This window comes from Triturus cristatus, chromosome 12 (genome assembly GCF_964204655.1).
Source record: "Triturus cristatus chromosome 12, aTriCri1.1, whole genome shotgun sequence".
NCBI lineage: Eukaryota > Metazoa > Chordata > Amphibia > Caudata > Salamandridae > Triturus > Triturus cristatus.
Window position 1 is genome coordinate 480826105 of NC_140595.1, and position 72089 is coordinate 480898193.

Consider the following 72089-nt stretch of genomic DNA (forward strand, 5'->3'; position numbering starts at 1 on the left):
GCGTCCCTGAAACGTATGTTTTTTTCAGTGAATTTCTAAGGTTTTTTAAATGCTAATTCCTAACTATAACGTCTGTAAACCTATGGTTTTTTCAGTGAATTTCGAAGGCTTTTTAAATGTTAATTTCATATTTTAATATTTATAAAACCTATATTTTTTCAAATTGTTTTTTAATATTTTGCAACTCTATCATCCTTTTTTTAAACTTTACAAATTATGTAATCTTTCATATCTTCCCCACAAAATATGTATCCTTTTTTTTTTTGAAAACTACAGTCCCGTACCGGTAGTCTACCAAGCTCAATCAACACGCGAATCCTATCCACCACATTTAAATGATGCGCATTTCGTATCCGACGGGTTTGTGGCACTGCGTCCCGCGTAACAACATGTACATATGAGGTCGCACCAGCTGCTACTGTGGTATGCGACGGGTACGCACTACCAAGCCACGCATTACATCATGTACATATAGGGTCACACCCACTGCGTGTTGCGTATGCGACGAGTGCACGCTGCCACGCCCTGTGTTACGTCAGAGACATACGATGTCGTGCTGCATACGCCATTCCCTCATTTTTTTTTGTCTCAAAACTATATCTAAAAAATGTTAAAGTGTATATGAGAGCAAGCGATAATTAAAAATATTTTAAACAGTTATATATTTCTAACTCTAATAAACTCATATTATAATAAATATATTTTCTCAAAATCACATCGGGTTCGGTCTCATTGCGCACTGGCTGCGCGATTGCCATGTAACCATAAAAAAAAGCGTTTCATTAGTTCATAACACTTCCCATTGTAACAGTTCGAAAACGCCACCCATTTTAGTCAATATCTGTACTGCATTTCATGAGACACACCTCTTCTGCTTAGAGAGCTTTGTTCAAAACTTTTTGCAATATACACATATCTTACACTACACACAACATGCAACCATCATTTTCATCAATATTCATGCTCTGTAAAGTAGCCTTCCACCTATGATACCCATACACCTAAAAGTTACATTACCAAAATGTTCTCCAATACCACAGGTAACATGGTTGCATACGCTGTCCACAATACAACGTAATATAGTATGGCCCAGAAACAGTATCATGCATAGATAATGAACACACGGACACAGATAGATAGCGGAAGTGGATACGGGCACGTACGCTTGACTCCTTTTTATTACCATGGTGACATATCCAGTGACATCTGTGCTGGATGTGTGTGCGGTAAGTCTAAACCGGCCTTCAGACAATGGTTGCTGCTAGCATCAACTACAGCAGTAATCAGTGGATCACACACAGAGATTCAATATTAAAAGAATCAATAATTTATGCTGCAGTAAGGTAGGGACAGTAGATGTGAAACGATACAGAAATAATTCCATTGTAAAAGAACAACAACTTGTGGTATACTGACACACAATCAATAGATCTGAAATAATACACAAAAAGATTATATCATAAACGCTCCATCAGTTCTAGTACACTCACATAACCACATCAAAAGCATTCAGCATGAGCACAGCCACCGATAATGCGTGCTGTAGACAAGCCGTACCAGGAGCAATATCTGTTGCCATCAACACTGCATCATCTGCAATACCGACTCAATCTGAATTATGAACACTGTTGTCTGCAGTGTAGGCCATAGAGAGCGCTCACAAAGGACCCACAGATACGTAAAGTGACTTCACCTACCCAGTTTGTCGTCAGCGAAGCAACAAAAAAGAGTGTGCAATGTCTGCAATGATAGATATGCATGGTGCAGACAGTACACACTGGACCAATGTCTTTTCCTACAGGACTACCTCATCTCCAATAGCGACTCAATCTCAATTGTGAACACTGCTGTCTGCAGTGTAGGCCAGAGTGAGTGGTCATAAGGGCCCACAGCCATATGGCATTCACTTGAGCTCTACAGTTTGCAATACACAAACTAAAATTTTAAAAAACGTGTGCAGAGCCTGCAATGATGCATATGAGTGGTGCAGACAGAGCGCACTGGAGCAATATCTTTTCCTACAGGACTGCATCATCTACAATACCGACTCAATGTCAAATGTCGACACAGAAGTCTGCAGTATAGGCCAGAGAGAGTGTTCAGCAAGGGCCCACAGCCACGTGGCATTGACTAGACCTCTACAGTTTGCAATACACGAAGCAAAAAAAACGTGTACAGAGCCTACAATGATGCACATGAGTGCTGCAGACAGAGCACACTGGAGCAATGACTTTTCCTACAGAACTACCTAACCTACAATAGCGACTCCATCTGAATTGTGAACACTGCTGTCTGCAGTGTAGGCCAGAGAGAGCAGTCAGCAAGAGCCCACAGCCACCTGGCATTCACTTGAGCTCTACAGTTTGCAATACACGAAGAAAAAAATTGTGCAGATCCTGAAATTATGCATATCAGTGGTGCAGACAGAGCGCACTGGAGCAATGTCTTTTTCTACAGGACTGCATCATCTATAATACCGACTCAATGTCAAATGTGGACACTGAAGTCTGCAGTATAGGCCAGAGAGAGCATTCAGCAAGGGCCCACAGCCACGTGGCATTGACTTGAGCTCTACGGTTTGCAATACACGAAGCAAAAAAAAACATGTGCAGAGCCCACAATGATGCGTATGAGTAGTGCAGACAGAGCACACTGGAGCAATGTCATTTCCTACAGGACTAGCTAACCACTGGATTCTGTAATTAAACAATCACCACGCAATCTAAATTGTGAACCCTGCAAACTGCAGTCTACACCAAATCCAGTGGTCATTCACAACTCACAGCCACATACCGTTGGATTCGGAAGCACAGAGTTGGTTGTACCTGATCAGAGGGGGTACTCAAAAATCATCACAGACTTTAACTTATGACATCCTCAATCATAGAATCAAGACCCCATTTCACTGTTTGCACCTTCTGTACCACAGTATATTCCACTGACTACTGTCAACCAAGCACAATAATCATGTGCAGCAGTTAAGCTGTGGAATCACAGACTGTGATGCACCTCAACACACGAACTTCTGAAAAAAGTAAGCAGCAGGTAATATCGGACATCATCCATTGCCACAGTTGGGACCTAAAGTTGGATGAACCTGATTGAAGAGAATACCTTCATCTCCACTCTACTTTTGGAACCTAGAGTTGGTTGCAGCTGGTAGAAGGGAATACCTCAATCTCCACTCTCAGATACAGTTCTGACATCATCCATTGTGGGATCAACACACCATTCCACTGTTGGGACCTAGAGTTGCTTGCACCTCATCGGAGGGGTACACAGAAATCATCACAAACTGTAACTTCTAACATCCTCAATCATATAATTAACACCCCATTTCACTGTTTGGACCTGCTCTACCGCGGTGTATTCCAGCAATATCAGTCAACTAAGCCCAATAACCATGTGCAGCACTTAACTACAGAAGCACAGAATCTGATGCACCTCAACAGACGGACTTCTGTGAAAAACCAGCAACAGGTAATATCGGACATCGTCCATTGCGTGATCAAGACACCATTCCACTGTTGGTACCTAGAGTTGGTTGCGCCTCATCAGAAGCTATACACAAAAATCATCACACACTTTAACTTCTGACATCCTCAATCATAGAATTAAGACCTCGTTTCACTCTTCGAACATGCTGTACCGCTGTGTACTCCAGCAACTGCAATAAACCATGCCTAATAACCATGTGCGGCAGTTAACTACAGAAGCACAGAGTCTAATCCACCTCAACGGAAGGAGTTCTGTAAAAATTAAGCAGTATGTAATATCGGACATCTTCCATTGTGGAATCAAGACAATGTTCCACTGTTGCAACCTAGAGTTGGTTCCACCTGGTGAAAGGGATTACCTTCATCTCCACTCTCAGATGCAGTTCTAACATCATCCATTATGGCATCAAGACACCGTTCCACTGTTGCGACCCAGAGTTGGTTGCAGCTGGTCAAAGGGAGTACCTCCATCCACACTCGCAGATGCAGTTCTAACATCGTCCATTGTGGGATCAAGACACATTTATACTGTTCGGACCTAGAGTTGGTTGCACCTGATCGGAGGGGGTACCTTCATCTCCACTCTCAGATGCAGTTCTAACATCATCCATTGTGATATGAAGACACCGTTCCACTGTTCGGACCTGCTGTACCATGGTGTACTCCACCGACTGCAGTCAGCCAACCCCAATAATCATGTGCAGCAGTTAGCTACGGAAGCACAGAGTCTGATGCACCTCAACGGAGGGAGTTCCCTTGAAACTCATAAGCAGGTAATATCAGACATCGTCCATTATGGGATCAAGACACCGTTTCCCTGTTGGGACCCAGAGTTGATTGCAGCTGGTCGAAGGGAGTACCTTCATCTCCACTCTCAGATACAGTTCTAACATCGTCCACTATGGTATCAAAACACCTTTCCACTGTCGGTACCTGTCGGACTACTGTGTTACTATTATACAGAGCACTCCACGCTCCTGGGCCTCAGGCTGGGCTCTGTGTGAATGTGTCATGGTAGCCAGCGTTAATCTCAGGAGCCTTCCGAGCTCGCAGACCTCGGCCCAGGACCTTCCGCCGGCACGTGGTCGGCCCTCTTTCACATACAGCAGTGTCGAAAGGTGAACTGTAGGGCATATATATGCGTCACAGCGGCCACAACGGTTTCTGAGTACCAGCAGGCTGAGAGCATCATTCACGCACCCACCTTCGCTCACAGCGTCAGCCTCATGACGGTGTAAGCTGCGCAGACCTGGCAGACACGTTCGCTAATTCGGAAGAGAACCACACCAAAGAAACTTGCCTTTTATTCATACCCCTATGCTAATCTTGCGTACGGTGAGCCAGCCCACTTCCACAAACATTTGGGGGGTGGGGAGGCACGTACGCGCTACCATTCCGTAATCTTCCCTACTGACTGTACTATCATGGTTGCGTCCACTGTCCACTTCACTCAATAGACCATCAGTGTATGTTGACATGTACATGTCTGTGCTCTGCATACTCAAGTCTGTCCGGCACATCCCCTCAAGACTTTGCATTGTATACTTTGATAATCGAGAATTACTTGCCACCTTCGAACATACTTTGCTCTCATCTCTCCCCGCATTCTGCATAGTGAGGCAGAGGTGCCATGCCATGTTTGGTTTGTGTACATGGCTAGCCACGGTTCCCACAGTACGTAGTGTCATTGAGTCTGGAATCTGCACATGTTGTTTGTCATGTTGAATGTCATTATATAATGTAGCGCGTTTATTCATGAGCAGTGGTTTATTCCATTTACATATCGCTGTCAAAGAGCATACAAAAGTTTTTCTCACAGGTGAACAGTGCGACCACAACGGCAGTCATTCATTACTATCCAAGAATGGCCAACTGCACGACGCTTCTAAGCTTACAGCCACCAATCTTGCATCCTTTCTTAAAAGGACGCCAACTCCCACAATCACACCAACATTCACACAGCTTTCTAACGACAGTTATCTGCTTCTCAATAACATACACTCCTACGGAATATGAGCTGGCATACCACATGTCCTTACTGTTTCAAACACAGTAACTTCCTGTGGCAATATCTATTTCCACCGACACAAACTAACTCCCAAACTTCAACTTGGCCTTCAAGTCCTAGTTGGAAAACACATTTCAAGAGACAAACCAAACTAGAAGCACCTTTCTTCAGAACAGAAGTCTCCCTCACTTCTGCAAAAGAAATTCATCGACTGCAGATACCACAACTTCAAATAAAATACACTCCCTTTTAAATACGAATCGCCAATTACACTTTGTGAATTGTTACACAATTTTCAACACGTCACACTCAAGGTCTGGAACACTTTTTTAACACAGTCTCCTACAGCCTTCTAACATGCTTTCAAACTGTTCTTCTTTTAATACCAGACTACATTCGGACATTCTTTCGATCATCTTTGGAATAACAGGAACAGTGCCCATAAATTTCACCCTCTTTGCTGCCATCCTACTACTAACTCTACTTCTAGAAATGGCTACGCTCTCTATGGTAACAACTATGTCCAACAGAATACGCCTCACCGCCAAGCTACATCAATACTGTAAAAAACACGGATAAACTTTTTGGATGCCTGCCTCTATCTATTATCGGAGCTAGCTACAACATAACATTTATCTACACTTATGCAATATGCGTACAACCATCGTTTGATTGCAAAACTTGCCCATTCGACTGGCGAATGGATGTATGCCTTGCCAACATCTATCAGGGTTACATGACTACAGTTACGTTTTATACGTAGCATTTCCCCGTAAGGGATGGTTTTGATCTGTGATGGAGGGTGTGAACTATTCGCATGTAAGGTAGCATTGCATGCCGTGTTTTTTCTGAAAAGTACTGTTTTCAGTCTATTTCCATCTACTTTGATAGTAATAACCCCAAAAATTAATCTGTATGCTACTTTGTTCCTTTGTAAAGGTCAGATTGAAGTATTTATAATTGATGTGTTAAAAGAATTGTTCCAAGGCCTCACTTGTCCCTGCCCAAAACATGATGATGTCATCAATAAAACAGCCCCAATATAAAATGTTATCCAACAGGGAACTAGGATCTTTTTGCCACAGATGTGTGTACTCATACATCCCCATGCACAGGTTGGCAAATGACAGGCAAACCTTCGCACCCATTGCCACTCCTTGTATCTGACGATACCTGTGAGAAGTTGGCCTGATATATGCTGTCCACTAGTTATAGTGGGCACCTTCTATCAGTCCAAACAACCCCTTATTGGTTATAGGTTAAAGACAACCTTTATTGAAAGCTATCCTAGTGGTAGCTATGGAGAGCAGCCTTGAGGCTAAGTCTTGAAGGAATTCTTTCTAATTACATACCGCGCTGAGCGGAGCTCTGACTGATACGGTTCCTGCTCACATACGCAATTTACCTTTACGCTGCTGCAATTTTTGAATTTTAAAAATCGTCGACTGACACTCACTTAGAAGTGTTTGCTCACTTTTTAAATTGTCACGTTTTTCTGCTTATGTCACACTGTAATTGATTTGAGAATTTACTTTGTGCATTGGTGTGTTTCCCCGTTCCACCACCAATTGTTTGGCTAGTGTGAAGGGATTTAGCGCCTAACAGGAAGTGTGTTTTCCTCACTTCCGGTTTGCCGCAGAGGTTAGCAGTCCAGCTGCTCGACCCTACCGGCATAAAACAGGATGCCCCCGCTGGCGAGCGCAGCGGGCGCGCCGAAGGCTCACCAAAGGCGAGCCCGTCTGCGCCAGCTCCGGGCCCAGGGCCACTCCCCCTGGCCGTGCAGACTTGGCCTACCAGAGCACCAGGATACGTTACTCCCACCCCCAGCTGATGGATCTTAACTCAGGGGCCCCTAGTGATCGGTGCTTATGTCTGCCCCCCGCTACCTGTTTAATATCCGTACCCGCTACATATCCAGGCTGCAAATTTGCTCTCCCCGTCCCTCCCCTGTAAAGCACTCTCCTGGCCCAGGACCCTTTCGCCACATCCAAGTAGCACTCATTAATGCCCGCTCTCTCCCGAGTCCTTGTTGGGAAATAAAGGAATTCATTACAACTCAGGAGCTTGATATCCTGTTTATCACTGAATCTTGGGGAGATGCTTCCTCGGGCCCGGATTTCTGTTCAGCCACCCCGGAGGGCTTCTGTGTGGTGAGACAGGACAGAACTACGGGGAGAGGAGGTGGCTTAGCCATAATTCATAAAGCTGACCTAAGAGTTAAAACTGACCCTCTAGGTCGACCAGATTGTGAAGCGTTTATTTTCTCTATTTCACTCAACCACAATCAGGCCTTTAAAGGGATTTTGTTATATCGTCCCCCTGGCCCACACTCGCGCTTCCTTCTGGCCCTTGAAGAATTTGTAGAACTCTCTATAAGCCATCCGGATTTCACCATCCTAGGAGATTTCAATTTCCATTTAGAGGACCTAGGGGATAAAGATACTTCCCAACTAATAGCTGACCTACACGTTGCCGGCTTATCGCAACTGGTGGACGTCCCCACACATCAAGCTGGACACACGCTGGACGGGTTGTTCACCAACAACCCCAAGCTTTCCCTCTCTTCAGTTAGTCCTGTGGTATGGTCGGACCATTCCGCTGTAATCTTCACCATCCAGTCTAACAACCGCAACCTCTCCAAACCCATGCCCCGCATTCCCATCAGCTCTAGAGCCTGGAAAAACCTGGATCACTCACTTCTATCCCAGACTCTAGTAGACTCCCGGTAAGAGGTTTCCCCTAATCCCAGCGTAACGTCCAGCAGATACCAGGAATGGATTTCTGATGCAGTGAACCATGTGGTCCCGGCTAAATCTTTTATTTCGAACAGGGCATCACCATCTGCTCCATGGTTCACGGACGATCTCCGCCTACAGCGCCAAAACTGTAGGAACCTGGAAAGGCGGTGGCGAAAGCACTATAATCCTGTCGATAGGCAGACTTATAAAGATGCCCTAGCACTATACAAAAAATCCATTGTAAAATGCAAAAGCATCTTCTTTCTGGCCCAAATTGAATCAGCTCAAAACTCAGCCAGAAAGCTGTTTCAGGTAGTTGACACCCTGTCCAACCCCCCTACAGGCCCTCCGACGGAACCCTCTCAAGTTCTGTGTAATGTGCTGGCCAGTTTCTTTTTTACTAAGGTCTCCAGGATCTACTTGTCATTTTCCCGCCCTACACGTTTCGCTGCCCCTGATCCCCCTTCTCACACGCCCAAGTTCACCAACTTTCTTCCGGTCTCAACTGAACACATTAGTAGGTTGGTTACTTCTATCAAGTCCGGCTCCCCTTTTGACCCATGCCCCCCCGCGATACTGAACACTCTCACTGAGGTCATAGCACCTCCCTTAACGGACCTTTGTAATTCCATTTTCCAATCAGGCATCTATCCGGAAGTCTGGAAAAAGGCAGTTATTAAACCGCTATTGAAAAAACCGTCTCTAGATCCTACTGACTCAGCCAGCTATAGGCCTATTGCTTGCCTACCTTTCCCGGCCAAAATATTTGAGTCAGTTATGTACTTGCAACTATCCGAGTTCATTGACCATCACAATTTTCTAGATGATACTCAGTTCGGGTTCAGGAAATATCATGGCACAGAAACGGCCTTGATAAAGGCTTCTGATGAGATCAGGACCATCATGGATAAGGGGGGGTCGGCGGTCCTGGTGCTCCTTGATCTGTCCGCCGCCTTCGACACGGTTGACCACTCCATCTTGGTCGACCGTGTCGCATCCATGGGGGTAACTCATCGCGCAAAAGATCTCATTGCCTCGTTTCTGGCCAACCGAACTCAAGCGGTGAAATTGGGTAATTTCTACTCACCCACTTTCACTCTCCCTTGCGGGGTCCCTCAGGGATCCTCGCTAAGCCCCACATTATTCAATATATATGTGGCGGACCTGGCGAGGGTTATAAAAGCTCACGGGCTGCGGCTAACCACCTACGCTGACGACACCCAACTGGTGCTGTCTGTTCAAAAAGATGGTCCCGCAGTCGCCGCTAGATTCCAGGAAGGGATGATGGCCATTAGCTCTTGGATGGCGGATAACAGTTTAAAATTGAACTCGGATAAGACCGAGGTGCTGACCTTTGGCAGGTCTTCTCCTGAGTGGTCTGCGACCTGGTGGCCCAGCGATATGGGTCCCCCCCCCACTCCAGTAACCAAGGTCAGGAATCTCGGCATCATGTTCGATAACAAACTGTCTTTTAAGCATCACGTCAAAGCTGTGGCGGCATCCTCCTTCTATATGTTGAGGAAAATCAAGAAGTTGCTGCCATACCTCCCCTCAACTGCAGGAAAAACCTTAATTACCACCCTTGTTTTTTCAAAAATGGACTACGGCAATGGCCTTTTCCTCAATGCTCAGGAGCAGGTTCTAGCCAAGCTGCAATCAGTACAGAACGCGGCAGCTAGATTAATGCTCAACGTTCCATTTCATCACCCTACATCCGCAGCCATACACCATCTGCACTGGCTGAGAGTAAAGAGTCGGATAAAGTTCAAGGCTCTATGCATTGCCTATAAAGCCATTCATGACTCAGGACCTAGGTTCCTGAAGGACGCTTTCCGAATCTATGTTCCCAAAAGAGCTTTACGATCAGCCTCTACGCACTTGCTCCCGGTGCCATGCACCAGAACCTCTACATGGGGAGACAGACGCTTTTTGGTAGCAACCCCCAGGCTGTGGAACTCCCTCCCATTGGCTATAAAAACTTCCCCCACTCTCATCATGTTCCGCAATCTCTTGAAGACTTGGTTATTCAACCAGTGATCCCTTCAGATGCCTTCTGTTATAGGAAGTTCTGCATGCGCCGAGACACCCCAGGGTATTCGTGCGCAATAAAAATCTCAAAAACATAAACATAAACATAAACATAAAGCAGCTTGTTTTACCAGTCTATAATCTCTTGGTCACTAAATGAAAGATATCCACACCATGTATATATATAAAATATATGTATTTATTACTAAACACACCCTCCTAGTCTCTTTATGAGACTAGAGGTCAAATCACATAAGTTACACTTCAACAATCACAGTAAAATAGCACAAATACACGTCAGGCCCTAGGGGCGAGCCAAACCATATACTAAAATAGTGGTATAAGAACCACAACTTAACTAGACACAAGGCCTAGAGCCTGTAGAATCGCTGGGACCCCAAGGAACCACCTAAGTTAGTGACACAGGGGACCCACGGGGGCCGTGTGCAGTGTGTAAACACAGGCGCGAGCTCCCGTTAGCTTCTATGGGGAAAGTCGCGGTTAGATTTTTAAAGATTAGGGACTCTTAGAAATGAGTCAGGACCAAACCCTTTTGGGCTTAGGAAGTTCTAGGGCTAGCACCCACGGAAGCACCAGAGTACTCGTGTTGCTCACCCAGGGAAGCCGGGTGCATAGGTGTCTTCTGGTGACGGGTCGCGTCGTCGATTTCAATGGGAGATGAGAAGAACCTGAAAGCAGAGGGGACAGAGTCTGGGTCACATACATAGTGCAGTAAGGTGAGGGTGAGAGGATGTGGTTTGTTTTTGAAAGGCCAGATTCAAAATGCAGTAACAAGTAAGTTTAAACAAATTAAATAGTTGGTAACAACTATGTCCTGCAATCTGTGCCACAATAGATCGTCGACGTTTCAACCCTATGGGCGCTTAGTGGAGTGTCACAAGCGGGTCTTCATCAGGACTGTGGAGGAGGAGGCCTATGGGAAGGAGTATTACAATAAAGAGTGTTCAAGTTCCTAATATTTGACAGTAATTAAATTAACCCTCACCTCACTGCACTATGTATTGATATCACCACTGAGCACCATTGTATCACTATATGAATTTGGAAGCATAAAATTCTGCAATGTGTTTTTGTTTATCGAATGTTATCAATTCTGATACATAAATCAATGAAAATACTTTTCTCTGTGTTCTTGTTCCTCTTCCCCCCTTTTGTTCAAGAAATGTTTTTGCTTTCAGAAATGTATTATATGTTATGCTGAAGTAACTACGGCTAACTACAATACGCATTGTTTCTACCCAAGGGAACCATTGCTCTTTATACATTAAATACCCAGGTTCCTAGGGACACAGGGTCACCCCATTGTGTTAATATACAGTTTCATGCCAGAGCAGGGGCTGGAAGCCCCTGAACCAGTTTGAGCTGGACTATGCACAGGGATACCAAATGTGCCCCCAGTGCAGGACTTCAAAGCACTCCGAGAGTGCTCCCACCCAGCCCAAATACACGTAAGCCTGTCTGGGAGGTGGTTACACCTCCCTGTGACAGGAAACCTATTGTCCAGGCTTCCCCTGCCGGAGTTTCGGTCAGCAGCAGGAGGCCAGACCCGTGTCTGTGGCTGCAGCATCAATTTTGTGATGCCAGGGCTCTATTAAGTTTCTACCGGGTATACCAGTGCAGTCATGTCTCTCCCTCTAGAAGGGTGGGATCATACTCCCACACCAGTTACTGGTGTGGGTGCATGATTCCAAGGTGTTTGACACCAAACACGACATGTTTCCGTGCAGTCAGTCCAAAGTTAGCATTTATATTTTGGTTGTAATGCACTTAAGAGTATATGGTCAGGCTGCATTACAAACAGCATCAGAGAAGGGTCTCCAAACGCTGCAGAGGGGCTCTGCTCATGTAGGCGCACCCTCTCACATAAGAACCAAGCACTCTGCCTTCAGGATTGATAAGGCCTGCCATAGGAGTGACTTATAGGTTTATATGTGTGTATATATATATATAGTGATATAGGTAACCTATATCCCAGTAAGGGGTGTATGCACCACCTTACCCAGGCTGCAGTAGCAGACCTGGTGTCATTTTGGTTGGCTTTACAGGGGTGGTATAATACATGTTTCAGCCCCTGGTAGGCCTCTGGGGTACCTATGCCCTGGGTACATAGTATACCATATACTAGAGGCTTACTAGGGCACCTCAGATCCAATCTGTAATGTACCACATGGAATCATTTTAGAGAGGAAGCAGCTAGGCTGGGGCCCTGAATAGCAGGGTCCCAGCCAGACTAAAGTAAAAAAACAGTGAAACACCAGCAAAAAGTGGGGGTAAACATGTGAAGCAGATCCTACTCTCCTACAAACCCCCCCCCCCCCAAATGCAGGGACATTAAATTAACCTTGACTAGTTGAGTCTTCATTTTCTAAGTATGGCCTCAACTTCTTCAGACCCCTAACCACAGCAAAGGCCTCCCTCTCAATGGATGACCAACGTTTCTCCTTGGGGTCAACCTTCTGCTTATGAAAGCTACTGGTTGAGCCTGACCTTCATCCTTCAACTGTGACAGTACAGCCCCTACCCCCAATTCAGATGCATCTGTTTGGACAATAAACTTTTTGGAGTAGTCAGGACTTTGCAGAATGGGAGCAGTGCACATGGCCTGCTTCAGGTCATCAAATGCCTTTTGACAGCTAGCTGTCCACTGAACCTTTTTGGGCATTTTCTTAGAGGTTAAGTCATTCAGGTGTGTTACTAATGATCCATACCCCTTGACATATCTTCTGTAGTACCCAGTCAGGCCTAGGAAGGCTCTCACCTGAGTCTGGGTAGTGGGAGCAACCCAGTCCATTATGGTCTGTATTTTGCTCTGCAATGGTTGAACCTGGCCTCCACCTACAAGGTGGCCCAGGTACACAACCTGACTCTGCCCTATCTGGCACTTAGTAGCCTTGATAGTTAGGCCTGCTTTTTGCAGGGCCTCCAACACATTCCTCAGGTGGACCAGGTGATCCTCCCCGGTGGAGCTAAAGACAGCAATATCATCTATATATGCTGCACTATAGTCTTCCAGGTCTGTAAGGACTTGATTCACCAGCCTTTGGAAAGTGGCAGGTGCATTCTTCAAACCAAAGGGCATTACCACAAATTGATAGTGGCTACTAGGGGTAGAAAATGCTGTATTTGGCTTTGCATCATCAGCTAATCTGATCTGCCAGTAGCCAGCTGTCAGGTCAAATGTGCTTAGCAACTTGGCTGAGGCAAAGTATCTATTAGCTCATCTGCCCTGGGGATGGGATGGGCATCAGTCCTAGTGACTGCATTGAGACCCCTGTAGTCTACACAAAACCTAATTTCTCTCTTGCCATCTGCAGTGTGAGGTTTATGTACCAGGACTACTTTACTAGCCCAAGGGCTAACTGAGGGTTCAATCACTCCCAAATCCAACATCTTTTGGACTTCTGCCCTTATACGGTCCCTGACATGGTCAGGTTGCCTCTAGATCTTATTCTTCACAGTCAGACTGTCCCCAGTGTCCACTTCACGAGTGCACCAGGTGGTCTGACTTGGAGTCAGAGAAAACATATGTCTGAACTGGCTGAAAAGTTTTCTGTAGTCAGTTTGCTGCTGGGCAGTGAGGCTGCCTGCCAAGGCTACACCATCAACTGACCCATTATCAGGGTTCTGAGAAAGCAGGTCAAGGAGTGGGTCAGTCTCTTCCTCCTGTCCTTCATCAGTAGCCATGAGAAAGCCCATGTCTGCCCTGTCAACATATGGTTTTAGTCTGTTGACATGAAGTACCCTGTGGGGACTCCTAGGGGTTCCAAGGTCTACCAAGTAGGTGACCTCACCTTTCTGCTCAACAATTATATGGGGGCCACTCCATTTGTCCTGGTTTAAGATACAGACCGACATTTTCCAATTTTTTAGAAGAATTAGAATACAGGCCTTTCTTCTTAACAGAGATACTTCCCCTAACTGGGACACCACGGGCCTACGACCTAAATCTACCTTCAATCCACCTACGGGAGCATTACCACCTGAGGTCTTATCATTCGCGCATCTTGTTTTGAAGGATCTGAAAAACTAAGAAATCAACCCAAATTTGTCCCGTACAATATAAGCATGGAAGAGAAAAAAAGCCTTCTCCTACTAAAAAATGCAGAGAATATTGTTATTAAACCATGTGATAAGGGTGGCGAGATTGTGATCCAAGACAAGTCCAATTATGACAAAGAAATTATGCGACAGCTTAACAACACTACTCACTATGAACCACTGAATAATAACCCTCTCAATGACATAAAAACTTTAATACAAACATCTACCAGGGCAGCAGAAGAGGCAGGCTACATCAGCCATAATGAGTTTTTTTTTCCTGAATAGCAAAAACCCTAGAACTCCAGTACTTTACACACTGCCAAAGGTACACAAAGATTCCAGCAATCCTCCAGGCAGGCCAATCCTCTCGGGTTGTGATTCCATTTTGGAACCCCTAAGGAAATATGTCAATTTCTTTATTCAAGACATAGTTACGAACACAATTGCCTATGTTAAAGATACTACACATTTTATCAACATAGTAGAAACAGAGACCTTTGACCCTTCCTGTGAACTTTTGGTCACCCTAAACATCGAGTCACTTTACACGAACATTCCACAAGACAAAGGCAAAGAAGTCATTGAAAAACATCTAAACAACAGACCTCGTCCACACAAGGTACCGACTGAATTCATAATTTCCCTTCTCGAAATAGCTCTCTCTGAAAACTACTTTTTGTTCAATGAGAAATATTACAAACAAAGGAAGGGCCCTTCTATGGGTGCAATTTTTGCCCCAAACTTTGCCATACTGTATGTTGATGAAATAGAGAGGATATTCATCCTAAATGAACTCAATCCACACCGTAACAAAATTAAAAGCTTGCATCGTTACATCGACGATGTGTTTATGATCTGGCATGGCTCCAACTCAGAACTCGCTGAGTTCTGCCTGTGGCTCAACAACTGCCAACCGGATCTCAAGTTCACACATGACTCCAGTAACCACTCTATAAATTACCTTGATGTTACTGTTATTCACTCAGAAGGTACCCTATATACCACTCTGTACAGAAAGACTACCGAGCGCAACACTCTACTACATTACAGAAGTGCACATCCCAGAGCACTCAGAGATGGACATCCCTTTGGACAATTCCTACGAATTAGAAGGAATTGCAAACTCAAAGATGACTATTTTAAAGAAGCCAATATCCTGTGTGACAAACTATTTAACAGAGGTTACCCCAGACGCCTAGTAAAAAGATCTATGAAGAGAGCGTGGTACTCCCACAGGGAGACACTCCTGGAACCCAAACCCAAGAAAGCCCTATCACGGGTCACCTGTGTGACCACCTTTTGTCCCGCTACTAACAACATAACCAAAGTAGTCAAACAACATTGGCCACTCTTGACATCCATAAACATCACTAAGGAAGCCCCACTTTTTTCTTTCAGGAGGGGCCGCAATATCAAAGATCATCTAGTTAGGGCACAAAGACCCACATCCAAAAACAATGGAATTCATTCTTTTTTTGGATTTCCTCCTGTTATAGGCCATTTCAAATGTGGTAACTGTGCTGCATGCCCTTTCACAACTAACACCAAAGTATTTCAATACGCTACTAGCATGCATGACCTGAATTTATTTTCCAACTGTAACTCCACAAATGTAATTTACTGCATTCAATGCCCATGTAACCTGAAGTACATTGGCCAGACAACGCAGAAAATCAAAGCCAGAATTGGACAACATAGGAGCAGAATACGTTGCCGAGTTACAACAGCCCCCTTGGTGGACCACTATATTGAAAAAGGACATACTGAAAATGATCTGAAATGGCTAGTGATTGACATGCTTCACCCTAACAACAGAGGTGGGGACCCGAACCTCATTCTAAACAGACTGGAATGCAAATGGATGTTTAATTGTCGCTCAATTGAACATGGTCTGAATACCATTGATGAGTGGAACATGATTTTGTAAGCAATAAGTCTATATGCTGATACTGACTCTATGCGCACGACATTAGAGCTCCTCATGCCCACCATTGAATATGTTGTTTATGTACCTTGCATGGTTTATAGGTGCACCATACTTCTATGTATTAACATCTTAAACAGCATTCAGTGTATAAGTGTCCATCTGTATTCATACCATTTTAATTTGTTAATTGTAACCCTTTGTATGTAGATGCTTTTCTACCCTTTACACCTGCATATGCGTGTATAATCCCCTCACCCAACATGGCCGCCTTTTTACTCCGCTTAGACTACATGACTACTCATGCGCTGTTCCACCCTCAAGCCTTCATTAACAGGCTTTGGCGAACACACACGCCACACGCTACGGACTGCTGCCAGCGCGTTTCCTGCCGTGATTTGCTCACTCCTGAATTATTCTCCTTGCAAGTAAGTCTGACTCCTCACGCTGCCCGCACGGCTTTTCCCTCAACCCATTCATTTTAATTTTAATTCCTTCCTCCCCTTGTCTCGCCTCCAGCAATCCCGGGACGGTTGATTCCTCCAACGTGTCCCTCTGGCAACACGGGCATTCGTCTCCCGGTTTTTGATCCCTCGGCCAACTCAGCCCGGTTTCCTTGGACCTTACAATTGCTACTAATTCACGTAGTAAGTCCCCCTTCCTTGCGCCAACAATTAAGTTTGTGCATGACGTTAATTCTCTCCTTGCACTCCGTCACGGTCCTTCAGATATAAGCAGCTCACTACCATACTCATCCTTGACCGGCTTTCGTCACTTCACCGCCGCCTTTAATTACTAATTCACGTAGTAAGTCCCCCTGCCTTGAGCTATCATCATTATTGTTCGTACATGGCGCATTAAATTCTCTCCTTCCTTTCCGTGACGTTCCTTAATTGCCAGCTGTACCTCACAAGCACGGCGGGAGTTCTACTCCCCCGCCAAATTGAATTACGCACACCACTACCTTGACGAGATTAGTCACCATCATACCATCACCAGCTTCGGAGTAACAGGAAAGCTCTGCCTTGTTCTTGTGTTTATTCGATATCCTTAGCATCACATTAATTGCGCTGATGTTCCTTTCTTTGGCCCTTTAGATTTACGCTAGCACGCCTCTATTTTCGCCTTCACTACAACGCAAGTGTTTGTTGATTCTTGTTTTTAGGACACAGTTGTAATTGATTACTTTCCCCCATTTTAGATCTTACGTGCTCGCACTTACACTGTCCTGATGATGATCTTGAATTACTAAGATCGAAACGCCGTCGACTACAATTTCAAAGTTCCCTAATATTGTTTAAATCATTTGGGTTCTTTTGACCTTTTTTTCAATGCGATGCAAAGTTTTTATTGTCACTAAACACTTCACTTCACGCACCCTCACTTATGTATGTGTGAGCACTGTATATAATGTTTATTCTTGAAATGCAAAAATGAAAGAAACGGAAGCTACTCGATTTTATGATGTTTAATAAAATGTGATGCCTTCCTCTACTCTTCTGTGTCTGTGCATACGTTTCTGAATGGGATCTGGGTGGGTTCAATATATCAATGAATGTAACTGAATTTCTCTAAAATTAATAACTGTAGCCTGGCTACTTGAGGATCCCTGACCTCACCAGACCACTGTCTTTTTGAACCATGATTAGAGTAGGCACCGAGGCAAGAATTATCAGGTCCGATGAAACTGAGCCCAAGACCCGCCGAGGCGGGAATTGAACCCTGGTGCCGGGCCAGATCTCTGCATCAGGGTCTGCCGCTCTAACCATTGAGCCACACTTCTCCACAGGTGCTGTAATGGTCCTTAGGGGGATTGCTTCTGTGTACCTGGTGGCATGATCCACCACCACCAGTATAAACCTGTGCCCAGATGCTGTTTGAGAATCCATGGGACCAACAATGTCAATCCCCACCCTCTCAAAGGAAATCCCCAACACAGGTAGTGGCATCAGGGGGGCCTTTGTGGTTCCACCCGCCTTGCCACTGGCTTGGCAGGTCACACAGGAGCGACAAAACTCCTTAGTTTCTTCAGACATGTGGGGCCAGTGAAAGTGAGGGACAATTCTGTCCCAAGTCTTGTTCTGGCCCAGGTGTCCGACTAGGGGAATATCATGGGCTAGTGTCAATAGGTAGCCCCTAAACTTCAGAGGTATGACCAACCTCCTGGATGCACCTGGCTTGGGGTCTCTACACTCTGAATAAAGGAGTCCATCATCCCAATAAACTTTATGGGCGCCACTAGCATTCCCAGCAGCCCCATTAGCAGCCTGCTTTCTGAAGGGTTCAAGAGAGGGGCAGGTTTTCTGCTCCTGGCTCAGATCAGACCTGGAAGGTCCCTGCCCCCAAGAACTCAACCTCGTCAGGTTCAAGCTCCTCTGGGACAGTTCCTTCTTCAGGTTCAATATCATCCCCCTGAGGAGACTGATCAGCATTCTGAGTCAGGTGGGAAGGCACTGCCTTAACCCTACTGCTCCTCCTCTTGGGAGGCACCAGGTCCATTATTCCAGAATCCAGGGCCTGTCAAGTTTTATACATTTTGGCCTGTGACCTAGTCACAGCAAAGACATGAGCAGGGATCCCTATCATTTCTGCATGTGTCCTGAGTTCCACTTCAGCCCAGGCTGAAGTCTCTATATCATTGCCAAGCAAGCACTGTACTGGTAGGTCTGCACGTACCACAACCTTCTTAAGGCCAGTTACCCCTCCCCAGGAGAAGTTAACAACTGCCAGAGAATGGTCTGTTATGACATTGCTAGCATTGGTCACTTGGTACATTTCACCAAGTATAATCTGCCCAGGATCCACAAAATCTTTTGTCACCATTGTGACACTTGCGTCATGTGTACCTGAATGCCAAAGCCTCTACTCCATTTATTAAAGGCTGTTGTCTGTATTTGCCCAGATTACTGGGACTCACAAAGGGGAACATATCCATGCCCCCATCACAGACAAGCACAGCCTGAGTTGGAACTCTGACTAGGCCAGAGTCCATCTCAGAACCCAGGGTCAACCCTACTATACCCTTATTCTGAACATTGCCACCACCTACTGTAGCTGTACTAGGGGGAACAATTGCCTTAGGGGCAATGGTGGCTGGAGTAGATTCTTTGGACTTGGTGCAATCACTGGTCCAGTGAGTTTTCTGTTTTCAAATCTTGCCCCATGGTTTCTTTTGGCCTTTTCCCTTGTTAGACTGTGAATCCCCACCTGAAGAAGATTTTTGGGGGCATTGTGAAGACTTCTGGTCTTTACCCTTCTCCCTACCCTTATGAGAGTTTTTAGGATCTTGTTTCTTGGGTTCACCACATTGGTTCTGTACCTTCTGCCTCACCCTGGTTCTGACCCACTTGTCTACCTTCTTTCCCAATTCTTGGAGAGAGGTCAGATCTGAGTCTACCAGGTACTGGTGCAACAGCTGATACTGACAATTATTAAAGATCTGCTCCCTCATAATCAAATTGTACAATCCTTGATGCTCATGCACTTTACTGCCAAGTAACCAACCTTCCAGAGCCTTAGTAGCACAATCTACAAAGTCTACCCAGTCCTGAGTCTGTACCTTTTGGGTATCCCTGAACTTTAACCTGTATTTCTCAGTGGTTAGGCCAAACCCATCAATTAAGGCATTCTTCAGACTGTTGTAATCATCTGACTCCTCCAGTCTAACAGTAAGGAGCTTATCTCTACCTTTGTCTGCAAAGGAGAGCCATACGATTGCTGCCCACTGCTCCTGGGGGACCCTTTGTACTTTACAGGCCCTTTCCAGTGCAGTTATCCATTTGTTGATGTCATCCCCACTCTGGTAGGGAGGGACAATCTTATTCAGGTTTATATGGTCATGAGACCTTTCCCTATCTCTAGGGATGTTGCTGACATCATGGGACTCTAGTCCCAACTTTTTTCTAGCTCTGTAGAGCTTTTGGGCCTCCTTATCTATGGCTACCTGCATTCTTCTGATTTCAAGCTGAGCTTCCTCATACTTGAGCAGTCTCTCCCTTCTCTCCTGAGAGGTTTGCCTCCTATGAGAGGAGATTGAGGGCCCTATATATGAGTTAGAATGGTTAGACTCCAATGAGGGAGATCTTGACCTTCTTGGCCCACCACCAACTCTCCCTGGAGGAACAAAGAGGGGTTCATTTTGGTCCTCTCCATCACTATCTAGGGGAACTGGATTTTCCAGGTCCATATCATTGTTATCTGCCTGGCCAGCCTCAGAGGTCATGTCATGGGGAATTTCACCCCTAGGCCTTTCCTCAGGTGCTGTCCCACCCACTCTGCCTAGCCCTTCAGATCCTAAAGATCTGCTAAGGTCATCCAGCCTGAGTACCTCTATGAGATGCTGGGTGGTTGGACTTTTGCCTGTCTTCAGTTTGCTAGTGGTACATAATGGCCTCAGTTACATGAATGGGAGTCTATCATACTGGGAATCTTGAAGCCCATTGGTTTCTGGCAAGGACCTACTGGTTCCTGGCCTTGAAGACATTACTATTGTGGTGTGGTGCATTGCACTACCTACTCTAGTGTGGCCTACTAATTTCTCTTGAGTTGTAGAAAGGGTGTGCTATCCCTTAACACACAACTCTAAGTTCAGTAGAACTTACTGTATTCTAAAGCTTGTATTATATGTACCTAGGGTACCTTTAGTGGTTTTCAGTTAGTTACTCAATTGAGATGATCTGGTAAAACAATAGCAAGCTGGAATCCCACACGCTGCTCACCAATGTGAGAAGTTGGCCTGATATATGCTGTCCACTAGTTGTAGTGGGCACCTTGTATCAGTCCAAACAACCCCTTATTGGTTATAGGTTAAAGACAACCTTTATTGAAAGCTATCCTAGTGGTAGCTATGGAGAGCAGCCTTCACGCTAAGTCTTGAAGGAATGTAAAGCAGCTTGTTTTACCAGTCTATAATCTCTTGAGTCACTAAATGAAAGATATCCACACCAGGTATATATATAAAATATATGTATTTATTACTAAACACACCCTCCTAGTCTCTTTATGAGACTAGAGGTCAAAACACATAAGTTACACTTCAATAATCACAGTAAAATAGCACAAATACACGTCAGGCCCTAGGTGCGAGCCAAACCATATACTAAAATAGTGGTATAAGAACCACGACTTAACTAGACACAAGGCCTAGAGCCTGTAGAATCGCTGGGACCCCAAGGAACCACCCAAGGTAGTGACACAGGGTACCCAACGGGGCCGTGTGCAGTGTGTGAACACAGCCGCGAGCTGCCGTTAGTTTCTATGGGGAAAGTCGCGGTTAGATTTTTAAAGATAAGGGACACTTAGAAATGAGTCAGGAATTTTGGACTTAGGAAGTTCTAGGGCTAGCACCCACGGGAGCACAAGAGTAATCGTGTTACCTCACCCAAGGAAGCCAGGTGCACAGGTGTCTTTTAGTGTCGGGTCGCGTCGTCGATTTCATTGGGAGCTGGCGAAGAAGTGCTGCTGCCGTGAAGATGCGAAGTGTCCGAAGAGATCCAAGCCTGGATCAAAGATGAGAAGAACCTGAAAGCAGAGGGGACAGAGTCTGGGTCACTTGCCAGTGACCAGGAAGGCGATGAGCAGATGCCCACCGATGTCGGGTGATTTCAGGTGAAAGAGGTGAAGCTTGACTCTTCAGCCACAAAGACCAGGAGGCGTCGAGGACAACCAGGAGCTGGATTCGAGCTGTCCCAAGAAGGTTGTCGAGTGCTGCAGCATCAGTGCCCGGATAGGACACAAGAAGCCTTGGCAACAGCAACCCATGCAGAAACGAGAAAGATGCTTCGGTGCAAACCAGCAAGGTCTGAGGGACTCACCACTTGGATGGGAGTCAGGGCACATCTGGAGCAACCAGGAAAGCCCAAGGAAATGTAAAGCTACCCCCTGAGGGAACCACCAGTCAACAGACTAGGGATCGCGAAGGGACCTTGAGACGAAACACAAAATGGCAGCCCAAGGGTCACTTGGAATGACCAGGCCAAAAATCTTTGATGAATTCAGTGCTCGAGGGAGGGGCTACAAGTCAGCCCAAGCACGACTTCAAGAGACATCAGGAAGTCAATGCACTTGCAGAAATGCACTGTGATCAGGAGTTCTGGTTCCACGCTACTCACGAGGGCTGTGGGTCTCAGCTTTGCTGGGGACTCGGGTCGGCCTCTGAAATGTCTGGAAATCCTCTTCCTGGGCTGCAAATACTTCAGATTCCGGCGGGAGCTTCAGAGATGCAGACTGGCAAATTGCTTTGTTGGTGCCTGCCAAGCAGGGGAGTCACTCCTTAACCCCAAGGGTGATTTCTTCAGTCGTCTGGTCTTGAGCAGAGCGTTGAAGGTCCGGGATTCAGCTTCAGAGATTCGTCCAGGGTCATCTAAAGTCATAAGGACAGGGGTCCCATACTTATACTAAGGTAGGGGGTTGGACATACTCTGGGGACCCACCTATGGGAGGGTTTGGAAAGAGGGGTGGCTACACCCATTTCCTTTGTCCAGTTTCGCACCAGAGCAGGGGCTGGAAGCCCCTGAACCGGTTTAAGCTGGACTTTGCACAGGGACACCAAATGTGCCCCCAGTGTAGGACTTCAAAGCACTCAGAGAGTGCTCCCACCCAGCCCCAATACACATAAGCCTGTCTGGGAGGTGGTTACACCTCCCCGTGACAGGAAACCTATTGTCCAGGCCTCCCCTACCGGAGTTTCGGTTAGCAGCAGGAGGCCAGACCCGTGTCTGCGGCTGCAGCATCCATTTTGTGATGCCAGGGCTCTATTAAGTTTCTACCGGGTATACCAGTGCTGTCATGTCTCTCCCTCTAGAAGGGTGGGATCATACTCCAACACCAGTTACTGGTGTGGGGGTATGATACCAAGGTGTTTGACACTAAACACAACATGTTTCCGTGCAGCCAGTCCAAAGTTAGCATTTACTGTTTGGTTATAATGCACTTAAGAGTATATGGTCAAGCTGCACTACAAACAGCATCAGAGAAGGGTCTCCGAACACTGCAGAGGGGCTCTGCTCATGCAGGCGCACCCTCTCACATAAGAACCAAGCACTCTGCCTTCAGGATTGATAAGGCCGGCTATAGGAGTGACTTATAGGTTTATATGTGTGTATATATATATAGTGATATAGGTAACCTATATCCCAGTAAGGTGGTGCATGCACCACCTTACTCAGGCTGCAGTAGCAGACCTGGTGTCATTTTGGATGGCTTTCCAGGGGTGGCATAATACATGCTTCAGCCCCTGGTAGACCTCTGGGGTACCTATGCCCTGGGTACATATTATAACATATACTAGGGGCTTACAAGGGCACCTCAGATCCAATCTGTAATGTACCTAAAGTACATGGAATCATTTTACAGAGGAAGCAGCTAGGCTGGGGCTCTGAATAGCAGGGTCCCTGCCAGACTAAAGTCGAAAAACAGTGAAACTCCAGCAAAAAGTGGGGGTAAACATGTGAAGCAGATCCTACTCTCCTACAATACCAATCACCATTATGTGTAAAGATGTTGTTATCCAGAACTACTTTGATCAAGTCCAGTAACATGTTAGTATGTTCGTACATGTTGATTGGTCGACTGTCTAAGAAGTGTTGAGCAGCCTCTGGACCCTGTTCTCCTGGTATGCTAGTGTATGATGAGCATACATCAAGGGTTACCAGTAGATGACCCTCCATCAGGCATTGGTTGGCTTGTTATTGAACAGATATTTGAATTCTAGTTCTGAGATGAGACAAAGATCTAGCCAGTGTCTTAATCGTTTCTCCACAATTTCTGTGGTTGTTTTGATGGGATTACTGCTAAGTTTTGTGTAGGCAGTTGTATCTGACAATTGTCTATCTATCTCACAGAGATAGTCCGTATTGTCCATGAGCACCACATTCCCTCCCTTGTCAGCTTCTCTGATGACAAGGGAGGTGTCATTTTTAAGATTATCTAGTGCCTTTATTTCTTCCATTGTGACATTTTGTTTCATAGTCCTATTCCTGGAATGAAATGTAACCTCTTCATTATATATATCCTGATATACCAATTCGTGAAATCTGTTGATGGGATTCCAACCAGGTAAGTGGGTAGTAAATCTAGATTTGGACCTCAAACCACTGTCCAACATTGAGAAAGTGTCCAGATCTAAGTCTGTTTGTATGGAGGATGTTTCACCTTGTTCTTCCAAAGAGATTAGCAACTGTACATTTTTTATGTCCCTGATTGTCTGAATATATTCTGGATTCTCAGATGTTATTCTCTGAGGGACTGGGTGATGTTAGTCTTGAAAAATTGTGTGCAATTTTAACTTTCTCGTAAATTTAAAACAGCTAACATGTAAGGTGGTGAAATTTGGCAATGAATTTAGACAAAATCCCAAACCTTTGCTTAATACATTTATTTCCAGATCCATTAATACATGAGTAGAAAAGTTCAAAATGTTGATTTTATCAGGTGCATTACCAATATCCATGTAATTTACATTTGTTGGGTCCGTGCCCCCGATCTGGTCTTTACACCCTCATTTTCTTATGTTTTTGGTCTAGGTCTGGATTTACCCCTCCTTGTCTTTTTAAATCCAGCTCTTTTTGGTAGGCTTGTTTGTTCCCCTTTCTGAACCTTTGTTGTTCTAAAAAAAAAGGGATCGGAAATACTTGCTGGGAGTTGGCCTTATACACTGGATGAATCCTCACTAGTCATACTACTGACACTAGAATTGTCAGAGACACTGGTTAGTTCAGTTGTCTGTGATGTACGTTCTGATATCCCTGAATGGTACCAGTTTTCACGTTGTCACATTTATTTTGCAAATGTATAAACCCTCCCATTAAGATAGTCTCTTTCATCTCGTCTTATCTTTTGTGATTTCTTCTCCTTTAAGTAGAGTTGATGTTTTTGTATCTCCTCCCTAAGATTCACTAGATTCCATTCAGTCGCCTCTGGTAAATTTAAGCGATTTATCTCCTTTTCTCAGACTGAAATGTCTAGTAGTAGTTTATTCCATTTGAGATCAGAATCCCTAATTAATATATCCATCATGCAGACAGATGATCTAAAAAGTAGCTGTTCCCACTCTTTTAAGTCCCCCTTGTCTAAATCCTCAAAGGAGGGAAAGATCAATATGCGTAATTCTCTTGGGACTTGTTCTTTGCCAATTGTGGGTATGCTATTTGATCTGCACATCTATTATTTTACGGTATTGTAATTTGTCACCAGTTCAAATCATTCACATGTCATAGAGGTGCTCTCGTGGTGTCACAATACCTGCCCACTTGGGTATAGATCCACTCGGACTGTATAAACAGTCTAGATCCAAAGTCCATTAAATACTCCGAAGCACACCACTTTTATGCTACTCTTATCCTCTACAAGTAATCCGAGGCCACAGCAAATGCTTGAAATTTCCTTTGAAGAAGTTCAGCACAATTGATGAATCAGGTCACTGTTGATATTTTAATTAATTCCATTACAGACAAAAAAAACAGTAGCCGACGCGCGTTTCGTCCTCCTGGACATTCTCAAGGCTGCAAAATCATATGTACAAGCTATTTGTGTCATAAAGTACATTGTACAATTTCTGAAAACATGCTTCTTGTTTTAAAAACACAGTTATTAATGATTCTTAAAGCAAATGAGAACTGAGTGAACTGAGCAAATACAGCAGTAGCCGCGTGTCAATTGAGATCATAACAAAAATATCTGAAAAATCAACCAAAAAGCTGTGGAAACCAGACCACAGGTGTGTAAAGAAACCCCATATAGAGGGAAGCATACACCCAAATTTGTGATTACAAAAATGTATTAAAAAATTGTTTGAGTGACAGTTAGTGTAATTATAAAACCATGTATCATGAGTGCCATTGTAGACCCTAAGGTGCCTAATATAGAGCAAAGGTTGGTCAAAAATAAATGAGCCTCACCTTGAATTCAAATTCTTTGAGTAGGTTTAGTCTCATGTAATTAATACAAAAAATATATATGCTAAAATTTCCAATGGAAAATTGTACAATGTACTTTATGATACAAATAGCTTGTACATATGATGTTGCAGCCTCGAGAAAGTACAGGAGGACAACATGCGCGTCGGCTGATGTGTTTTGTCTGTAATGGAATGAATTAAAATATCAACAGTGACCTGATTCATCAATTGTGGTGAACTTCTTCAAAGGAAACCTCAAGAATTTGCTGTGGCCTCGGATTACTTGTAAAGGGTAAGAGTAACATAAAAGTGGTCTGCTTCGGCGTATTTGTTGGACTTTAGATATTATGGTCTATTTGACTGCAATAAATGTGAGTCAACAAGGTCAATGAATGTGAGTCAACAAGGTCAACATGTTTCATGCCAGTTACAGTCCCTAGCAGATCATGGAATTTTGTCTGGACCAGGAAGACCTTATTCTACTCTTCACAGGGGTTGGTAAATAAGGGGTGTGTGCATAGACATTAAAAAATATGCCCAGTGTACTTTGCATGGACATTCAGAACATTTCCTGGGGGTAGACCCGGGGGTTCAGGAAGCAACTGCCCCAATCGGACTGGACAAGGCGAACGCTGGTAAGCATACTGACGATGCATGTTGAAGTGCAGGGTGGCTGTCGACCTACCCAAGGCCCTGCCGATGCCTCTAGGGACTGTTACTGGCGTAAAACATGTTGGCCTTGTTTACTCACATTCATTGACCTTGTTGAATCTCTGAGTGAAGCAACATTTCTGGCTGGGATGGTGATCTTCACTGCAACTTTAAAAACGAATCAATATGCTTCAAGGGAGGAGGGTGAAAGCCAACATGGCTAGACCATGCAGATAATGAAGGCTATGCCAAACATGTTCATGTGTCAACTTGCAGGGCTGATACATAATCCTGAATCAATTGGGGCACAAAAGCAACCTGCAGAACCCCACCTCCACTACCCTCAAATGCATCTTCTCATGCTTCATAAACACAACATTACCTCCTGTATGATCAGTATTACAAAGTCAGTGATAAGGATGACTTCCCCACCTCCATGCGTAAGAAGAACTATCACCAGCCCCTTGAAATATTTATCTGTCAATGACTGGACATTAAGAAACTCTGTTGTGTTCCTTTCTTGATTGCCTGAGGAAAGGATTACTTCAATCAGCCACAGTGCACAGAACGGTACATGAGAAAGATGTAAATATTCCCTTGTTAGATACTGTTCAAACAGGAACTGAAATTACAGGAAGTAACTCTACTTGGTCTTGGATTGAGAACACCTGACATCATTCTGTGGATAGAAACCACCTTTTAAAGGGCTGTTCATAAAGCTTGCCCAAACCTCTTTCCTGAAAGTCAAACCCTTTATGCCTGATACTGCATGCAGCTCAGGGAATACCTTTTTGGGTGACTGTGAGTATGAAGACACCACAGCTGTCTAGAAAGTTAGGATGCATACCTATGTGCTGAGTGCAGCCTCCTGCAGCATGCTACTTGACAGCCCAATGAATACTCTGTCTTCTCATTAATATGCAAGTGTTTTCCACTCAATCACCAATCCTCACGAAACACAGTGCGATTATTAAAACACCCATTAACATTTTTTTGATGTACATAGAAACACTCTTGTCTTTCAATAAACATCATTGAAATTACATGTCATGGCATATCTATTATGTGCGTAGATATGAATCTGTGTGCATTGCAGCAATGTGATCTGTTAGAGACTGTGAAAAATGTGAAGAATAACCCTTACCATAACTCAATCACATATATCTACAAGCATCCTCATGTATGAAAAACCACAACCAGGTTAGAGTAAAAAAAATATATATAAAAAAAAGAAAACATATAATTGAAGGATCTGCTTTGTAGAAGAGACAGTTGTCTGTTGAAATGGTAAAAAAACTAGTGCATACATGAGTACATGGTGATGGATTGAAACTTGTGGGCCGGGGGGATTAAGTAAATGATAAAAGCATTTTATCAGCTTCAGGGAGCCAGTCTATGTACATTGTCAATAGGAATAAACTTAACTAAAAATTCTAAATTTTCAAACAATGTATCAGCATATAAATCCCAAAGAAGGTTCAGAATTTCTATAACACAATATCAATTTATCCTCAGTTAAGGGAAAAAGATCCTGGCCATCTTTCTTTTCAGAGACAAGGATCACCTTGAGCTCTCTTTCGTGAGCAGGCATGTTGGATTATCGGGTGACCTGAGATGTAAGATATGCTAGAGTAGGTTTAGGAACTGAATGCGATCCGCCCCCTTCACCCTGAGGGTGTCTCCACAACATCTTCACAGAATGACGTCAACAGCAAAAATGCGGCTTTCTTGTTGGATGCATCTGCCTTGCTGGTGAAGGTTTCAATTGGTGCTGGTCTTTTCCTCCTGGGACTGCATAGCCACCAAGGTCCTCCTTCACCTACATACCTGGTCTGGCTATTCTCTGCTTTCTCCTTAGCTGCCCCCTGAAAAGGAAATGTAAGTAGTAGACCTGTTAGCTTTAGTGCGGTCTTCCCCCAAACAGTTTGCCTTTGGTCTCCAAGTTTTCAGAATTTGCTTTTTGGCTTTAGGACTCTGTGCACTTTACCACGACCAAGAAGATGTGTTGGACACATTTCCATACATAGATTCTAAGTCTATTTGGAGGTATAGAGAAAAAGCCTCACTGCATCTTCTGATGTTATGTGCCAGAAATAATGGTAAGAGGAATTCCCTTAGCAATCAGACAGTGTGGGAGCATTGTAGCATAAACTTCAAAGCCGATCTTGGCATCTGTTAGACCTGACATCCTCGGTGTGGTCCTCCCCCAAAGATTCTGCCTATTCCCCTCTTGTTTTCTGAGTTTCGTGTTTGCTGGCATTGAGAATCTTTACACTTTACCACTGCCAGCCAGTGTTAAAGTGTTTGTGCTCACTCCTTAAAACATGGTCAATTTGGCTTAACCTGACTAGCATGTTTAATTTACTGATACGTCCCTAGTGAAGTGGCACACCAGCTACCCAGGGCCTGTAAATTACATGCTACTAGTGGGACTGCAGCAGTTATTGTGCTCCCTTACAGCCTATCCAGGCCTGCCATTGCAGCATGCATGCAGATTAAAACTGCCAATTTTTATTTGCCAGAATAGGCCTCTTGCCAAGCCTTAAATTCCCCTTTTACTACACATGTCACCTCTACGGTAGGCCCTAAGTAACTCATAGGGCAGGGTGCACTGTAATTAGAAGGTTGGACATGTACTTTAAACTTCTACATGTCATGCTAGTGAAAAAATCACAAATTTGTTTTTCACTGCTATGAGGCTTTCCTCTCTCATAGGATAATATTGGGTTGTCCTAGTACATTTAATAAGTGCTAACGTTTGATTGGGGTCCGAACTGCGGTGGCAAATGGAGCTAAAGAACAATGATGGATTCAACCCAAATCTGTGACTGGGAGTGAGTGTCTGAAAAGTTTCAGCATTCCGACCAGATTCTCCTTGTGTTTGCTTTGTTCACCCTAAGTTGGCAGGGAATGCCCAGATGTGGGTCCCTTGCTCACTTTGCCACTGGATTCAAGCTAGCCTGGCTGATGAGGGGTGTTACCCCGAAACCAGTCCCTGAATGCTTGTTTCCGGTTCAGGGAAAACCTGGCTTGGCAGTTCGGGCTGGACTGTTCCCATGTGGAACAGGGTCAAGACTGATTTGCTTATGGCTGGCTCTGAACTGGGGAGGCGACGTGAGCTAAAGATCAATGATAGATTCAACCCGGATCTATGACTGGGGGTGTGTGTCTGAAAAGTTTCCGCACTCCGTCCATCATCTACTTGTGTTTGCTTTGTTCGCCCTAAGTTGGCAGGGTATGCCCAGACTTCGGTCCCTTGCTCACTTTGTCACTGGATTCGAACAAGCCTGGCTGATGAGAGATGTTACCATAAAACAGGTCCTAGGATGCTTTGTTTTGGTCCAGGGAAGACCTGGCTTGGCAGTTCAGGCTGGACTGTTCCCATGAGGAACAGGGTCAAGACTGATTTGCATGTGGATGGGTCTGAGCTGAGGTGGCAAAGTGAGCTAAAGAATGATGATGGATTCAACCAAGGTCTGTGACTGGGAGTGAGTGTCTGAAAATTTTCAGCACTCCGTCCATCATCTCCGTGTGTTTGCTTTGTTCGCCCTAAGTTGGCAGGGTATGCCCAGACATGAGTCCCTTGCTCACTTTGCCACTGGATTCAAGCTAGCCTGGCTGATGAGGGGTGTTACCCAGAAAGAGGTCTCAGGATGCTTGTTTCTGGCCCAGGGAGGACCTGGCTTGGCAGTTTGGGCTAAACTGTTCCCACAAGGAACAGGGTCAATACTGATTTGCATATGGCTGGGTCCGAACTTGGGTGGCGAAGTGAGCTAAAGAATGATGATGGATTCAACCCAAATCTGTGACTGGGGGTGAGTATCTGAAAGGTTTCAGCACTCTGTCCATCATCTAATTGTGTTTGCTTTGTTCGCCCTATGTTGGCACTGTATGCCCTACATGGGTCCCTGTCTCACTTTGCCACTGGATTCAAGCAAGCCTGGCTGATGAGGGGTGCTACCCCGAAACCGGTCCCAGGATGCTTGTTTAAGGTCCAGGTAAGAAATGGCTTGGAAGTTTGGGCTAGACTGTTCCCATGAGGAACAGGGTCAAGACTGATTTGCATATGGCTGGGTCTGAACTGCGGTGGTGAAGTAAGCTGAAGAACGATGATGGATTCAACCCAGATACGTTACTGGGTGTGTGTGTCTGAAAAGTTTCCGCACTCCGTCCATCATCTACTTGTGTCTGCAACATTTGATTGAGAACAGGTAAGGATTTCTGATTAATGAGCAATTGTAATTTATAATTCTCTTTAATGGTAAAGTCGAATTTTAAGCTATAATTATAAAAATACCAGTTTTAGAAAGTTTGCCCTAACTATTTCGTGACTGCAGCCTTTTCCTGGATTACATGGCTAGGTGTAGTTGGCAGTTGGACTTTGTATTTTCCTCCCAGATAGCCACAGAATAGAGGGATTAGGTATGCCTATATTGTTCAGTACTGGAAGGATGGGTGGCGGAGCTGGGCACAGCCCCACTTGTAAATCAATAGGCTGTGCCCTATCTTCACACAAAGGACTTCACACAACTTCATTGTTCATGCAGCCAGGCTGGTGCCAGGGAAGGGGAGGAAGGAAGCTCCAAGTACTACAAGGGGAATTCTCTATAAATGTCTCCTACTTCAAAGAGGGCATCCAGTATAAAAACCAAGCCCTCAGACCCACTCTTCATCTCACTTTCTGAACCAGCAGAGGGACTCTCAGAGGACTGCCTGCTGCTGTGGCCTGCTGTACACCTCAGAGGACTGCTTTGCTGTACCTGGAAGGACTGCTCTGGTGCCTGTGGCCTTCCTTGGCCCTGAGAGGCCTGTCCAGCAGCTTGAGCCCTGTTTCACTACTTGAACCCAGGGCCACCAGAGTGACTCCAAGTTCTAGTTGGCTGGCCTCCTGATCAGAGGCTCAAGGACAGAAAATGCTGAAATTATCTTGAACCTCAAACTGGAATCAGTCTGAGTGAAACCAGACTCTCCAGTTGATGCCCCTCCAGTTCTGGACTTTTTGAAGTATTAGAATAATGTGCCCAGATAGTAAAATTCGAAAACTTGGGGATTAGACTTTTTCAGGCTAAAACCTGCACTGAGAACCAAGGGGAGACCATGACCAACCTGCTTTTCTATCTGCCCAAGGTGCCTGGCTGGTCAGACCGACGTTGTGTCTGCTCACACTATGGTCTTCTCTGCAGGAGTTAATCCTGTTTAGCAGCCTTGTTTTTCTGTGTCGGCTAAAGCCTCCAGCCTTGTCCCACTGGAGATTTTCAACTACCGAATGTGGACATTTTCCCTGCGATTTTGTTCAGTGGCCTTACGGTGATGGTCCCTACTCCTTGGATAAAGCCTGCAGCCCTCCCCTGCTGAACTTCTATCTTCTCAGACATTTATGTTGACATTTCTTCTGATTCCCAAGGTAAGCACCAAGAGAACTCAATCCACTTGTTGATTCCAACTCACACTCCATTGCAGAGGGCCATTTATTTTTCCTTTGACCCAATCTCAAACAACTAGAAGTTTGTTGATGGTGCCTTGACCTTTTAGGTGTAAATTGTTATCTTTAACTTAAAAAAGTCATAGCTCTGGCTCTACTAATTAGATTTTGTCATTTTAGTGTCAAATAATCTATTAAAATGTACTCTGTCTTCCTAAATTGGTGTAGGATTTTTCATGTGTTGTGTTTTAACGTTATTACTGTTTGTGGGATGCATAAATACTTTACACATTGCCTCCCTGAGGGCTTTTGTGCTAAGCTATCAGAGGGTTAAACTCAGGTTAATTTAGTGACTTTTGTGGTTCACCCTGACAGAGTTTGTGGCTGTTGCTTGAGCAGGGCTAAGTCCTCACTAAAACCAACAACCCAATTTCAAAAAATAAGTAAAACAACGTTAACACATGCAAATCTACAGTACTTCATGCAAATATGAAAATAATTTACAGATTATAATATTAAATATAAAAACCCATTCCCCTTTCCCATGGAAGTTTCAAACTTTAATGTGCTATTTTTAACAGCGGGTAATATGGTTATTAAAGATATAAATTAAGTGCAGATTTTTAAAATACAAATTAATTAGAGTGATGATGTAGAAACAAATGTGAACTAAATATTTGGGATACTAGATTGTGTAGATTTTTATTCTAGCATTCAATTATGATGGCAAAGAGGAATGAAAGCATGAAATGAAACTTAAAAGTGGATTTTTGGTTGGTACAGCAGTACCTACCACATGGAGCTTTCCTGTGAGATGCCATGTTGTCCTAACTAACTATCTGGAAAGAACCAATGCCAGGAGATGGAGCGCAGTCAATAATCTAAGCTGTGCATTGCTGTTTTGGGATTAAAAACAGGTTGCAGGCAAAGTGAGATCCTGCACTTACTTTTTGTAGCCACGTCAAAGATCACATCTGTTATGACTGCTTCTCTGAACATCCCAGAGGAGTTGACCTTTGGTCTGTAAATCCCCTTTATCCAGCTCAAATAATTGTTCTGCATATCAGGGGCAGGACAAAAAAGATATTCACTGACATTGTGAAACATTTTGTTTTTTGCCCTATGACTTGCTTTCTTGTGTGTGGGCTTAATGTTACATACATCAGATGATGTTGTATTTAGTTTCACCTGTGCAAGTGGAGGTATGTTGAGTGTAATGAAGCCTGCAATGTTCACTGTTACTTGTAGATATGTGAATGTTGTGTTGGAATTTCTTTTTTAATGAATATATACAATTGTGTATTTTATTTCTTCAATGAAAAGCACTTTTGCTTTGCCTCCTTTCATCTTTTGGAGAGTGCCTTGCAGTACTATGCTATTTAATTAATTGATTGGTTGATTGAAATTTTTTGAAAGGGCAACAGCTACTTCAAGAAGAAGTGTTCTGCCGCACATCGTAGTGGAACAAAAATATGGTCCAAAGAAAACAGGGAAATGGGAATGACACCTTCAAGGTTTGGCTGGAGTAGGTTTGAGCCTGTTTTGACTATAGTGCTATTGTAATAGATGTGAGTGTAACTTTGGTGAATAGCAGTTACCTTACTCTTTCCCATTTAGTCATGAATATTGCCAATTTTCCCACCATTCGCCCTTTGCCCTCCAGCATTCACTCCTAAAATCGATACCTCCATTTGCAGAGCTCTCCGTATTTATGGAAGCAATCGTTGCACATACAAGGCATACAGGCTGGCGTTATGTAAGTAAGACATATAATTAGATATAAGTTGGTAAAGTAGTAGTAGAGAATACAACTTCACTTACTCAAACATGCTTTTGTGAATAAACCCCATTATTTTCATTCAACTTTTGTAAATATCGCCTTTCATTTTCCTGCATTTGAATACATTTGCCCTACTCACTTTTAGGGACAGTTGTGTCTAAATATTAAATGACAGAGGTACTTCTGGAAAAACACAAGAGTCCTAACACAGATCCTTCATCCACATATTCTGTCCAAACGTGTCCCTGATTCTCCATTTCAGCTAGGGGATTTTTCAAGGGGATTAATCAAGGAGTGTTGGAGCATCAGGAAAAAGCAGGCAAGGAAGCATGATGTATGGCTGATCACCCGGGACACTGACACAACTGTAGTGAGTATGCTCACACTGGAACCTCTTCCCCCTTCTCAGAACTCTGATAAAGTGGGAGGTGCAACATCCTCCCTACAAAAGATAGCAGGAAATTACCATTTGAGTAGAAGTAGCAGCAATAATATTTGTCTAACACACACTCATACAGTGAGTGGATATGTCAACGTGTATGTGGGTCAATGAACGTGGTGCAGCCAATTACAGTGGAGAGCTCTTCAGCTGAGATGTCAACACCCCTGCAGAGCATACAGCCACATAAACACTGCTTCTCCCTCCGACTGGAACCATGATACGTTAATAAGTTGCAAATTATTTTTGTAAAGGCAATATATCTAAAAAAAGAAAGCATCGCAAAATCTATTGATTTTGCTTTTATATTGTAAATGAACACAGACACCCTGTCCATGCACAAATTGACATAAACTGCATACACATGCACAATTACACGTAGACCTTAGCATCTCTAGAGGTCCACAAACACTGAGAGCAGAACACTTAATCACACAGACCACCAAACATTAGAAGCAATGCAACTAATATTAAGACAATAACAGAAATAATCCCTGCATATACACGTTTGCATCTAAGAGATGTTTCAGTATTAGGCTTCATGGCATCTCAAGTTTCAGAGCATTTAATTAAAACTATTTGAAATAGCAAAAATAGCAGCAAGTGGTTTGAACTCAGTTTCTTCAAAGCTGACAAATCAACACTCGTTCTAGAGTCTACTGAAACACTACAACCTCTACTTTGTGACTGGAAATTCTGCTACTGAAAATCATTAACACCCTGCATTACAGGAAGTGTGTTTTATCCTCCCAGTGCTGGACCTACATTGTCAAAAGGATTCTGACCTCTTTGTACTGCTTTTGTCTGTGCTATCATTAATTTCTCTTTCAACTTTTTGTGCTTTAACTCTAATTCATCTCTGCAGTACTTGGCATAACACAAAATCTCATCAATCGGTCTGTTCTGCCATCATAGCAAAAGCTGATGAATCATGGATACAATTTCAGGTCTTAAACCATTCACAAATCTGTAAACAAATGTCCCATATTTTCCCAGCCACATTTTTCATTTCAGTGTACTGTCTGAAAACCTTTATCAATCTCCCGTAAAAAGCATGGACTGATTCTTTTTGTTCTTGTATTGTTCTGTCAATTTTTAGCTAATCGATTTCTTTAGGGGAAACCTTGGTCTTCAGGAAAGTAACCATTGTTCAGATTTCTTCAATACCACTGTAGACAGGACACCCATTCTAGGATCCCACTCTGGTTCTATTTCAGGCCACTCTACAGAAATGTTACACTCAGTCCACAAGTCTCCAGGAACCATGATGTCAACCAGGGTATTCAAATCTATCCACAGGACTTTTAAAACTTTAGCAAACCAGTCAATCTGTCTATACCATTCTACTTGATTACTTCTCAATTTCAGGAATTCATTTTAGAATGACAACATATCAGCTCTAGTCCATGGAACATGTACGTTCCCTCCACCAGGTATCTTATCCATGGAACATGTACGTTCCCTCCACCAGGTACCTTCCTCACAAGAAGCATCTGTACTTCTCCTACTCCACCGTCAATCACAACTGGAGGTGTCTGCATCCTAACTCTCTGTGTTTCCTTGTTTTTTGACATCTACTTTTCCATTTCTCTCTTTCGCTCCATTTCTTGATCAATGTCATCAGTTCCTTAATCTTTAATTTAATTCCAGCTGGCCTCATGTTAGCAAAGTCTTTGTCACTGACGTCTAATCTGTATTTCGTTTGGAAAACCTTTGATCTCTGAACATCAATTTCATATTTCTGAGCCAATTCAACTAACTTTTCATATGTCTGTCTAGCTCGTCTGGTAATATCTTTACAAAGGAACAATAGTCCCTCTTCCTGGTAGGTATCTAATCGAGATGGACTAAGAGTTCCCAAAATTCTATCCTCTAGTTCTACCTATAGCTTGACCACAGTTAATGTTTTTCCCTTTTCTGGGACTGGAACGGTTTCAGAACTTTGATTAGTAATTGGGGTACTAAACCCTTTGAGCCGATCATCTAATTATTGTGGAGTAAATCCAGATGTTTCTCTTGAAGTATTTGAATGCAAATCTCCCTTAGCCGTATCTTTACTTGTTCCAGGTTGCATATTTAATGCGTATCTAGCAGAAACTGAAATTCCTATAGGTGCAGTCATTTCAGTATGGTAACTTATTTCAGGAGGTTTACTTGTTCTGGAGACATAAAAAGGTGGTCATCTCTGAACCATTCTGCTTCTAGAATCAAACTGTGTCTGATTTAAAATGGAACCTGTACTCTTAGTAACAGTAGTACTACTTCGAGTTGGAACCATTAGTGTCTGCGGCAAAGATCTTGTTGTCAAATCTAATGGATTACCATGTGCAGTGTTTACTCCTGCAGGTATAGCCAGAGTATGCACACTATTATCTGTGACCCAGATTTATAAAGAGGTACAACAGGACCAATAGTAACAGGAACAGTTAAAGTGTTTGGAGCATTCAAGTCACATGGATTCAATGGATCTGGTATTTCTGTCCCCCATCTTACAGGAGAAACCAGTGTAGTTTCTTTTGGTACTTCATGCATAACAAGGGCATTTGAAATCTCAGCTGTATTTCTGTTTATCATCTCACTCTGAGATTTATTGTATTGTAGTGGAAGATTCATCAAGAAGTCATTTAAAAGTTCATCATCCATGTCACTATCTTCTTCTGTTTCACCATCACTTTTTTCTGTCTCTGTATGTTTCCTTTTCTCTTTTTGGTTTCCCCTAATCTTTCCTTTGACATGTATCAAAGGACACATTCTTGTTCCCTGAATAACCTCTGCTCTCCATACCTTCTGTTGTGCATTCCATCTAGCTTCTGAGTACTGGTCTATGGTTCTTCTATATCTTCCCTGATACTTTTCTTTCTCTTTTTTATGAGCCAAGTGTTCCCAAGTATTTAGGGAAGCAAATTGAACTGGTTTTGAAGGTGGTCTCCTTTCGTATATTCTCCTTCTCAAATTCTCAGTGATTCTCATTCTAATAAAATGGAAACCGTAGAGCCTTGTCTTTTTCTGTAATTTCGTGCCAATGTTTAAGCCAAAGACATGGATGTAATCCTTTATCCATCAATATGATGTATCCTGGTGTACCCTCAGGCAGTACGTCTTCTCCTATTCTAACAGTCATAGTCACATCTCCTTGTATTAGTTTTCGTAAAGCTTTGAAAAACTTCTTTTTTATTCAATTTGGTATTTCACAAATGTTTTCCACAAAATCAGAAAACTAAATTCTCCCACAAGTCTCTGGTTCTGCAATCACAACCAATAGCAGCGCGACTTTCTATGATGTAGTAAACCTATCGCAGAATAGCTTTATACTAACTTACCAATCACAGAGCTACACAGTGTGTCATCAATCTCTCTCTTTGCAGCAGCTCACCCTCCTTTACAATTTTCTTTGGTGCGTTTTCTTCACAAATACACAAGCCAATATGAAAGCATTTCAACATAAAACTGTCTCCTCCACTAAAGGAAAAATGTATCTCACTCAAAGGTAATACGAAATAATCTTATTTTTATACCTATGTTTCTCATTCACTTCAAATTAAAACTCGTCCAGTGAGATTTCACCCTTAATTGATACAGTTATTCCCTGTTCTCCAGAAATCAACTATACCAATTGTTTACCACTAGCACTGGCCCTGATTATGAGTCTGGCGGTCCTAGGATCGCCAGACTTGCAGGGACATGGCGGCCCAGCCACCGCCTCACTGGCGGTTGGACTGCGCTATTAGGACTTTGGCTGTCAGACCATCATTGCACTGCCAGAACCACCAGGGATCCATGTTCCCTGGTGGTCCTGCAGCAGTCTGAGGGCTGCAATATGATTGGTGGTGCCCTGAGGCACCGCCAAGCAGATTACGACTTTGCTCACCACCAGCGGTCTCATGGAGGTTCTTCCTCCATGTAACTGCTGGCGGTGAGGAAAGAAACCTTCTTGCCCTTGTGCACAGGGGTGCATGAAGGAGGGCACATGTTGTGCCCCTTATAGATTTGCACCCCCAGTTCCTGCACGAGAAGGAATGCATGAAATGGTGCATTCCTTCCCATGCAGGAACATCCACTGGTGGTCCAGCAGTGGTGCTGTTTAATGCTAACAATGAGTCTTTGAACAGCACCTCCACTAGACCACCATGCCGCCTACCCATCAGACCACAATATTACTTGTAATCTGGCGGGCTGCGGTGAGTTTCATCAGTCCTGGAGTGCAGCGGTGGCATGTCGCCCGCTCCAGGACTGCGGAACTCGTAATCAGGCCCTCAGTGTCTTCTACACTAAGAGCACCATGTAGGAATATATCTTGGCGACAAACGTACCTGATAACAAATTCAACTTCTTTACATTAAGCAATATGGCGCAAACAACTTCTTAAAACTTCACATAACATCACATGGCCATTTAAAACACTGCAATTTAAGCAAAAGCAATTACAACACACTTCCCTATTAATACTTACACTCCTTTGCTTCTACAAATCAGCGAAATCCGTCAGTACTCCATCAATCCTCCTGCCGAACCATAGGATATTGGTCTGGACAAGGTAAATCTATTTTGGACACCCTAAATTATTCACGTCACTAGACAAAACCATTACTCTGCTACCAAGTTTTGTTGCAGTGGAAGCAATACACTCGAAATTTATCTGAACACTACTACCAGGCCATACGGGTAGGATTTTTACTCAGATTCTATACTGCACCTCAAAGGCAATGGTCCTCCAATGGATCTTACTCTGTCATAGTGAGGGGTGAGAAATCAGGATATGCCACTGTCAGCCATCCATTGAGGACCATTAATTGGTAGCCACCTTACAAATTGGAGATCAGGTTCAAATATATTACTCTTAGAACCATACTGTAAAAATGGAGTATTGAAATTGAAAGACCCAACCTCCTAAATAGGTTTAGTCTATAATTTGGTTATTGTATTAAAGATCTAAAATTAATGCATATAAGTAACATTTTAAGAAGCTCACTCATGTATCTTAGAGCCCGAAATATAAAGTCACACATTTAGTCAAAGTAAATCAATTGCTAAATATCATCATCCATAAGAGGATGGTTCCTAATTGTTAGAGATTTTGACCACCAAAAAAAGGTAAGAGGATAGTTTCACAAAGGGTCTCTTAGCACTGGGCAAAGGGATCATGTTAAAGGCCACTAGGGGAAAGTCCATGGGCAAGGGGAATGCAGTATAAATCAACAAAGTTCAAGTCTGGTCTGTCACCAAACTGCTCCAAATCATCTAATAGGCAAGTTCATCACCAAGGGCAAAAAGGCAAGGTGCATACAAGTAAGTCTGGCAGGCAAGCTGGAGGCAAGGTAAATAAAAAGGGGGAAGTCTCCCTCCTCCTAGGAAAGTAATAGCTCAGTTTCATTTTATTATGACATCAATAGTAGGTCCACAATGGTCTGATTATAATGTGATCATTCTTTAATTCTACAGGAACAAATTGATACTCCAGCATATTTTCCCGTTCTCATCATGAATATTGTCTGTCCATTCCGTCCTGACAGGTTAATTGACAAAGAGCTTATTTCTTTGTTTCTCCCCACTGATATAGTATAAAGGTCATGTTCCCACCATTCATACCAAAAGATGGGCTGTAAGAAAGTCTATTGTTGCTTAAAGGTGAGAGGATGTCGCCTTATGGCTAGATCGGTGGACCTTGAAGCTGGGGAACCAGGTTCAAGTTTCGGCATTGACGCTCAACATCCTGTGATTTTGGCAAATCACTTAATCTCCCTGTGCCTAACAAAAATTAATGTGTCCATCTGTAAGTAAAACTGGTGCTCATGTAAAGCACTCTTATATCTTCGGGTCTAGTTTGCGCTATATAAAACTCAAAAAAAAAAAGTTGTCACAAGAACAAATAAAGCAACATTTGAAGAAGCGCATCAAGTCCATTGCATATCACTATGAAAAAATGCAGCTAAAGGAGAAAATCATTTCAAATGCTTCTTAAAGTTAACATTTCTTTTTAAGTAAAATAAACCCCTACTTATGTACAAGCATAGCAAAATAATTCAAACCTATCTTATGTAAGCATTTTGTAATGTTGTCAGTGATTGTTACACAAAAATGTTCAACTCTAATTGTGGCCTACTACCACAAATTCAACAAGTAGCAACTATTTCTAAAAATCATGAAAATAAAATTGTTTCTGTGAATAAATGATCTCTCTAATGTTAGGCACTTCAATCATCTAACATATTGCATGCATCAATTGCACCATTGTCAAGGTTGTTATGGCTCTCTTCAATGCAGTCTACATAAATGCTAAGGTTCATCATTCATTTTCATGACATCTTTGTTAAGAATATAAGGTAGGGATGGGCGGAATTTGCGAAATTCACTTTTGCAAATTATCGCGAAAATGTTAAAAATCTCCGCAAACACGCGTAAATATCGAGAAGATGCAGAAGTTTTTTTCCCGCCCGTTCGCGGTATGTTCTGCGTGGTCGCGGCACGCCAACTTACCCATGCGGTTGCTCGCGGGCGCGGCCATCTTGTTTTCACTTGTCTCGCGGTGCATGATCGCGAGAAGAAAGACGTGATCGCGCGACGAATGATATTACTGCGGGTGCGAACTGTCGCGAGACAGCACAAATGGCTACCAACAATCCAACATCTCGTGGAGAACGCGACCGGATCGGGAAAACTTGTCGGCGAACGCGGTGATTCAGGTAAGGCGATCGCGCGCACGCAAGAATGTATTATTTTACAGCGCGAGCAAGCAAAACATTTCCCGTAAAATGCGGATTGCGGAAATTTTGACATTTTGGCGCTCTCCGCGGAACGCGAAAATGTCAAATTATCGCAATTTCCGCGAGCGGAACGGATTTTTAGCCCAGGCCTAATATAAGGCAATGAGGTACTAGACATCTTGAATTTACTGTTTGATTAATCCTACTGTTTTTACCTAGTCAAGCACACTTTTATGGTACTGACACATCAACTTTTCTCAGTTTGAGTGTCGATTCTCTAGACGTGTGCAAAGTGAACGTTTGTATATTCCTTGGCAAGATTCGGTTTGTGTGTTGTGCCAAGCATGATCAGAATTCATGATGCACCACACCCATGCACTGTAGTGAGGATCACACACGAAGACAACGCACAGCTAGATCTATAGACATTCACACAAGCAAGCACCTACAGTTAGACAAGGTGATGTACAAATAAATGGATGGAGAGGTGAGGCTTAATATCCACTTAATATTTACAATCGATCTAACATACATAAAATTTGAAGCACACAAAATAGTCCAGTGTCATCGAGCATTCAAACACTGTTCTAGCTTCCACCTTGGGATGAGCTACATCAGTCCCCAGGTCAGACCAGTAATAAACATTTTCTAAAAAGTAGAGCAGCGGTGAGCAAATAAAAACAAGTATTGTATGTCACTGGGTCCCAATCATTTCTTACTCATTAGATTCTGCCTCCTATAGATGGAGGATTGCCAGGTGATTCGGACAAATCGGAGAACTTATTGAGCTATGTCAAAGTTAGTAAATCTGAGCTATCTTTTAAAGTTACTAAATTTACTAAATAGATGCAGGTACAGCTATTCCCAAAATCCGTGGGTGGCAGGCGAATCTTGGCAATCCATGATATACAATATGTTTTCAAATTTGGGCATCCGCATTCAATTTGTACAAATGTGAAAGTCCTCTGCATTCTTTGGTAGTCTTTTCCACCAGATTGATCAATTAAATAAGAACTGCTGGTTTAAGTTAAATTTGCTCAGAAAGATAATCGACTGCTTGCAGATTGTCACAAAATCGCAATTTAAGTCTTGATTACCTCCAAGTATGACTATGGCAATGCCCTTTATGCTCCTCTGTGGCCCACTAGAGGCAGCTGATCACCCGATCTGTCTCTTGAGTACAGGAATGATCGATTTAACTGACCCCTGAAATTGCCCTATTGTCCCTCCTGAATGAGGTCGCGGGTCCATAAAGATTGGACACTCCTTGGGAAAAACTACAATGGTGGCCAAGAAAGGCATAGCACGCAAATGGAACCACCAACAAACCCCAACGTTACCCGAATTGAGGGCTGGCAAGGACAGGTGTGCCAAGGAGTAAGAGGTGATCTATATTGCCTGGGGATGCCCAAGTACATTTGAGAAGATATGTGGGAACTGGGGCACCCACTATGGACTGCTCATTGTGTCCGTGGGCATGGCCCCCAATGGTGGAGAATTCTCCGTAGGTTTGGGTGAGGTGAAGTTCTATGGATCATTGTTGTTTGGCATTAATGCGCTCATTGTGATGTTGTACCTACATAAAATACCAATAAAAGCTGTTTATAAAAAATAAAAACAATAGTCAGTCTTCTAGTTGCAGGGCATGTTTCGTTGTGCTGCTACAATTACGCACATTACTTTGATGAAAGTTATAAACAATGACTGTCTGAAATCTCACAAAGGGCCTCATTATGATGTTGGTCGAAAAGCATTCCGACCGACTCGGGTTCGGTGTGTCCGACCGATCTATTACAATGTTTCTGAACACCGTTCGGTCGCGCTCCCATTGAATGGGAGGCTGTGCTCCGACCGACAAGGCAGGCTCACATTAAAAAAGGGGGTGGATCTGGAAAACCTTACACCCTTTCGCAGGCACCCCCTGGTGCCTGCCACACTGTCCATGGTTGTAAAGAGGGGTCCCATGGGTACCCCCAGGAGCCCCAACCAGAGGCCTCCGGGTGAAAGGGGGCCTGCTACAGATTCCCAATGCCAGTTTCCGACAGCTGTTTTGTATTGGACAGACAGATTTGGAAAGGCTGTCCGAATCCGAATTGTAATACGTCGGTCAGAAACGCGGTCCATAGACCTGTACGATTCGAGTCTCTGAATGCTGGTCAGAACAGTTACCTTCTATTGTAATCGGTCGGTCGGAAATGTTTCTGAGTCGGTTGGAAACATGGGTTCCAACACCGGTTAGGAAAATCTGAATGCCGTTAGGAGCCTTTCCGACCGTGATTGTTTTGAGGTCCATAGTTGTTTCTTGTGTGAAGATTATATTGTCAGCCACAATTTATTACGTTAGAGTCTCCACAGAGATTACAACTCTAGGCTCTGGAACCTTGTCCAGCAAGGTCAGGTGATGCAGAGGGGTGTTTTCATTCTAGTTGGGCCAGAAAGACACCCTATAACAAGCGTTCTTATGAATAAGCGCATCACATTGTTCTATCTGTCCTGGAAGCATTTGTCTGATACAAATTATCTTTTGAGCAGGAGTCTTATTCTTATGCATTTCTAAGAACTTGATCCAAAGGTACCTGAAGCAGCTATCTGTGAGTCCTGACATTCACACAAAATAGTAAAGCAGCATTAGATCAGTATTTTATTGTATGTGTAGTATGGAGTCTAGCAACAGTAGGGAGTGGTGGACGTTAGACATGGCAGGTTTACCATTCCCACTCCAACCTACACAAAAGAAGGGATCAAGTTGGAATTTGGAAGTGTCATATGTACTATTGCTACTCTACACTTAACAAAATTGTGTGAAGTGTTGAACTTTGAAGAGGTCAGATTTACTGTTCCCAATCCAACCTAAGAAACGGTAGGTAAAGTGGAGGGGATATTTAGTACTCTCATTCTAACAGAGGAAACAGTATGGAAAGTGCTAGAGGGGCCAGGTTTACTACTCCCATTCCAACCTAAGTAAAAGTAGGGAAACTGTTGGACTTTGGTGGAGTCAGAATTACTATTGCTATTCCAATCCAAGCATCAGTAGAGAAAGTGTTGGATTTTGGAGTTGTCACATCCAATCTTTCCACTCCATATTAACCAACATTAGGAAAAATGCAAACATTGTGATATAAAATATACATTACCAACCACAACATTAACTAAATAACAATTAAAATAATCATTCATTTTAAGGCAAATATTGTAAAAAGCAAATCACTATCACTTATGAAAAAATAAAAACAATACATGATTAAAATATATTTTTCATAATGTAATTAAAATATTTAAAAAAATTCAACAATTGTTTTTCAAATAATACAGAAATTACCTACAAATACTGTATATGCACATATTTTAAAATTAAGATAAATAAACAAAATATAAAGTTTGAAAACAATTTTAAGTATTTAAATATGCAGACTACACCCCTAAACAAGCCTGAAAAGGACATTACAAATATTCACCACATTTTATTGAATTGAAATCTTTATAAATAAATTATACCTTTTAAATAACATCAAAATTAATTTAAAACACTAGCGGCCAAAACCCCTAAACAACCCAGAAACCCAAAGATATCTTAAATTAAAATATATAATTTTTAAACATTCAAATATGTTCCAATATTTTAAACATGGGAAGAGTCTACAAATAATACATGCAAAATTATTTTGTAACACTACCATCCAAACCCCCATAAAACACATCACCCCTGAAAATATGAAAATAGCAACATTTGGAATATAAATATAACATGTTAACAATTAATAAATATTTGAGACACAAATATTTTTTTAAAGTCAACCCAACAAAACACAACAAACAGATAAAATTGAAATAAAACAAAACTATAAAACAAACAAGTTCACAAAATTAGCATAAAACATCTACAAACTATATTAAAAACAGCATTACATTTAACCCTCAATATCAATAGTCCAGCAAAAACGATATGCTTATCATTATGACTCTTTGCCTCCCGCCTCTTTTGATGTTCACTAAGCCCTTTTGTTCAACTTTGAACTCACTAGAACTAAGGGATATATTCACAAGCACATGTGATAACTACCTCAAGAGTAGCTCAACGCAACTCTCAGCATCGTAGCCTATCCTTAAAAATAACCCCGTGTCAACGTGGAATTCACAGCAAGGCGGCACAATGCGATAGTTCACCTAAACCGCGGCCAATGCCCGCGATACAACCACCTCGATGGAGATAAAAACACAAACCCCAATGCCAAAAAACCTGCGATGGGCCAAAGCTCGATAAGAAAACAGTGACAACCAGCGTGAGGGCAACAATACTCATGCATAATACGGGAAAAAGCACCAGAACGAAATACGGAAAATGCCAAAGAAAAAAATACATCAACAGCGGAGTACCATGGATGCACCCTGACCAACTGCAGAAGACAACATGTACACCACAACATCCAAGCAACGTGGAAGAACAGAACCGACAGGCACACCGCATGAAAGAGACAAGTGGCAGACAAATCAGAGCCGCTGGAGTGACTCGCCCACCCTGCAGCATACGCACATAAGCCGAAGTGCACCCCAAAATTGACAACGTCCTGATACAAACAGCAACCCCTCCACAACTGAACACAGGACACAACTGGTTCGGCAAATGTGCAAAACATGGTAAATCACATCTGAAACCACAGGAAAATGTAATATGACAATGTACAAGTACGACCTGTAACCTGCAAATATGTTTTAATCAGACATGCAGTGTAATTGGACATCTTCTATTGTCCCATGAGTGCCATGGACGGCCACAATGTGACGTGCTCATGAGAAGTAAGCGTCAATGATGGAGTTCCTACGGGCCATTCCTGCTACAGCTGCAGTGGGATGTGGGCCACCTGCTCCATCGTCACCATCATCGTCCGGTACCTCTGGAACTGGTATCCATGGGGCATTGGTGCGAACACAGATGTTGTGCAACACACAACATGCAACGATCATCTTGCACACGATGTCCAGGCTGTACAGGAGCTTTCCACCTGTGCCGTCCAGGCACCTGAAACGTGACTTCAACACGCCAAATGTGCGTTCAACGATGCCCCTGGTGCGTATGTGGGCAGCATTGTACTGCCTCTGGGCAGGTGTTTTTGAGTCTCGGAGGGGTGTCATCATCCAAGAGCAGAGTGCATATCCTTGATCACCTGTGACACTGCAGGGAGAAAAGAGTCAATACTTAGTTCTGCAGGATTTGATGGCAGGCCCACTAATACAGTGATACCTGTGCTGGCTGTGTGTGGGGTGAGTGGAAGCCAGCCCTCAGGGAGTAGCTGGTGCGAGCAGCAACTCCAACAGTCATCAGGCACTCAGAAATGCAATGTCAGAACAACAAGGGGGAATGACGCGAGTCGCCAGGGCTAGTGGCCCTGGATGCACAGCGGCCGACAGGGCCCACTGCCACGGGACGCTGACCTGCGGGAGACTTGGGTAGGGTCATGAGGGCAGAGCAGGGCCTCACATGTGTCATGGGTGCCTTCCGTGGAGTGTCAGGGGGGAGAATGGGAGGACTACCCCTAGAGCATGATGCAGGGGGCACATGCCAGCTGTGTCCGGAAACATGGCGGATATAAATGCCACAGACCCAGGCCAGACACCAAGTCCGTACCTGTCCGTTGCTGATGACAACCCCCAGGCCACAGGCTCAGACACCAACGATGTTCCGCCGGAGGATGACGGTCACTCATGGCGCACAGGGTTAGTGGCACCACTTGTCGCAGGCCTGCGATATGGAATTATGCCTCACTGATCGAAGGGAGTCTTGTGCTGTGGCCGCTGCCACGGACTTGGGGTCACTGCCATTCAGGACTCAGGACACTGTTCCACAAGTGGGACCTACTGGGCTGAAGAGGACACCAGTTGGGCATGTGAATTAGTAAGGAGTGATGTGGACCAGCATCGGGGAGGCCAGCGATGGTCTGCGGAGGCTGCAGAGGTCACGGGACTGGGGCTTGGTGCTTGCACCGGCACGTGTTGGGCCCTTGTTGACACACGATGGTGTCGGCAGGTGAGCAGTGCGGCACTGGTGCTGTGGGGGGGTCGGCCTACTCTGTGCATCAGCGTCCTGGGGTGCAGCAGGCGCACAGGGTCACAGGTCCCGCTGCTCACTGCGTCGGCCTCATGGCAGTCCACGCGGCGCCGCACTGTCAGTGACGTTGGCCTTCCCGGGAGTGGACCACGTTCTGCGCATTGGGGTTTGTCACCACACCCCTGCGCAGTCCCGGCGTACTCAGGGCCGACCCACTACGCTCACGCACACAGGGGGGACGCAGCGTGCGACACTTCCGCTATCTGGCCCACGGCCTGGGGTGACATGGTTGTGTCCACTGCTTACTACTCTCCAGTCACCAGCACTTGTAGTCTGCATGGACATATCAGTTGTTTGCATTCCCATGTCTGTCCTGCACATCCACGCCTCACTTCTCGTTGTGTCTATTCCCACTCACGGGTCACTTGCATCCTCGCACATGGCTGCATTCCGCTTCTCCACATGTTCAGCTGTTGTGTGGCTGTGGTGCCATGAAATGTCTGTATTGGGTGCAGGTTTAGCCCAGGATGACCATGGTGTGCTGTTGTCGTGTCTGGTAGGTGGTCGTGTAGTTTGACATGTTGTATGCGGTTTGGTCACGTGTGCATTCCCACAGTTGTGCGTTGTGTGTTGGTGGCTTTGAGGTGTGTGATGTGTTGATTTGGCACTTACCAACGAGCAGTCCCGTTCCATATGTGCCATCCTGGAAGCACTGGTTGATGATGGACTGTTGGAAGATGAATGAATCATGCACACTGCCTAGGTAGTTGGCGACGACATTGGTGAAGAGTCCCCGGTGATCCACTATTGCCTGCACATTGATGGAATGCTGATGCTTTCTGTTGCGGTAGTGGTGTGCAGTATCCCGCAGGGGACACAAGTGGGACATGTGTGCAGTCGATTGCCCCTAACACGGCTGGGAATCCGGCTATGGCGTAGAAGCCTTGCTTTGTCTCCCGCTGTTCCTGCGCAGTGTTGGTGAAGTGAAGGTTCTGGGATATGAAGCTGAGGATGGCATCCAGGACAGGTGTGATGAACTTTGATAGGGCTGGCTGTGAGGCCACTCTCACTCTGGCAGTTGTTGGTTGGAAGGTACCAGAGGCCAACAGGTGCATCACAGCCAGCAGCTTTGTCTGCGGAGGGAAGTTGGTTCTCCGCTGTGTTGGGACCGTCAGCCTGTGGGCCATGTGGGTCATGATGTGGAGGATGGTTGCCCTTTTGAGCCTGTAGTGGGCAATGACTTCCTCGGGTGTTAGGTCTGTGAGAGTGGTGCGTTTTTCGGTAGGTCCGCTGTCTGGCGCTGCACTGCCTCTGTGGTGGTACAGGAGGGGGCGGGTCTGGGTCCTGGAGGTGGAGGCGGTCCTGGGAGTGGTGGCGGTGGGTGTTGTGGCCCTGTTGGGGCTCCGAGCTGCATGATGAGTAGCTCCATGGCGTTGTTTGTTCTCCAAGTGTGGCTGTGTGTGGGGCGCCATTGCCTACTGCCGGGAGTCGTCCGTCTTTACACCTGCTTGAGGCAGATGTTAAATACTTGCGGCTACCGCGGCTTATCACCTGTTGCATCGCAGATCTGGCAGTTAGTTACGAAAGTAGTGTTGTGGTTTTTTCATGTGTTTTTGCACGGGAACGCCTACTCTGCAGCTCATTAGGGTTAGTTGGTGGTGTCCGCTGTGGTGATAAATTTTGGGGCAGTTATCGCTGGAATACTGGTGATGTCTGCACTTTGCACCAGATTGTGAATGGGGTGTTAGGTCAATCTCCCTTTTGATGCGTTAAGGTAGAAATAAATCGGAGATAAGTCCTTGTGAATATCGCCCTAAATCTTTTAATAGACTATTGATTTATCACCTGTCAGTGCCAAGAGGCCTTTTTATCCTGTTTTTAGAATCATTCTTAGAATTCGCTATGTCAAAATCAGACTTAACCATATTGGGTGATTTTAATTTCAATTTAGAGAACCAAGCAGACCCAGACATTAAATTGCTTAGTGAAACTCTAGCATGTTGCTCTTTTGTTCAGTTAGTAAAGGATTCCACACACGTAGCAGGTCACACTCTTGACAGAATATTTACTAAGAATACATTTTTCTCTTCCCCATGACGCTGCCTCTAACATGGGCAGATCATAAAGCAGTGAACTGGGATTTGGAGCTCCCCTGTAAACCCCTCTGTGAAAAAGGTACTAGGAAATTAGTACTTTCTCAACAGTGGCATAAGCTACAAGTATATGATCTTAGCCCTCTGATGGTAAGGTTGCAACCAGATTTGGTGAACATCGACTCGATGGTTCAAAAAGTCACATACTGGCTTAATGCTGTGGTCCGTTTGTTAGTTCCAGTTAAACCCAAAACCATCAGAAACAATAAACCTACTTTCATCTGGTTTAATGACTCTCTTAAAGATGCCAAAAGTCGTAGCCAAGAAAGAATTTGGAGGAGCGATTACAACCTTTGGGAAAGGGAAAAATACAAAACTTACATTGGTAACTATAAAAAGCTCATTATAGAAGCCAATTCAGCCTTCTTTGTTAAACAAATTCAAGATGTTAAAAACTCCACTAGGGCTCTTTTCCAAGCAGTTTTCTAACTTTCCACCACAGGCATCCCATATCTCAGAGGAAGGAACATAGGGTTTCTGCGATTCTTTAGCGAATTTCTTTCAGCAGAAGATGAACGTTATCTCTGATAATTGCACCACCCATGGACATTTAGGACAGGTTAATTTAGAACTCTACCGAAAACCACTCATTAAGTGTACCCTCTCTAGTTTTGTTACATTAACAAAAGAGCAAGTCACTCATGCCATACAAAATTAAAAGTCGGGATCGCCAACTGATCCTTGTCCCCCGAACATTTTCCAACTAATTTCGGAAGAGGTTGCTCCTCACTTGACAAAGATTTTCAACTCTATGTTCAGCACTGGAATATATACTAATGATTGGAAGGCAGCCTCGGAGTTGTCGCTTTTCAAAAAACCTAACTTGAACAAACAGGATTTAAAAAACCATTGTCCTATCTCCAGGCACCCTCTACCAGCAAAATTGGTTGAGAAAGCCATGAATGTACAATTGTCAGCTTTTTGGGAGGAAAACAACATGCCGGATGACACTCAGTGTGGGTTCCGGTGTAGTTTCAGCACAGAATCCGCTCTTATGGTGGCTACAGAAGAGATCAGGGCCACAGTGGATGAGGGAGGCAATGCCATTCTCATCCATCTGGATCTATCTGTGGCCTTCAATACAGTCAAAAATATATCTTGATTAACTGCCTGGAAATTGTGGGGACTTAAGGTGGAGTCCTAGAGCTGCTAAAATCTTTTCTGATGGGCCATTTGTAATCAGTTGCCTTCAAGTGCTTCACATCTGAATCTTATTTGCTGCCTTATGTGGTACCTCAGGACTCATCTTTGAGGCCAATTCCTTTCAATCTTTATTTAACCCCCTTGGGACCCCTAATCAAGTGTTTTAAACTATCACTGGTGTCTTACACTGACAATACCCAAATTGTGGTATCACTATCGGACAAAGGTCCGTAGATGAGTAGGTTTTTTAAAAACTGTATGGTTGCAGTTTTCCGTTGGATGAACCAGAACTGCTTACAATTGAATTCAACAAAAACAGAGGTAATTTTGTTTGGAAATCATCCCAAAATCTGGTCCGCTAGCTGATGGCCTGAAGAAATGGGCTTTCTCCTCTAGCCCGTGAAGAAGGTCAAAAATCTGGGCTTCTTGATCGATGACCAACTATCCTACAACGAGCAAGTAAACAAAGTTGTTTCAACAGCCTTCTTCTGTAATTAGGAAAATTGCCCAATTTTTACCACTAGATATGATCAAGACAGCATTAGGTCTTTCAAAGATAGACTACTGCAATAGGTTTTATTCTGATCTACCCCCAAAAAAATTGAAAAAAGTTGCAGACTGTTCAAAACGCAGCAGCTCGACTTATCACAAACATTCCTAGATTTGGCTCAGTCTCTCAAGCCATCAGTAGTCTTCATTGGCTGCCAGTGAGAAAACACATTATCTTTAAGGGACTCTGTACAGACTACAAGGCCCTGCAGGGTCAGGGCCTGACATAACTTAGGGACAGGATTAGACGGTATTTCCCAAACAGGACTCTCTGCTCAAGTTTGGCTTGAGATTTGTATGTTCCCTTTTACAGATGAACTGCCTGGTGAGGCAGGAGCCTTATACAGTGTTCAACATTGCAGTGGAATCATCTCTCCTAGGAACTGAAAAATGCTACTTCTCTGCTTTGGTTTATGAAGGAACTCAAGACCTGGTTGTTCTTCCTGGATCTCTGAGTGATATTTTTCTGGGAAAGTTGATGCTCTGGCTTTTTGGTCCCATCTGTTATGGGTCACGCCAAGACGCCTAAATGCAATTGTTAGTGCTTTACAAAAATTAGATTAAATCAAATCAATATATCCAGCCTCAACATTCTAGTAGCCAAAATATTATGCCTCTGATATTTAGAACCATTGATATTCTGCCACTAATATTAAGGCTCCACACTTTATGGTGGGTTAGTTTTACAACCTGCCTCTCTTGTTGCTTTCTATACTAGTACCAGGGGCTGGCCATGTGTGGTGCTTGACAGAGAATTAGAAGACTATTTTGTGAATGACAATTGTCTTACTCTTATTTGGGTGTGTGTTTTGCATTAGCATGTCCCTCAATAACTTCCTACTTACATTTTCTTTAACCTCTTCCAGGTATTTAAAATGTGTCTTCATTTTCCCCCACCACACTTGCCCCTCCCACTTTCTATTAAAACCTATATTTATGATTTCAGAGAGCTCCGTGAAGTAGCATGAATGGAGTGCTACTTTTCAGGCTTCAAAATGTCCCTAGTGAATTGGGGCCATAGATCTTAGGTCCCTCCCCTCTTCATGAAAACTCTTTCCAAATATTACTTTAATGGGTTTTGCAGACAAAACTGAAAAGAATTAAAGTAAAATATAGTTTTCTGATTAACAGCTCTGTGGTCTATTTTGTCGCAACAGTGAAGTAGCTTGCTAGCGATCGAAAAGCATGCCCTTAAATTCTCTACAACTCAAGAGAAATGTAACTGTACTGCACAAATATGGTCAATATCTGAAACACCATGGCTGAGATAGCAATTTGCCAGAAAACAGCCTAAAAAACGAAGGGGCAGATTTACAAGCACCTGACGCATCTGCATAGATGAGTCAGTTTCCTTGCGCCAGCGCCAAATGTCCTTGCGCCACTATGAATTCGCTGTATTTACAATACAGTGCTCCATTTCGCAAGGATTGATAGATGTGTCAGAAAAAACCATGGCCCAAAAGTGACGCATTGCTGGAGTTGCTCATGAAAGTGACGCAACTCCAGCAATGCGCCACAACAGATAGGTGAGTCACATTCAAAAAGCCCTGCTTCATTCTTTACACCTGGTCTGAGCAGGCGTAGGGATTTTGGCGCAGTGAAGGCATAGCGTGACATAGTGAAATGCTGTAAATTTCACTGCGTCAGTTCCACAAGGCTTTTTGCGTGGGAACGCCCACCCAGCATACATTACACCTGATGCAGGTATAATGTACCACGGTGCTTTGCAACGTGACGCATCTCCCTAAATGCTCCACGTTGTAAATTGGCCGCATTGTTTGCGCCATTGTTGCGTCCAAAAAAGTGATGCAATGGCGGGGCAAGGAGAATCAAGGGGCTTGTAAATCTCCTCTCAATCTCTCAGAGCCACCAAGTGATTATAGAGTAAGGCGTCTGCTATTAACAGAGCGTGTTATTGTAACCTCTCTTAGCGGAAAGAACATAAACAATTATTTACAACAAACTTCCTTTGGTGCATTTGGGAAAATGCGCATTTCAGAACTTTTATAATTACAGCGCCTCTTAAGTGATGTGAAAAACATTTCAAGTGCATCATTACAAAGAGTAACTTTAGTAAATGGTGCGCTTACTGTAATCACTCCTAAATAAGATGCTTAACAGCCTATTTGTGCAACGTAGCACCTGACACATTGTTCAATGTCATTAGACTGTATTCTATATGGTAAAGTAATGCTGACATTTGTGCATTAGTATTTGTAGCCACAGTTATCTACACAAAAGTAATAGAATCAGTTTGAGAGTTTCATCAAAAGTCAGTTGTACTTCTTAAAATCATATTTGTTTTTCTTCGTATGTCTATGAAAGAAGCAAGATATGGATGCAGACCGTCAAATATGCACTCAATTGTCAGATGGACAGTTGCTTAGGTGAACAGGTCCCTTTATTATTCACAAAGTGAGCTAAAGCTCTCCTCAAATCTTACTTCTCATCTTTTTTATTCAGAGGTTCCATTTCCCCAAAAAAGGGACAAAGGACAGTGCTTGTTTCTTAGCTTATATATATATATATATATGTGTGTGTATGTTTGTTTCTATATATATATATATATATATATATTACCTACTGGCGGTCGCCAGTAGGTAGTTATAGTTAGGACCCCTTTTCCATAGGAAATCCGCAACATTCTATTTTGAATAACTTTGGCGCCGGTCGACGAATCCTCGCGAATTTCTCAAAATAGGTGGGGCGCTACGCTCCGCTCCTACCCTGAAAGTCTCGGGGGGATACGTCAAGCGGGGGCTGAGATAAAAGGGGGGTCCCAAAACGCGTTTTTCCCATGCATTTTTCCATAGGACCTTTAGAACGAGCTACAGCCCGAACGGCTGAACAGAATTACTAGAAATTTGGTAGAGAGGTAGTCCCTATGTCAAGGAAGTGCCTTTTGTAGGTTTGGTGTAAATCTGTTCAGTAGATTCTGAGAAAATAGCCTTTAAATCAATATATATATCTGAGCCCGCTTACGGTACGCTTACCGTACGCTTACGGTAAGCTTACGGTACGCGTACGGTGGCGTGCGCGAGCGCGATTCTGATTGGCTCTTAGATCTTAGTAAACTTTCGAATCGGCCGAAACCAGGAAGCGGCGTCCGCCATTTTGTCTCTCGCACTGAGTGTTATTTATCAAACATGATGCCAAAAAACATGTTACGGGGCTGTTTTGACAACTCCCTCCCACATAGTCATGTTGAGGGAGTCCCCAAACATCCCCCAAGAGCAAAAACGGTTTTATTTTTTTTTCGGCAATTTCGCCGAGTACGCTTACCGTACGCTTACGGTAAGCGTACGGTAAAAAATAGAAATAAAAAAACCACTATCCACACTTACCCCACCCCCTGTGCTTTTGGTGGCCGTAGGCCACCAAATGTACAGGGCTTATTAAATCAGTAAAAAAACTATATTTTGGCAACATGAAATTATAAAATCGAAATAAAAAAAACACTATCCACATTGACCCCACCCCCTGTGCTTTTGGTGGCCGAAGGCCACCAAATGTACAGGGCTTATTAAAGTTGATAAAAACCGTGCACGGAACGCACTGCGTTAAGTGGGCGCGCACGCCTCGAATGGCGTAAAGTAACTTAGCATTTAAAAAACCGTACAAATTCACTGAAAAAACCATAGGTTTCACACACGTTATAGTTAGGAATTAGCATTTAAAAAACCTTGCAAATTCACTGAAAAAACCATAGGTTTCACACATGTTATAGTTAGCGGAAATTTTACTGATAAAAAACCAATGAAATTGCCCCGTTATAGTTAGTGCTGGCAACTATAACTCACGCGACCGCAATCTTCTGCTGATGACATATGTGTCTTTATAAAAAAAAATATTTGTAATATATGTATAGCTAAAAATGTATGGAAGAAGACATGGGCAAATAAGTGTCTAAATACAGTATTAGCATCAGCAGAGGATTGCGGTCGCGTGAGTTATAGTTGCCAGCACTAACTATAACGGGGCAATTTCATTGGTTTTTTATCAGTAAAATTTCCGCTAACTATAACATGTGTGAAACCTCTGGTTTTTTCAGTGAATATATATATATATATATATATATATATATACAGTTTCACAAGTTCCCAAGCGAGGGCACTCACAAGTCGGTGTTTATAGGGTCAGGGAAGGGCCTCAATACATCCGTCGTCCGCAGTCACCTGACGCGTTTCGGGCTTCCGCCCTTCCTCATAGGTATCACTGCACAGAATAACCACCAGCAAATGGATTCTCCAGCGTCTTCCCTTTTATTTAAATCAATCACACTCAGGTGAGTAATGTCGCAAAGAATGCTGGGACTGGTAGTCCATACACATAAAACCCCAGTGGGCTGCTGGCAATTAGTCTGTAAATAATATAGTTCATCATAGGATCTGCAAGGAGCACCTTCCCCCATGCTGCCGCTCACCAGTCTTTTCCGCTTCGCTATCACCACGAACAGCGGCGGAGCCGCTCATCAGCAGCGGTGCACCTCCCGACCGGGAAGGCCGGATATATACAGTTTCACAAGTTCCCAAGCGAGGGCACTCACAAGTCGGCGTTTATAGGGTCAGGGAAGGGCCTCAACACATCCGTCGTCCGCAGTCACCTGACGCGTTTCGGGCTTCCGCCCTTCCTCATAGGTATCACTGCACAGAATAACCACCAGCAAATGGATTCTCCAGCGTCTTCCCTTTTATTTAAATCAATCACACTCAGGTGAGTAATGTCGCAAAGAATGCTGGGACTGGTAGTCCATACATATAAAACCCCAGTGGGCTGCTGGCAATTAGTCTGTAAATAATATAGTTCATCATAGGATCTGCAAGGAGCACCTTCCCCCATGCTGCCGCTCACCAGTCTGTTCCGCTTCGCTATCACCACGAACAGCAGCGGAGCCGCTCATCAGCAGCGGTGCACCTCCCGACCGGGAAGGCCGGATATATACAGTTTCACAAGTTCCCAAGCGAGGGCACTCACAAGTCGGCGTTTATAGGGTCAGGGAAGGGCCTCAACACATCCGTCGTCCGCAGTCACCTGACGCATTTCGGGCTTCCGCCCTTCCTCATAGGTATCACTGCACAGAATAACCACCAGCAAATTGATTCTCCAGCGTCTTCCCTTTTATTTAAATCAATCACACTCAGGTGAGTATATATATATTACCTACTGGCGGTCGCCGGTAGGTAGTTATAGTTAGGACCTAGTTTCCATAGGAAATTCGCAACATTCTTTTCCCGATAACTTTAACGCCAGATGACGAATCTTCGCGAAATTTTCAAACGTGGTGGAGCGCTCCGGTCAGCTCCTATCCTGAAAGTTTAGGGGTGATTCGTCAAGCAGGGGCCGAGAAAAAAGTGGGGTGCCAAAACTTGTTTTCCCCATGTTATTTCCCATAGGAAATTTTAGACACGGCTACAGCCCGAACTGCTGAATGGAATTACATCAAATTTTGAAAAAAGGTAGCCCTTGGTCCAGAAAGCGCCCTTTTTTGTTAAATGGTGTAAATCCGTTCAGTACTTCATGAGAAATTCAAAAAATAGAGGTCAAAAAATAAATTTCCCACAGGAAACTTTAGACACAGTTACAGCAAAAACTGCTGAACGGAATTACACCAAATTTGGCAAAAATGTACTGTTTGGCTCAGAAAGCGACCTCTCTAAAAATGGTGTAAATCCATTCAGTAGTTTTTGAGAAATTTAAGAAAAAAAAATAGTGATATCTATGGCCGCGGAGGATCCGCGCACCCTCCTGATCACGAGCTTCATGCTAATTGGCTGTCAACAATCCAAACCAGGAAGTGTTGGCAGCCATCTTGAACTGAGGCACAGGAACACAGAAAAACAAATGAGCAAAACAAGAAAATGGGGCAGGGTAGAAACACACTGTCCCCCTAGGCCTACTCAGGGGGTCCCACAAGGCCCCCAGGGCAAAAAAAGAATTTTTTCAAAAAAGAAAATCGGTGAGATTCGCGCACCCAGTGCGAATTTCGGCCGAAAAAAATAAAAAACAAAGCCGGGCTCCCGCGCTCGTTTAATTAAGCCCCCGGCTGGGCCAGGTGCCGGGGACAGTTAAAAAAATGTGTAAATTAAATGTCATTCGCTGCATGTGAAAATATATTAATATTAAATAGATTGATACACGCACATATATATGCGCACAGACACATACACGCACACATATGCACACTTACATGTAAGCCCCAAGACTCACTTACAGACATAATGCACTGATAATGCATGCAGACAACGTGCATGTATTTGTCATTATTTAGTGACCCGGTGTGCGGCTCCTCCTACTCTGAGCGCGATATTCCCACGACCCGTCTTTCATTGATACGGATTTGCCCACACTCAGCTCAGTCACTGTCGACCTCCGCAGCCCCCACGCAAGAGAGTGATTCCATGCGATATTTGGCAGGATTTATTGACCTCACCGTGGAACTGAGTTCATTTATCGACAGCTTAAAACACGGCCTGGAATATGTCCAGTTTTACACTGGCAATGGAAATGCTTGCGAAATATACGCTCTTGTATACAGTTCACTCTCTTGTACAGAAACATTTGATTAATGCAAAAATCAATATTTCACGTCCTGATTGCAAATACATTTTTGATTAAATGGTAGTTCAGATCGTTGAATTAACTTTATTTGACTGACGAACGTTTTTCTTTTCTTTTTGTATGCATTCACCAGGAAGTGAAGTGAATGTCACACTTGTTTAGCGTTGTTTAACACGGGCCGTGCGTGGTGCTGTGTGGGCTCGAGCACAGTGGTTGTGATTCGAGCTCGCGTGCAGATGCTGGGCAGACTGAAGGATGTGCAGCAGAATCCTGCAAAATTGTGCTCTTGAAATTATCTGTTGTATAAACATGCTTATGGCATAATGTACAAAGAAATGATTAGTCCTTATATGTGGCATAATCGTGCACACGGTGAGCATTCAATGGAAGAATTCAACATATCATTGATTCAGAATCGCCAGTGTGTACTTCCAAGGCCTTTTTGAAAACACATGGGCATTTTTGCTGCGAAGTGTCTGCTTGTGTGAGTATCTCACAAGTGATGCATACACAGTAATAACTTGTGACACGTGGATAGACGCTCGTCGTGCACGGTTTCTTCCATGGAGCGGCCTGAGCTGTGGTTTGCAGGACTGTGCTTTGCAGTTTGACAGTCCTCGATAGAGCTGCAGCTATGGGGGATGGGGCTCGTTCAAACCCACAGCTGCGGTCCCCCGTCAATCGAGGGCGAAATGCCTGAGAACACTGGGGCAGAGATCGGTGTAGTGTTGCGCTCTAGTCTAGACGCGTGAAAACGGGCGAATGCGCGAAGCGAACTGGACCCGCGAGGTCGCGTCTTTCCCGGCGCTCTCCCGCCGATAAGAAATAAAGAATATTTCTTGCAGTATTTGCACTCCTGGTGGTAATTTATGATGAGCAGTACTAGCAACATTACAGTGGCGACGAGGATGGGATCTGAGAGGAGTAATGAGAAAAAAAAAAGGGGGAACTTAATCACTGTCACCTCACCAAGAAGTGTTGTCTGGCTGGGAAGGCACCAGAGAGGACCACAGGAGGGGAACCACCTTCAAGGAGCATAATACGGCGGGAGAGCGTGGCAGAGGCAGCAACAAGGGACAGAAGACAACCACAGGGTGAAGTGCCAGTTGGGAAAATAAATAAATAAATAAAACGAAGAAGACCATCTCCAACCCAAAGAGACCCTGGCGGAAGCAGCAGCACGCAGAGACAGGGGAGCGGGAGATCCCCGACAAGATCAAGCGCAAGGTGAGAGCGCGGACGCGCCAGGCAGTCCGAGAGGCCCAGGGGCAGTGCCAGAAGGAAGCGCCACGATGAGCACGCAAGCATCTTCACTGACGACGTCAATCCCGTTCCTGCCGAGACCAGGAGAACCTCAAATGAAATGGGAAGATTGGAGAGAGTACTTCAAGAACTATATTGCAGCACTAGAAGATGAAAATGGGGAGGCCTTCCCCAGTGCGAGGAAGAAAAGGATCCTACTGCACAATTTAGGCCCGGAAGGGATAAGAGTCTTTCAGAACCTGGTACCCGCAACCAGGCCGGACACAGATGATGACGTATTCAGACACGCAATAGAAGACCTCGACACCCACTACCACCCTCCGGTGTGCGACCAGTATAATTTCCAGCAAAGGAAACAAGAAACTGGCGAATCCATAGATGATTATGTGGCGGCGTTGAGGAAGTTGGCGGTAACGTGCAGGTACGGAGTCCTGAATGACGAGTTCATAAAATATCAGATAGTTATGCACACCACCAACAAAACAGTGCAAGACAAGCTCTGGACAAACAGTGAGGCATCACTGAAGGAAGTAATAGCCATGGTGAAAAAGGCAGAAATGTCGAAAAGGTGCGCTGACGCAGCAAAAAGGGAGACCATCCAGAAGACCATTGTGAACAAGGTGGATGACGCTGAACCGCAGGGAAGGAGCAAAACCATGCCGCCCGAAGGGAAAGGACAAAATAAATGGAAAGGGAAACCGGGGCAAACATGGAAGCCGAATAGAGACAACAGTACGACGTGCTACAGGTGTGGTAGTCCAGCGCATGCTGCCCAGGACAAACGTTGCCCAGCGTTCCGAGCAAAATGTATGTTCTGCGGCATAATGGGGCACTATGAAAAAGTGTGTCGCCGGAAAACGAAGAGGCCAATGGTGAAGTATGTGATGCAAGACCAACAGGAGGAAGAAGAAGAACAAGATGAGGAAGACGGCGTATTATGCGTGGACGAGCAAGTGCTAGGCATCGAGGGCAAGCGCTCCCGCAATCCACAATGCGACATGCTAATAGGATGTGTGAAAATCAAGATTGTGGCAGACTCAGGATCTCTATACACTATAGTCCAAAGGGCAGTGTGGAGGGAAGAATTTGAGCCCAGCTTGGGATCAAGGTTAGAACCACCGGACATACGACCAGTGTCGTACACAGGCGAACCCATTCCCATGGTGGGATACAGGAAGTTGAACTTCGAATTTAAGGGAAGATGTGCGGAGTGCAAATTATATGTAGCAGAAAAAAGCCCATCCGTCCTAGGATGGATGGATCAAGGGGACCTAGGGATCAAGTTAGACCCAGGAGGGGACACGCAAGTGCTACTGACAGCGCCAGGGACCTGGCCGGAACTAGAAGAAATGAAAAGCAAATTCAGGAAGGTATTTGGCGGGAAAGTGGGCAAATTAGAGAAATTCACACACAAGGTAGTACTCAAGGAAAATTCAAGACCGGTATCACACAAAGTCCGCAACGTGCCTCTAGCCATAAAAGAAGCTGTACAGCTTGAACTACGTAGACTAGAAGAAAATGGAATAATAGAGCCCATAGACAGCTCGGAATGGCTGGCCCCCTTGGTAGTAGCCATGAAACCAAATGGGAAAGTTGGTCTGTGTGTGGACCTTCGAGAACTGAACAAGTGCCTAGTAGTGGAAAAATTCCCATTGCCGCGCATTGAAGAAATGTTGTCCAAAACAAAGGGCATAACGTGGTTTTCCACCATCGACCTCACCTCTGCTTATCACCAGATTGATCTACATCCAACAAGCCGGAAATTGACTTCCTTTATAACGCCTTTTGGATGCTATCAATTCCGCAGGATGCCGTTTGGTCTCGCTTCCGCAGTGGCGGTGTTCCGGAAATTAATGCATCGCCTCTTCAAGGACATCGAGGGCATCCAATATTTCCAGGATGACATACTGGTGATGGGGTCAGACAGGAAAGACCATGATAAGAAGTTAGATAAGGTACTTCGTGTGTTGGAAACCAATGGCCTGACCGCAGAATGGGAAAAGTGCCGACTAGGGATGACGTCTGTCACATATTTGGGACATGAATTAGGAGGACAAGGCATCACGCCCAAATGCGCAAATGTGAAAGCGATCTGTAATGCTGTGGCACCATCCAACAAAGAAGAAGTGAGATCCTTCCTAGGGATGGCAGAATATTATAGCAAATTCGTGCAACACTTTGCCACCAAGACACACCACCTGGTAAAATTGATAAGGGATAAAACAGCGTTCAAGTGGACAGAAGAAACACAAAAGGAATTTGAAGCATTGAAGTGCGACATCAGCCAAGGCAACGGACGCCAGTGAGAAAGGATTGGGAGCAGTCCTCATGCAGGAGAGGAGAGAAGGGACGACGGAGACCCTCTGTTTCGCATCCAGATCATTATCACCCACAGGACAGAAATATAGTGTAATCGAGAAGGAGATGCTAGCGGTGGTGTGGGCCATGGGAAGGTTCCGTCAATTCCTATGGGGCACGAGGTTCAAACTCAAAACTGATCACAAGCCATTAGTCAAAATACTCACCTCAAGTGGACATGCCAGCGCCACGCAGCGCATCGCCAAGATGACACTAAAGTTACTAGAATACAGGTATGATGTGGAGTACATACCAGGGACACGAAACAAAGTCGCTGATTACCTCAGTAGGGCAGCAGCGATGGAAGAAGCCCCCAACCCAGCAACAGAAGAGCAAGAGATGGTAGCAATGATGGAAGACCCCGAAAGGGTGATAAGTAAGCAAGAGTGGACCCAAGCGTATGAAGACGACAGTGAGATTAGGGAGGTCAAGGAACACACAATACATGGATGGCGCTCAGTAAGTCAGAGAGGAGCTGTCAGTGGGAGACGAAGGAATTTTCCTGTACAGAGGTGATAAAGTTATCCCCCCGGCAGCGTTAGTATCTCGCCTGGTCGTGCTGTTGCACGAAGGACACCTAGGAATAGTGAAAACCAAGATGAGAGCAAAGCACATGTACTGGTGGCCCGGAATGGACATCCAGGTGGAGAGACATGTAAGAGAATGCGATCAATACCAGAGAGCAGACAAGACACTGAATCCTTTAAAGCTGGCGTTGGGAAAATTCACTCTACCGAAGGATCCGTGGGAAGAAGTGGCAGTGGACATTCTAGGACCGGTGCTGGACAACCAAGGGACGCCCAAATATCTGTGCGTTCTTGTAGACAAATACTCCAAATGGCCGGAGATACATATTCAAGAGGCGATGGATACGGAAACAGTGATTAAATTCTTGACTTCAGTTTTCCTCAGGGAAGGAATTCCGAGAATCATCCTGAGCGACAATGCACCGCAATTCACCTCCGAAAAGTGGTACAAATATGCTGAGAGGAATGGAATCAAAATACAACACACTTCCGTGTATCATCCGTCGAGTAATGGACAGGTGGAAAGCTTCAATAGAGTCATCATGGAATCCATACAAGCAGCCATCATGATGGGGAAGGACTGGGAGAAGGAGATACAGAACATGATATGGGCATACCGTATCACTCCCACAGGCACGGGGTATAGCTCTTTCCAAATCTTGAGAGGAAGGCATCCATTCACCAAAGACAATGTAACGTGGAGAGAAAAGACGATAACCAGTAAGTGGTGTCCGGCAGTGGTTCAGCACAACCTTGAGAAGGCCCAAAGGATATATACTGAATACTACAATCAAAGGAGAAAAGTGAAGGCCACAACCCTGGAAAAAGAAGGGAGACAGCAAATACAGCATACCTCTACAAGTGAAAGAAGTGTACGATAGGGCTGCATTGCTCAGTGATGCGAATGTGTGGTCCCAAGACCGGATGTCCAAATGTAACAAGATCCTACGGTGGCCCCAGGAGGAGAGTGAAAGGACACCACAAGACATAAGTGCAAGGGAAAACGAAGGAAGTAACGCAGCTGTAGAGAAAGACAGGAGAGGAGAAGAAAGCAGTGAGGAGCATGGGGAGCAAGTAACACCTGAGATCGAGGAACAGAGTGGAGAGGAGAGCAGAACCCCGAGGAGAAAGGAACTGAACACACCAAGAGGCCAAGCGGGAAGCCCCGTGGAGGAAGGTACCCAAGAAGATTCCTCCACTCCTGTAAGGCGCACTAGAGCGGGCAGAGTGGTAGTAAGACCCAGCCACTTCCGAGACTTTGAACTAGAGGGTAGCTAATCGACCCAAGGGACTTTATGGACCACTAAATCTTGTTTAATAAAAGAAGGGAGATATGTAGTGTTGCGCTCTAGTCCTCACGCGCTACGTGGTGACGTAGCACGCGAGGACGCGTGAAAACGGGCGAATGCGCATGTGCGAAGCAAACTGGACCCGCGAGGTCACGTCTTTCCCGGGGCGCTCTCCCGCCGATCAGAAATAAAGAATATTTCTTGCAGTATTTGCACTCCTGGTGGTAATTTATGATGAACAGTACAAGCAACATTACAATCGGTGCCTGGCACAGTTTTACCGAAGACGTGGCTTGTGTTTTCAGTGGACACAGATGTGACTTCAGGTTCCTGCGTTTACATTAACTCTTACATTTTTAAATACCTCGTGCACTCCAGTTGCCCCTACGGATATCGTGCTTTTCCAGACAAAAACATATGCAACTTTTCGCCAGTTTCACTTTCCCCATCCATAATAACCAGTCCCAGATACAGACGGGTCATCCCTCTTTAGGTGTTAGACGTCCTGCTAGGTTCTCCCGTGTACCTCTGCGGAAAGAGCCGTGTGTACTCTGCCGTGTGCCGGGCTTTGGCATGTGAGGGGATTTTACAGCCGAGTGTTGCATCTAAATGAACAATTCGGGGAATGTATTTATCTAGTATTGTTTGTTGAAATGCAATAGTTGACGCTTACATCTGTTCAAAATAATAACGGGAGCTGTAAATTGTTTTAAGGTTATTTGCTTTGCATTTCTCAGTCAGCGCCTACACGCCTCCAGGATGTCCTCTAACCACTGCCTTCTCTCTCCCTCTCTCCCCAGATTGAACTCTTGAAAAGCACAGTCGGCGGCAACGACAAGAAAACCAAGGGCAGGACTGGCTGGCCGCAGCGGGAAACATCCTTTACCACGAAGGCATTTCCACGCGTTACGTTTACAACGGTACACTTACCACGTAAACGTCTATAAAACGCGAATTCCTTCCACAAACGTCTTTACCACGCAAGCTGGAATGTCTTCTTTCTCGTCCCATTTAGTCCTTTTTTAGTGTCTGCGAAGACGTGAGTTAAAGGCAAGAATTAGAAAAAAAAGGGGGCTTGGGGGGTCTCCAAAAAAATGAAATAACGTGGGGAAGTAGTGGAAATTGAGGTCGTTTTATGTGAAAGGAAATGACGCTTCAAATTTAAGACGTAGAACGTCAGTCACGAAGGAAGAACGAAGAGACGACGTGAAGAGGTAAAGGAAATACAAATTTTAAATATATATATATATATATTGAGGGTAACGGGCAGGGGTAATTATAAAAAGTATTGGGGGAAGGGGGATCACGTGAGGGTACAGGGGAGGGGTATAACCTTTACCAAGAGTATTCCATTACCAAGCAAGTATGCGTGGTAAAGGAATATTAGTGGTAAAAATTATGCGAGGAAAAATCATTCCGTTGTAACGCATGCGTGGTAAAGGCATGCGTTGCAATGGAATTTGTTGTAACGACATACATTCCCCCTCAGGCTGGTAGATGCCCGGACCCATCAGTGTCTCTCCTCAGTAATCGGAACCATCCAGTTTATTTATGTGCAATGTCCGCAGAACCCTTGAACGCAGACTAGATGCCTGGTGAGGCTAGGCAGGGCCCCGGCCCTTTGAAGGCTACCCGGAGCACAGACAGAGGGCCGAGGCCAGCGAAGGGGCTCTCTTGCCGGCCTACACCCGCACGGTCCAGGGGCTTCCGGCTGCAGCTGTGAGTGAAGCGCGGCCCCTGGGACACAAACAATGATGGATCAATACACCAAACGGTGACGGACCCACTGACCAGGGTTCTCATTGGTATTGCTATTCTCTAGGGGAAACATCGTTTACAACGCGGGGATTACATCACGATGACATTACAACGCGGTTTTTACAATGCAAGTCGTTACAACGACTTGCGCTAGATGGCGCTCTAGGACAAGGAATAGTATAATTTACTATCCAACACCTTCCCTACTGTACGTAGACTGGAGTTGGAATAGTAAATTATACTACTCCTAAGTCCAGCGCCCGACAAACGCAAGTCGTTGTAACGACTTGCATTGTAAAAACCGCGATGTAATGTACCGCGATGTAAATGTATGCGTTGTAACGTCATACATCCATTCTCCAGTTGTGTTTTTGTCCTTAGTGTTGTGATGTTCTAGTCTTGAAGGCGATTTATTTGTGTGCACTTCCGTCTTAAAATGTGGAGTTTAAATAATATTTGATGGTGTAACGTAAATGTTCAATAAACCACTGTGTGTTTTTAAGAGGACGTTTTGCTTATGTGCTTGGAAGGAGTTGTGGATAACCTGGCAGAGGGCTGCAGAATAGCGCTCGACAGCCACTCACACACTGCTCCGACGGCCCATGTTTGGTGTCAAATAGAGCTTCATTTTACAAGTAGCGTTGTCGAAATGTAGCCACCTGGGTTCGGAAAATCCATGTGGTTGCTGTTGGCCTGTAAGGTAGGTTATTATAGTGCAAACATTCTTGGCTATGAGGGCTGTAAAAAAAAAAATAACACAATCCAAGAATATATAAATTATAAATCTGTAAGCGTAGTCCTCCAGGGTACATATAGTATGATGGTTTTGTGTGGGTGTACATATGTCTGATGGTACTGCATGTGTACATATGCCTGATGGTATCATGTGGCCGAATTTTGTGTCCAATAATAAACAGCACATACTAGTTTGTGGAAAGGTGGCCCCAGTTTTCAAGCCTTAGACTTGAACTCTGCTTCACCCCTGCAGTTCTTGGCCTCCTCGACGCCTGCTCGTGTCCAGCATTACCTCAGTGCATTGTTTGGCTAATGAGACCTTCACTTAGGTACATGGGGTCAGGGTTTCAGTCTTTGTTGAGACTCCTTGCTTCCATGATGCAGGACCCTAAATCACTGTGCCCCTGAATTTATACTTCCAGCCTGGTGCCTTCCCTTTGCAAAGTGTTTCACCGGCAAGATGGTGGGCAGGAAGCCGCCATGCAGGCTGACAGACAGACACATAGATAATGCGAAAGACAACCGCCAGAGAGGTAGAGAAAGAAACAGAAAGACTGGGGGCAGTCTGAGTGCATAGATGAGGGACACATGGGTAGATCGAATACCTTTGTGTGAGTTCTTTAATATCTATACAGCATGTATACTGACAATGAGGTGTGCTCTGTGTGTATCCGTGGTATGGGGTTGTGTGCACTGTGTGTATGCAGAGTGTGGGGTTGCGTGCAGTGTGTATGCGGGGTGTGGGGTTCAGTGCACTGTGAGTATGCAGGGTGTGGGGCTGTGTGCACAGTGTGTATGCGGAGTGTGGGGTTGTGTGCAGTGTGTATGCGGGGTGTGGAGTTTAGTGCACTGTGAGTATGCAGGGTGTGGTGTGTGCACAGTGTGTATATGGAGTGTGGTGTATATGCAGAGTGTGGGATTGTGTGCACAGCGTATGCGGGGTGTGCGGTTCAATGCATTGTAAGTATGCGGGGTGTGGGGTTGTGTGCACTATGTGTATAGGGGTGTGGGGTTGTGTGCTCTGTGTGTATGCTGGATGGAGCTTCACAACCCCTGCTTGGAGGCCTTGGGGACGTTTATTGGTGTGGACAATTTACTCTTTCAAAACACTTCACCAACACTGTGGCTGTAGTTTGTGCGACGTTTGCACTGCTTTTGAGCATAGAGTGTTTTGACTTTACATTGTTTTGTATTTCAAAATTATACTACATTTTTAACAATAGTAAGCAAACAATGATCAATACCCACTTATTTGCACAAAAATGTAAAATGCCAAGAATACAATATGAAATATGAGCAGGGATAGCACAAAAAAGTAAAACAGCATAAGGAAAAATAATACAAGTACTGCAGTAATGTACAAAGAGGATAGCTGGATACATCAAATTTTAAATGAATTTATACAAGAAAGAGAAAATGAAATGCAAATAATATATAACCGAGGTATTTTTACCCATTGGTACTGAAGTACTATGAGAGAGGAGCCAAAGTCACCGCACACCTATGAAAGGCCCCATTTTTATCAAACTGATGTAAATTATCATCTAGATTATATGTCATTTTCTCAAAGTGAGCCACATCAAACATATCTGAAAGGCAGGAATTAAGGGTTGGTATCAAATTAGTTCTCCAAAAATGTTAAATATTAATTTTAGCTGGACCTAGTGCGGTGGAGAGCCATTTGAAGGTATGAATTGAGATAGATGGTATTTCAGAAGTATTGTGTAAGAGTGATCTATGTTTTGTGAGAGTAGAAGTAAGGAAAGAATGCTCCTTCAATCTAGATTCAAAATGTACGAATACTAGGACATTCCCACAAAATAAGAACTATATCACAAACTGGCGTTGTACATCTCCGACAGAGGAAGTCAGGACCAAGCTTAGCTCAGTGTAATTTAGCCAGAGACCAAATCCAACCCAGCAAAATTGTGAAATATTTATATTTAAGAAGGGAATCTCAAAGTCCTCTGCTATAGTTCTCTAATATAGAGTCCCATGTGTCGGTCACACGATTTTAAATTGTTGGAACTTTCTATAGAGAATGAGGAATCAGATAAAAGAACATATAGTCCAGAAACAGTACCCTTGAAATATTTCCAAGTATGAAGGTACCATGCAATTGGAGAATGAGACTGTTGCCTCACTTAGAGAAAGGGCAGAGGCAAGTTGAGTATAACTGATAAGTTGTGATGAAGAAAGATTGAATTCATGTTGTAAACTTGAGAAAGAGTTCAAGGACTGAATGTACCTGAATACATCAGCTTATGGTAAATCTTATGCTGGGCCCAAGTAGACCAGTTGAGCTCAGTAGGGGCACGTTGTTTTGAGGATAGAAATTATTTTGAGTGCACTTTTTTCTCTCGATGGTTTGAGCACACATTGTTTTTAGGGTAGACAGTGTGTTGAGGATAGAGATTATTTTTAGCACACATTCTTTTGTACGAAGAGATTGTTTTGAGCTTTGAGTTTATTTTGAGCCCACATTAGTTTGATGACAGAGACTCTTTTGAACGCACATTGTTTTGAGGATAGGGACTGTTGAGGGTAGAGGTTGTTTAGAGCGTAGATTTGAAGGCAGAAATTGTTTTGAGGGTAGATATTGTTTTGATGATATTGTTTTGAGTGCACATTGGTTTGAGGGTAAAGATTGTTTTGTACTCACATTGTTTTGAAGGTAGGGATTATTTTGGGTGTATATTGTTCTGAGGATAGAGGGTGATTTGAGGGTAGAGATTTGTTTCGAGCATAGAGATTGTTTTGATGGAAGAGATTGTATTGAGTGCACATTGTTATGAGCGTGCATTGCTTGAAACATATTTTCAGGCCCATTGTCAAGAGCGCCATTAGTGCCTGCACATCGCGTAGTGTCACGTATAGTGTGTTTGGGACGCGAGCAGAGCGCGCTTTTACTGCAGATGCCTGGAGAAAGATCAGTTTGGCCTAGCACAGTACCTGCCCGCCGCCCCCGGGGGTGAAGGGTTAGAACATCCAGCACAAGTGCCGTGCCCTTTCTCCCGGGGTCAGCGCCTACAACTCTCTCGCGCTCAGCTGTGTTTACAGACACCTGCCTTTGTTTACAACACTCCGGAGACGATACTTGCTGCTATTTTCCTTTAGTGTCTGCCTTTGTTTTGAAACTGATAGCTGGGTGAGGGGACTTCCTCTCTCTCTCTGTTTCTTTAGCAGGCCCCAGCTGTGCAACTTCTGGCATGCGAGCTTGTGACAACAAACGCGCTTAAAATTCAATTTCAAAATATTTTGCACGCTTAATCGCCGATGAAAGTTGAAAAGTGGAATGCTCACCCTACCGTGGCTTTAAAATGGACAGGAGCGATAATGGTGCTAATATTATTTTTGCTGGGGTGCGTGTGTGTGTATGTGTGTATATATATATATATATATATTCACTGAAAACACCATAGGTTTCAGGCACGTTATAGTTAGATATTAGCATTTAAAAAAAATTTCAAATTCACTGCAAAAACCATAGGTTTCAGGCATGTTATAGTTAGAAATTAGCATTTAAAAAACCTTAGAAATTCACAGAAAAAAACATAGGTTTTAGGGAAAGTTATAGTTAGTTGGACATTTCACTCGTACAAAACCATAGAAATTCCCCCGTTATAGTTAGTTCAGCTAACTATAACTAGCACCCCCGCAATGCACGGCTGATGATGTCACATATTACAACACTCATGACATGGTCAGTGACATCACTGATGACATCACTGATGACATCTCAAATGACATCACTGATGACATCACTGATGACATCAACCAGTGACTGTGTGTTTCTGTAAAGTTTAAATATGTTTAATATATATTCACTGAAAAAACCATAGGTTTTAGGGAAAGTTATAGTTGGTTGGACATTTCACTCGTACAAAACCATAGAAATTCCCCGTTACAGTTAGTTCAGCTAACTATAACTCACGCCCCCACAATGCACTGCTGATGATGTCACATATTATATCACTCATGGCATGGTCAGTGACATCACTGATGACATCACTGATGACATCTCAAATGACATCACTGATGACATCACTGATGACATCATCTAGTAACTGTGTTTCTGTAAAGTTTCAATATATTTAATATATATAGGGCAAGGGGTATTGAAGAATGAGTGGGTGTATAAGTGTCTGAATGGATGATTTAGTAGGTACGTGACTGACTCTTTAAGTTAGTGATTAAACGTATCTTACTGAAAGCATGGGATAGTTATTAAACTGTGTGAATGTCTGTATCCGTCTGTCTGGTAGTGTGTAAGCGGCTGCATGGGTTTGCGAATAGCTACATGAGTGTTTATATGAGTTATTGATTGCTTTTTTTTCTTGGCCCCCGCTTGATGATTCACCCCAAAAACTGTCAAGACAGGAACTGACCGGAGCACCCCACTAGTTTTAAAAATGTCACGAAGATTCGTCAACTGGCGCTAAAGTTATTGGGAAAAGAAAAAATGCTTTTTGAATAGAAACAAGGTCCTAACTATAACTACCTACTGGCGACAGCCAGTATGTAATATATGTGTGTGTGTATATATAGCTCGTAATTCTTTTCCTATTAGGATATCACGGGCGCAGACCACTTGTTATACCAACAGTTTGTGTTTATTTCCCTTTCACGATGTCAAATATATATAAAATTTTTCTTTTTTTTCCATAAACAGGTGCATCTGAAGGAACCTTAAAAGGATTCTGTTGCTCGTCTGGTTCACTTCATTGGGGCTTTCTGATTTGTGTGATTGGATGTTACTCTGTATGACACACGTATCAAACTGTTTTCTAGGACTATTTGGTGTTAGGCAGAGGTTCTTTTAGCGGCACAGCTGTCAGTTTTTTAGATAGTCGCAAGCTTGAGCCCATAATTGCTGCCACACAGGACAGACTTCTATACCACCAACTAGAACCATCATTTCAACCATTCCACTCTACTACCACCCAAAAACATTGTCATTCCTGCAAATGTAGGTTTGAGATGCAGCTCTTCCTTGGTCAAGGGAAGAGAGGCATTCTTGGTGAGTGATGTGTCCTCAACTCCTGACTCCAGGACTGACAGGAAGAGTTCATGCAGGGACGTTCATAGCAAGAGAGCAGGCCTGCAGAGACTATTAGGCTTATTCCTAGACAAGAGGACAAGGACAGTTTTTAGCTCCACGTCGAAGAAGAACCATTGCAGGGTCACTCAAGTTTGCGCAATGTTGCTGTTCATCCTTGAACTGAAGTAAATTTCCACAGTCTTGGACTGGCTTTTGGGCAGCCTAGCACTGCAACATGGACCCGCTTGAAAGGCCGAGTGTGTGGGCTGTTTTGTTCAATCCTGTCAGGGTCAATGGGACCAAAATTAATGACCCACACACTGGCCCTTCCAAGCCGGCCCACCTGGCATTGTCAGATAGCCTGACAACTCAGTCCATTTGTGGCTTTCCAGTTCATATGTTCAGTGCTTAAAAGTTGTAAAGCAGCCCACTGCCTATCAGAAAAACTATCTTCCCTGCATACATACATATTCTGACGGAGAAATATAGTTGAATAGGCTTCATTTGTCACAAGTTACTAAATTTAGGTTAAATAGCAAGCCAATTAGACATCACCCCCAGAAGCAGCTAATGCACTCCAAAAGGCTTTGTAGGTCTGAGTCCAGCCAGAAACTAGTACTATGAAAGGAGATGGCAGCCTGCCTGAGACTATATATTGCTGGGAGAAATATTAAGGACTTCCTTGGGGAAGACCAATAAGCAACTATTATGAATTTTCAGGGGTCCCTTGGGATAAGGTTGGACAGAAACTGTGCCAAAAATGAAGAAAATGCAGGAAAGCTCTGAACAAAAGGAAAAAAGAGCATGGATGTAACAGCTATACAGAAGTTTGCACCTTTTTATTCTTATATTCTAATCAAATAATAATGCAGCCCATGATTTTGAACTGTTGAGATCAGGCCTGGCGGTGATGGCATTAAAATGATTAGAGTGATTCTTGCTTTATTTTCTATTGCCATCATGGTTTTTCTTTTTAAAAAACCCCCTCAGAAATATCTTAATTGATGCTTCTTACATATTCCAGTTGCATTTTGGATTTACAAAATTCCCTGTCTGCTTAAGAAATATGCTTCAATATTATGCTGAGTTTTGGGACTCTCTTACCCCTCCATTCAGTATAATTACCAGCCCTAAGCTTTGTCACACATATACATTGCACTCGTTTCTGCTCAGTTCCAGGTTGGCCTTTGGAACTGCAGAGTCCCATTTAAATATCAGAGGACGTATCACATAATGTGATCACAGACGGCAACGGTTATGTTGGGCTGACTGGTGTAATTGCTGGATTATTTTGCCAATTTAGAAAGTAAAAAATGGTAAACGGGTGCTTGTGACAGGAATTTTCGAAAAATGTGCTTCTTTTGACTGGAAATAGAGCAGCGTTTGTTGACATATTTAAAGTAAACAACTAAACATAAAAAATGACATACACAAATGAACATACCACCACAATTAAAACATACAATGGCACATTACAACAAAACAGTCAAAACAGAATGTAACACAAAACTGCAGTAAAATGGGAGT